Below are 63,755 nucleotides of genomic sequence, written 5' to 3' on the forward strand. Positions count from 1 at the left end.
AAGATCCCGATATTAGTCCAAGCAGAGAACGATAGTGGTCCCATAACAATCCGAAACACGTCTGATTACAGTATGATAAGAAACCGATAGTAGACCAATAATAGTCCGATAATAGTCCGATAACAGTCCGATAAGAGCCCAAAAATATTTTTTTTCTATTATCGGGCTCTCATTGGATTTCTATCGGGCTCTTACCGGACTGTTATCGGGTCCTTATTGGGATATTATAGGGCTTGGCTGGCTTTTAAACCAACTACAGGAGAGCACCGTTTTAAGACCTTCCTGACCAAAGGCACCATGCGCAACGAGTTTTGCACCTATGCATCCTAACGCATTCCTAAAACCGAGCTTTTCCATCAGACACATTCATCAGACATCAGACATTCAGATACCGTTTCTGTAAAAGCAAGGACTCCAATGGAGTGAAATGTGCACCCGAGGTTTGAGCTGTACAAAAGAACACACATTTCTCTTGGTTCATACGTACAGATTGACACAAAAAACTTGTCATTTTGAATTCATAATATTTTACATTACATCTATTTCAATCAATACTCCAACACCATAACGATTAACGAAATAAACGAAATGATATGCTAAAGAAACTTATTTTTATTTATGTATTAAATGCTAGAACATTGGGGCGACCCGGTAGCATGATGGTAGCGGCGCTGGTCTTCACAAGAACGAACAGGACCAACATCCCATTCGGACAAACGGACGCAAAGGAACGAAAGTGCCGCCAAAGGGATCGGAACAATTTGGTTAGGTATCATGAAATCATTTGACTGCTTTTTGCAGTGTTGTCATAGTTCGTAAATTCATATTAAAATATGGAAAACTTTCACAACAACCTTCTGCTATTTGCTAGGCACCCTAATCACCTAGTTACTAAAACAATCATTTCTTACATTCAACTCTTCAGTGTCATAATTTCTCACGAATTTTACAACTGCTTTCTCTAATTAATTTTCATTCTCCAAATAATTACAACTGCTTCACAAACATGTAACTTCAGCATGTATTACAGTTTTTTTATTTACTCTGAATTGTGTTCACTGAGTACAGCATCTCAACTAGGAAAAAAAAAGTTTCAATTATGTTTATTGACCTACTTTGCATTTTCATCCCGGTATGGTCCCTACACTTTGCGCCAGCGGAACGTGTACAAAACGAATCGGTACCGTTTACCGAGGCCCAGTATAGGAACTCAGTCTAATCAACTAAAACCAGAAGGCGACCCCCTCCCTCCCCCTTTCTTGTCCCATGCAACGGATCTGTGTCGGTCGCTGCTGTATGTGTTGCTCTCTCTAATTTTTTACAACAAATCATGAAATGCACTGTTACCATCGCAAAGTTAAACAGGAAATCCGACGGGAATGGAAAACAACAAGACTCTGGACATGGTTTGTGGAATGTGGTGCATAATTTATTATCCCGCCGACATTTCGTTTGTCGCAAGGCTGTTGCAGTGTGCGAAAGGCCTTTCACGAGACGCGTAAATGTAGTTTACATTATACTAAAAGCCTGAGTAATTTGGATGATTTGGTTGTTTCGCGTGGTTGTGGCCTAGCCGGGAATTTGTGTATCCTTCTCTGCATTGTGCGTATTCATTTTAAGAATATTTGCATCTAACCGCAGGCATTCGCATTCTATTGAATGGAGTGACTCTAGATGATTTTAAGTTTTTACAAACTAGAATGATATTTCTAGTTAGTCCTTGGAGATCTTCATACAGCGTATAGCATATCGTATGTACAATTCGCAGAGGTCAGTAACATCCGGGTCCCGCAGCATTCTATCGCCTTCAGCTACTCATAAAGCTTCCTTTCGAACCTATGAGTCATTGGCCTCACCCCGTTCGCATCGAAACGCACACATACCCGGCACAAGGTATCTAACGTTTTGCTGCCGGAGCAAAACACTTGTGACAAACGAGAACAGATAGCTATCTTCACCATCATGGTACGACCATATTTCATCCCGAGCACAAGGAAAATGTCTTCCAGCGTGTACTTCCTTCTCATTGCCAACAAAACGCAAGCCATTGCTGGAAGTAAAATGCTCCATTGCAATGTCTGTTTGCTGGCTGTCACGTGCGTTTTTTTTCTTTGTGTCCTGTCGCACATCACATCAGTGATGTCATTTCTTTCAGTTGAACGCCAAATAACGAGCCGAGCAGATCGAAATGGAAACCCATGCTTTACACAACTGCACGATGATAGCTGACCTACAGAACGGGCGACAGTTTTCCCACTGCATTTTCCTCTCGATCGAGTGAACATAAAACCGACCACACACGCACTCTCCTCGTGCACATGTTCGGTTTGTGTCCTGGTCTTAATGCAGTGCTGGGTACCTCGAGAAAGAAAGCGGGATGCCGGGATGCGTTCCGGCCCTGGGCGGGACGTTGACCGGATGTAGAAGAACAAGAAAAGCGAAACAGTTCTGTCCAAGTGCTGGGAAGAAAGCAAAAACTGACCATAGTAGAAAGATGCGCGCAATAATGGACACAAGTAGGAGAACACTCGCGTCACATCCTAATTGCTGCTGTGATACGTGCTGGCATTTCGGCTTTATTTCATTTCCAGACGCCGCTGGTTCGCATGTAGCTCATACGGAGCTACCACTTCCGGAAAGATGCTGAACGGGAACGGGGAGACGTTCGGTTATGGGGTCGATTCGATTTGCTAGTCCATTTGGTGAGTGTCTGGTTTTGTTTGCTGCCATCGCTGTTGGCGCGTTCCACGCTGCCCACGTGTTGACCGTACCCCGCAAGAATAAAAATCATGATTACGAATACCGATCCCTGGTCAGATGCCTGCCTTTAAAGTTTATGGTATAAACAGTTTCATCGTAAGGAAGACACTGGGCGGACGGGCGAACTGATCCATTTTGTACTTCAGATTTTTAATTCAATTTTCTAATGGAAATCCAACCTCCAGCGGGCATGGGAGCTGGTTCTTTGTGTGTGACCTGGTTGTTAGTACGGGCTTGTGTATATATGTATGTGCGTGTGTGTGAGTAGGCACGAAACCAACCGGATGAATGTGGCAGGATGCTGCTGGGAAGCAAATGCGACCACCAGGCGCAATGGTTACGCCCGCAACTGGAATGGCTTTGATATAGGTGATTGGAATTTTTTATCTCATCATGCACAAGGGATGGTTTACTGCTGCTTTTTTTTATTCGTTAGTGTGTGTTGTTGTTGTTTTTTTTTTTTGTTTATTAATTCCATGATGGCATGTGCAGGAAATTAATCATTGCGTTGATCCATAAGAAAACATTCCAGCAGTACTGCCGAACTGTCATAAATTGCTGTCGGACATTTTCTTTTTTTTTTGCACGTAAAGCGCGTTTATTGTATTTCGCTTTCATCACTCCGTTGGTAATTTCAGGATTTGAAAAATACGAAAAATAAGTTTCAAGTAGATTGGCAGTAATAAAAGGTTTGCAGCTGTGATGTGATGAAAGCAATTTTGCGTTTTATATTGCTTTAGAACAAATGTACTTAAAGGAATAAATCGTTTGATAAATAATTTTAAACCTAATAAATGGTACATCCTAGAATTTCACTTAATTTTGTTTTCGTATTTTTAAAAACAACATCTCACATTCTTCTTCTTCATTGGTGGTTCAACAGCTTCAAGAGGTCTAGGACTGCCATTGATGACTTTCTTTGACATTAATTATCCGTAGCTGGATAGTCAGTCTTGCGCCTTGGTTCGGACGAGATTTTGTACCGGTTCTGACCTGTGAAACTGGAGCCACCACCAAATATGTGGCGTTGGGCACCTAATAGGAAGTAGATACAAATCAAAGATTGTAAGATCTGCAATATAAGGTGTAATTGATGGAGATAGAGATAGGGGAAGTATCTGCAACTTGGTTTTAAAATGCTGGAGTATGCAAACAATACTGTGTATTTAATGACAAAAAAAATTTAAATTCTGATTTGCAAAGAGGGGAATCAAAACTGGGAGCTCAAAACCAAAAATAAAAAACACAGGACATATTTCAAATTTAACGACTTTTACATCATGCACAGTATCGTTGTTTCCAAGGATGTGAATGTTGTAGATTAGTTGGTTCGTCATAAGATCTGCTTGAGTTTGCTAATAACGTAAGTTTCTCTAGCATAGCCAAGCGTAAAGATAAAGGCAACAGTATACTCCACGCCGATTGAACTGTGGAACTTAGTGTTCCTCAGACACTTGTGCTCAAAGTTATCCTCGCAGGAGTGCACTGTGCAAACGGAAGATCTTCGATTTACTATGAGAGTATCGTTTTATTGTAAACTAATCAAAACTAAGGCGGATCACTGTTTTGCTGCCAGCTAGAGAGAGGTTATATTGGCCCAAACCAGTCACCATAGCCTACAGTTGGGGATTTTTGTTCCACCTTTGTGTCAAGTATGCTCTCAACTACCATGCGACGAATAGCTCAGGTATAGATACTGGTCGTTGTGGACACGATGCATGTATGATCCATTGCAACCTTTCAGAGACATTGGTACGTCGTTGATATAGAGTTAATGTCTGGAGGATCTCTAGCCTACGATATATGATGATCGTACGAAATATACTTCTTGGCGTAACGACCTGCTAGACCATCCATGACTGCCATTTCTCGCTAGACTAGACTTATTTTATCATGTATCTAGCTAGTGATAGCTTGTACCATGTCCTGTCGTGTCGGATTGGTGCCTCTACCAAATATGATGGAAAGATGAAAATCGGATATTACACCTCAACCACCCATAATTTCTTCCTATTGCCTAGCTGCCGTCCAACATCATCAATCAATTCTCCACGTGGTGATATAAAGTGGATTATAAACATTAGTAAGAGTTAAAAAAATAGTTACAAGAAAAACCTTCATGGTGCATTGTTTTTGCAAAAGTTTTTATTTGGAATTGGTATCTTACTATAAGCAAGGAATTGTTAGAAAATATGTTTAAACAATCAAATTGTATTAGCTTCTATCAACTGTTGGTTTGTTTTTTGTTTTGTTTTTTTTCTGCTAAGTGCATAACATTTTTACATATCCTAGCTTATAATGATGCAATGCGTCTCCTCCACCAACACCACTACTTCTATGATCATGATCGCGACTTCACTTCGCATGGCTAACGACGGGTGTATGTGTATGCTAATGTGATATATTACTTTTCCTCTGTTACAGCTATGATTACTTCTTATACTTTTTTTTTTGCATTCGGACACAATCTGTGTCTGGTATGTTGGTTTTTTTGTTTTGTTTTGTTTTGTATTTGTCCTATATGCAATATGTTGTATGTGCTCTGTAGGTAGGTAGGTAGGTCGGGTGTGTTGCTGGAAGGTAGATAGGGTATGCAGGTAGGCAGGAATAGGTAGGTAGGTTTGGTATGCGTATGTATGATATTTGTATGATATTTATATACGTGTACATGGATGCTACTGCCGATTATGATAACGGTGTACGAGTGTATGTATGTACTATATATGTTGTTTCGATACCTTCTGAGCCGCTTCCTACCTGTGCACTGTACCGGTTGGATAGTTCGCACTGTTTGTTTGACAATACAAACTTGCCAGCCTGTTCGATCGGTTCTCTGTTGTTCCTAGTGGGTTTATTTCTGTGCGCATGAATCGAAAACAACAAATCTATTCCAATGGTTTTAGTTGCTTTTCTTCCTTCAACTCCATCTCTTTCTCGCGCTCTTCGGGTATGTTCAGCGGATTTAAATTCTTTTCAACATCGATGATTTGTTTCCTTTGTTTTGTCTTTGTTTCTTCGTTAACATCAAATGGAAAACATAATACTTTACGGGTGATTTGCTTAAACAGTTTTTGATTGTTTTTTTGTTCGTCTTTCGATTTTGTTATTTGGCTTTTCGCTTACAACACTACCGATCTGACCGATCTCTGATCTATAGCTCTACGTCGATTACCGAACGGAACGCGAGATATTCCCTATTTTCAAAAAGGAACTGATAACATCGGAACGTAGAAGAGGAATAACATCAGATATATTCAGAGTAAGGAAGTGGATATGGAGGAGCGTATTGAGCAGCTCCCGAACATCGATTGTTTTATGGTTGCACGTGTTGATAGTAGTAGTAGACGGGAAGTTTGGGCCAAACTGGGCAGGATTTACTAACCAAAACGGAACGGACGGAACCTCCGTCAGTCCGGATGCCAACGTCCTGCCACCAAGAGACACTCCTATAGACGACGAGTTACTTGTTTGTTTTTTTTTTGTTTGGTTTCTTTGTATAACTATGACGACAATACAATTTGCGATTGGGATATACACACACACACACACACATACACACAGTGATGGTACGATCGTAGGAATAGAAGTATAGTCGAGAGATAAAGATTAGTTACGTGTATAGTTTTACTGCTGACTTAACCTCTTTCGCTTAGCGTTCTCTCTATGTCTCCTAACCCGCTTCACGTCACCTGATCGATGCATTCCATATGAATTGCAGTCGGTTATCCATCTATTGTTTGTTTGTCTTACTACTTCCATTGCTGCTTACGCATTACTTCTTACACTTTTTATATTTTGCTTTGATAGGTTCTAGGTTGATGTAAGTTGAATAGTTCGTGTGTGTGTGTGTGTTTTGTAGTTTTTTTTGTAATTTTTGTTTTTGTTTCTTTTTTTTTCTTTTGCCTTATATTCACGAATAGTAAATAACGAATTATTATGTTTTCGGTCCACGCAACACTGACATATTTGTTTAACTTTTGCCTTTTTGTTTAGCCCTGAGCCGCAATCTCCTGCCGTGCTTCCGACTTTAGCTTGACGAATTCTTTCGCTATTTCGTCGTTATTGCGCTGCGACAGAATACGCAGGATGGTCCAGCCAGTCTCGTCCATATGGATGCGCTTCTGCAGCGGTAGCCAGCAGGCGAAGGAACTTTGCTATAAGATGGTTGTGCAAGGATTAGGTGTAGTAGAACAAGAATATTAGTGATGTTTCCCCTTTACATTCGCTTGAATGCTTTTCAGTCCCGCCCCACGTATATGTATTCGTTTTTAAGCACACAATTTCATTCATACGTTCACACACACACACTCTCTCTCGCGCAAGAAGAACTATTCGATTGCTGAAATAAAATCAATTTGTTAGATTGGGCAAAAATGGTACACAAAAGCGAGAATGCGGGCACGGTGTATCCTGATCGGATGTTCAACAGCTTAGCTACTTCCCTGTAATAAAGCATCCGTGGATGACCTTCAAAGCCGTGGCGTCAAACAATTGTCTCTGGTCGACATATTAATGGGGTTGTTTTACGCGAGCCCTGTAACAGAAATCAATCAGTTCTATTGTTTCCACTGTTTCAAGGTAGTATTTCATGGATATTACTTTTTCAGCAGCTACACTTTCTTGTTCTTTTCCCGTCCGAACTAATCTTTTCCTTGTGGAAAATCACACCATTTGCAAGCTTTTTTGAATGTGCCATCGGCAGGCTACCCACACTATTAATGCGAACGTTTTGCAATGGGGAGCTCGGTGGAGTCACCGAAAAAATCGATCGTGTTTTCTCTATGTTCATGCGCAGTTGAAATAAGCGTGGCAGATAAGATAAACGTTTGACAAACGGTAAAAGAAATACGTTATTTTTGAAGGAAGTTTGTAGTAATTCGTTAACAGTAACCAATGCATGGATGAGTAAATAAACAAATATACTTAAATTAGATGCATGAAATGGTGCATGCATGTATCGTAGACAATACAAAACTTGAAAGAAAAAGTCTGATATAAATACAGAAGGAAGTTGTATAAACATTCTACCTTTCTTCCTGAGCAGTGTGCCATACGCAAAGTGTTAGCACGTATATCACAAATGGTGAAATTTATACTGATGTACGACTCTGTTTTTCGTTCATTGGTTACATAATTATTTTTTTTAATATTAGTTTGCGACGAATAATATTTTCTGAATAGGAAAAAAGCAATATAAATCGTAAATTATTATTGCAGGGGCGACCCGGCCCGATAGCGGCGCCGGTCTTGACACGAACGTACCGGACCAAAATCCCATCCGGACCAATCCAACGTAACAAGGACTGACTACCCGGTTACCTGGCAAAATAATTCTAGTAAGGCATAAATGGCAGGCATGACCTAGTGTAGGTTGGTACGCCAAGAAGCGAGAGTATTGCAGCGATGATAGTTGATTATTTCAATACCGATGTTGGATTACAAACACTCTCATCACATAAATTACATAGATAGTCTTTACATATCAATCTGTACTTTTTGGTTTTTATGACTTAACTTAATTTTTGGATGCTATGAATGTTGCAAGTCTCAATTACATGCTTTTAAAATTAAAAATAGTCTTGATTATTGACATTCATTTAGTACCGATACCGAACCGTAGATGGCGCTAAAGAGAATGTAATTGAGTTTGTTATTTGGGAATGTTTTTTGTTGTTGTTGTTGGTTTCCAACCTGTCAAACTGTCATATGCATTGCATCAACAATCTGGATTGACGAAAAACGAGAAACAACGAAAAATTACATAAGTATTTAAGGTAATTCTTGTATTTTACTCATATGTGCTGTGTTATTAACAAAAGTATCACTTTTAGAACGCTTGGTTGGCGATGTTACGCTCGGTCAGCACAAAGGTAACGCCCGTGCTACTTGGCGCGGTGGCCGTGAACGTCAGCACCGGTGCAGACAAACCGAAACCCAAGGAAGAACCAAATAAAATGGTTTGCAGACCTTCCGAACTTCCACTTTACCGGCCACTAAATCAGAAAATTGATTGCGAATGTCAGCATCGTAAAATCGAACCCACCGGACCAGCGTCCGTGCTCGAAGAAGGATTCCGGACCATCCGTATACAGGTGCAGGAAGCTTCCAAGCTGGTGGAGGATCAGAAGAAACAAATTGTTGACCTGTACGAAGAAGGCAAGAAACAAACAAAGTGTAAGTACACCCAAATACTTTTGCCTAATTAAAATGATTAGTAATAGAACTGCTTATAAATTTGCGCTTTGCAGTTGTTCACGATTATCTGCATCAGGAAGACAACACCATGCCACGTGTAGGAGCGATCGCGATCGGTGGTTTGGCTGGTCTAATCTTTGGTCTGCGCGGAGGCTTCTTCAAGCGTGTCATCTATACTTCGATCGGTGCTGGTGGTGTAGCGTCCATCTGTTACCCACAGGAAGCGGACATGTACGCACAGCATGGACTGGTTGAGGCGAAAAAATATGCCACGATCGGGTACAACTTCGTGTACGGCGTAAAGCCAGGCGACAAGCAACTGGAATTGCCAACCATCCCGTCCAATTTGGGCGAACTTAAAGACAGCGTATCGGGATTGGCAAAATCCGCTTACGAGGCAGTATTCCCCGAGAAGAAATGAATCGGATAGTGGACTATGTGTGACCATTTCCCTTTCCTTGTGATTCGTGATATCGGTTGGTGTAGAAAATTGATGACGTGTCGTGCATGTTTGCTGGTGAAAATAAACCACTAATATTTAGGAGAAGTGAGTATTGAATTTGTTGTTAACATTGGCCGTTAAGAAATGGGCTATAAGATTTGAGGAGTAAAATTTTGCATCCAAGAATTTAAATGATTGTATCGGAATGAATACAGAATTAATATTTTTTCCTATTAGTCGCTTAATTATCGTAATGAAGAATCAAGGACATAAAGTAACCATAGCCTTAGTATTGACACATAAATGTCTTCTGCTACTCTCTTGTAGCTGCTACTCTCAGGAAGCGTTTCAACGCTTCCAATTTCCGTTATCGGTTCGAATAGTTGAAAGTGTCCTATAACAAAAACACAATGTTCCCTTTTTCCAGCACTTCTGTACAATCAATCTTGATTAACTTTTATTTATTGTATTCCGTTCCCGTTTTGTGGTTGATACTGCTGCATTTAGCTTTCCTTTCTGTTTTTGTTTTAAATCGTTGCTGGCAAAAGAGGCCGCGTTTGTAAGCTTTCAGCTGTGAACTCGTTTTTTGAACTTTGGACAAAGGAAATAAATCAATCCATGCAATCAAACTAAAATAATAGTACCACACTTCGCTTGACCCGCAAGTGTAGACAACTCTCTGACCACCATAGAAGGATAGGGTCCGATGAGGCTTTCGTATTGTTTATTTTATACAGCAAAAAGCACTATTTTATCGAATATTTGGACGTTTGGTGTGTTGTCGCACATTGACTGTGCCTTGTATCTGCTGCCAAATCCTTCTGTTCCGACTTATCAGACTTCCTTTTTAACCGATCGCTAGTCCAGCAGATGCTAATTGAGATGCTCAAAATAATTCGTCACTCGTCGGTTTTCTACGTCGTGTATCGGAACCGGTTGCGAGTTGCACTGTAACCGGGCCGATTTCTCACCCGGTACCACCATGAGCTGACGTAGTTCAACCTGAAATTAGAACGCGAAAGGGAGAATAAGCTTGATTTATCTAAATTTTTAGGAACAGAGTGGCGTGATTTTTCTACTCACATTTTGACCAACCTCCACGATTGGATACTGGGGCAGCTCGATCGAGCCCTTCGTCAGGACGAACGAATTAATCCATTGGCAGTCGATGTAGACCGTGACGAAGCCACCGTTTCGGCCACTGTTGCGAAGCATCGTAAATTACCAATTAGTAAATCATCCATAATCGCCCGTCGAAGTAACTGCCCCAAACGGACACATGCCGATGGGGGATTTTTTTCTTGCTTTTGTGGTCTGATCCAGCTGATCTGTCTTACCTGAGTGCCAGCGAATGCCAATCACCGTCGCGCAGGGTGAGTTTGCCCGACCGCACCGGTAGCATCTCCGACAGGCCGTACTTTTCCTGCAACACCCGTATTCCGCCGTGTCCATCAGTTTCGAAATTTATCGACAAACTTGACCCGGTCGTTAGCTTGGAACGTACGGAAAAAATGTGCCCACTGGTTGGGTGAGCCGTAGACGAAGGATCCGACCCGATGTCAGCGTCCGCGCGGTACCCGAGGTGACCACTGTATCCGGCGGCCGGCCGAGTGTTGGTGTGCTGGGGGGTTGCAGTACCAATATACGGGTTCAATCGTTGCCGTCCGGTGTGCAAAGTTTCGTTGCGTCGGTCGTGCAAGATAAATGAAGACAAATAAACTATTGAATGGAAAGTTTTTACGGGACAATCAGGAATGATGGCGGTTGGAAAATGGAGTCGGCTACCTAGTTGCAGTTCTCGAACACAATAGGTCACCCAATGCATTACCGAATACTGTTTTTATGCTACAAACTGATGTTCAAAAAGCAGGGTTTACAAGAGTTGAAGCTCAAAAGAGAGAAACTATTGTAAATACAACGCAAATAAATGATTCCATTCGCGTGTCGATCGTTAACAAAACAGAAAGCAAACCCATACACACCAATTTTAATCGTAATAAATCATAAAAAGGTTCATGTCTAATAAGAACTCATTAGAGTTCGGATAATGTTTACTCCCCTCGAACGTTCTCATCGGTTCACAGGGGAATAACATTTGTGTCTATCATTATGTTTATTGATATCGGAGCATATCGTCCTACACTGGCGGCCAGCAAAGTCTGCCTCGCTCGCAAAGCTGGGCATCCCTTCTACTGAACATCAAAAGTTTACCATTGGCCGGTAAAATGTGCCAGTGCCAAAAACAGTGTGTACACCGTGCGGTACACCGTCTCGTACCACTTCCCTGCCCACCGACGTCAACTGCACCAGTTAGCGATCAATTTAATGGTGGTTTTATCGTGTTGGTCAAAGTGAAAACTTTCCACTTCTGTGATTTGATACCCGCATCAGCCCCGCTTATTGGAATTGCTTTTCCATGTACGCTTTATCGATTTACGCCTTTACGTTCATCTTCTGTAGAGGGTTTATGTTTTATGAGTTGCAGATGAAAAACAAAAAACAAGCAACGATGAATGTAAAACGGTTTTCGCTTTGCATTGCTGGATAAAAATCGGTGTTTAGATAACTGTATGCGGGTTATGCACTGGTCTGATCTCTGATTCGATTGTTCGCCTTGCACTTGCCACTGAATAATTTTCAAACTGCTGGCAAGTTATGTCGAAAGAGTTGCTGAAAGTTCCTACCCGCAGTGTGTTATTGTTAACATGTTATGGAAAATCGATATCTACACATGCACTCTGACTTTGAGGAACTTGCTTGAAGAACTTTGAGGTTATAACAACTTGTGTTACTCACAGAAAGTTCGATTTTGAAGGATTTCTGTAACTACTCGGTAACCAAATCGGAAAACATCCGATGTTCAGCTGACTGCTATGTAGGCAACACGATCTTCAACGAAGTAAGTTTTCTTGTGCTATTAATTATTAACACAACTTTCTTTTACTTTAGTTTTCGTAAAGAAGCTCAAAAATGATTGAATTAATTAATTCTAAAAATCAATCCAGTGTTCGTCTGAACAATGGTAACTGTTAAGAAAAGCTGCCCTGTGAGAAACCCGAAAAATATCCTTTTAGTATTAACATTTGACTCAAGAGGGCGTAAAAAATCCAGCACAAATTAACACCGAGCTTGCGGTGTCCACTTGGCGTACACACAAAAAGAAGCAACCGGATTTTCAAAATTTTAGCTTTATATTAAAATTGCGAAAACTGTCAGTATTTTGTCTTTAACACAAAAAGAAATCAGAAAAAAATGTGGGAATAAAGTACGTTTGATAAGTACTTTGATAAGAAGGTGTAAAAAATGCTTGTCGTTTTGAAGTTAATCGATTCATGGGCCTCCCGGAAATTCTGGGTACTAATTATGAAAGTCGAAAATTTCCAGAAAAACGCGTTTGTTCATTGAGAACCCGCGTTAGTGAATGAAGCAACTCGTTTGGCTGCAACTTTGTACTTGATTCAAAGTCCAGTTTAGTGGATGAAAGTGTAATGGTAATGGTATTTAATTGAAAATCGAAACCGCTCTTCCTGAAATATTATCCTGTGAGAAAAAACCTTTAAAAATGTTCGAATTTTACGGAAATGGCATAACTCTCATTGAGTAATGTTGGGAGATGATAAAGAACAAGGAAGAGCGAAAGTTTTAATTCAAAGCATTTTGGTGAATAATAGGAACTTAAGCTGTAATTTAATCAAAACTTACACCACACTTACCTTCAAGCGCAAACTCATCATCAGCGTGAAATTTTGATCTAGCTGATTGATCTGATAGTTGATTCGATCGTCGATCGCTTCGTCCCAGGCTCTCCAGTGGTAGTTTGGTGTCAGTGCCGGCAACAGGTTAATTGTACCTTGAGATAATGGAAAACACATTAATAAATTCAATGCAACCAATATTAAAACACTTCAAAGAGCTGCTACAGCAAGTAGCGAGAAGAAATGTTGAACTATGTTTTTGCAATAAAATAACCGCTGGACGAATTTTCACCTCTCCGAAGGTGTTGGTGTGGTTCAAGTGAAACCATTTAGAGGATTCTTCTTTTCGTCCTACCCAACTGGCGCCAAAACGACGCCATTGAAGGACCGTCCCATTTATAGTCCGTTTAGTAGCGGAAGCGTAATCCCGCATAAAGTTATGGTGGCTTTCCAAACCGTCATCTGCAGATTCGTAATGTTTTCCGTACACCATGCCGGGGTCGACACGCACCGGCACACCGACCGATGAAGCTTATGTCCGTCATAAAACTCAACCAAAACACCATACAAACGCGCGCTCGCACACACACAGACACACCCACTCCACGGTTTATTTGGAGTGGTCGTTTGGGAAAAGGGAGGCAAAAAAAAACTGTTGAAAGAAACAAATGGCACATTTCAGTTGAGTGTGTGCATGATGGGTCGTTGGCTTGAGGTTTATAATTTTTTTTTGCTTGCAAGAGAAAAAAAGGGCGAGATTTTCCTACCCATACATCCCGCCCACCGATGAAAGGTGATAAATCAAAGAGTAAGGCAAACAAAGACCAAAACAACACCAGTGGAAGGTGAGACTGAGGAGACGAAAAAAATAAAACAAGCAAATCTCAACGAGACGAGGCGAGTTGGTTTTATGCTTGCCATCAAATTTATGCACCCTGCGCCGAGGCTGGTGGTGCGGAAAACAAACGAATGTCTGCGGGTATGGATGCTAGTGGTGCATTGGTGCTTGGTGAACAGCTTCCACCTGTTTGTTGGTGGGAGAAAAGATTGAGAAGAAACAATGCACACAGTTCTTACCCGCGCACTCGAACATGTTGCACTTCCGCTGCTCGATATTGTGACCCTCGCAGGCAGGCCACGTGTCCTCGTCATCAGCAGCCCCATCCGATGGTCGATTATGATGCGTCTTTGCTGCAGCATCCATAACCATCCGTTCGTGCGGCGGAACGGATCTACCCTGCACCGTGGGCGTCCATTGGGACACCGATTCTGATGAAATGGGTTCGCTCGTTGAGGGGTTCATTATTATGCTCTTTTCATTAACCTCTTCCCGGAACTTCATTCTTCGTTCCTTTTCGTACGCCATCGTTTGTTTTGATTTGAGTTTTCTTTTCCGTTTCCCATCGCCATCATCACTCCCGTACGACGTGCGAGTAATGGAGACGCCTGGTAACGCACCGAGCGCAACTGGCTGCGTACGTGCGGTGGTGGCTGCGTGAGTGGGGTTTTCAATTTCACTGCTTAAAACATTGCGCCGATTTCGCGTGGTAGCAACCGAAGGTGCTACCGTCGGTGGTGCGATGGATTCGGTACGTATTGCCGACGCTCCGGCACGGTCGGAGGGTGCCGACTGTAAACAATGTCGAAACCGTTGTTGTACACCGCCGCCGCACGCCACACTGCAGCTGGTGTAGTCACTCCATTCGCTCCAGCCTGTAACGCGCATGGGAAGGTAAACACACGAAAAGGATAAGAAAGGAGTACAAATAGGATGGTGGTACTTGAGAGGTTTTCACGGAAAAACCCAAAAACAAGCAACAAAGCTTAACGCAAACAAACGCAATGACAAAAGGTGCTTCAAACCCGAAGCCTCGCGTCTCCAGCGAGGCCAGCCGAAGTAAATTGGAAAGAATCTACCGTCGTTTTATTTGCATCTTCTTCACTGTTCGACAGCAGCAGCGCTTTTCATTGTTGAAGTTAGAAGCAAAAAAAAAAAACTCTTTAAACGCGTGACGAATGTAAAGCGAGTGAAGTCGTACGCTTCGCTCCACGGCCGTTGATTGTTTAGTTTTCTGATTTAACATCACCAGACAATCGGCACTGAGTTTAAGAGCTTCAGGATGCTCACAGAGACCATCGAATGGTTGTTTGAGTGCTGCAACTAAATGAAAGCTATTGTGAACATTTCCGTTGAAATATTGTTAAAGTTTAGTACCGTAGCATGAGCTGAGCGCAGCAATAGTAAATGAATTATCATTTTCATCTACAATGACTCATAAGCTCTCAGAAAGAGTTCTGTGAAGCCCTACCGGGTGGCGATTCGCTGGCTGTCAAAATCACCTCAAAATCAAATGTCATTTCGCGTTGACCACAGAGATATGCGATTTTTTTTTTCAAATTGTTCTTGCTCCAAAAAATACTGCCAGTTACTTGCAAGTACTATTGGCTCAATTAATCATTTTCTAGTTGATGTTTACAAGTAGTTCCAGGAGATTGCTTATTGGTCAGACACGACAGGTCTTGTCAAACACTTTCACAAACCAATGGCGCCATCTTGTTCAGGTACTTTGTTTGGACGATTAATTCAAAATCCAGGGATCACACCGCAGGGATAGTCTTCGATTCTCATCTTTAGGGTCTGCTGTATTTCACGGTGATGGCTGCGGCGTTCCATACTGTGGTGAGTAAAACAAGACTACTACTAAACAATCAGGACTTTCTTAAGTTATGATAAGACATAAAATAAACCAGATCGACCACTCCAGATCGGATGAATGAGAAGTGATTTTAGTTAATAAAACTCCTTCGGATCGATGTGACGCATGCAGTTCGAACGTAGTCTTAAAAGCAATTGTTTTGGTAGTGGCCGTTACAAATTAAGTGATATTACTGTCAAACTTAGACCATGCGTAATAGGATAGCTACAAAACACGATACAGTGCAGGGTTCTTCTCTAGGTAGCAGGACACTCGTGTGAAAAATTGGTGAAGCCTCTTTTAATAGATACATTACAGGCAGAATAGTTATTGAACATGGCAAAATATTTTAATACTTAATAGTAAAACCTGTTTGTGGTAGCGTAAATTTCTACACGAAGTAATAGCAATCAATCTTAAATCCATTCCCACTCTAACTATTTTTCTTTCCCTCCGATAGAGCCATAACACATGGGAAGGAAGCCAGAATTTACTCGACTTAACAATTTCACGTACAATTTAACATTAGCCCCACAAACTACTGCTCGGCTAGCTCAACTATTTAACAATTGGAGCTTAAAATCATTATGTGCTCAAGAACAAGAGTCCACAAGGTACCGCACCGTGCAGCAGCGGGTTCTGAATGGGTTTCGATTATCAACGTTCATGCGTCATTTACACCCTGTTTCACATTGTTCTTACGGGTTCGTACGGCCAAAGTACCATATTCAACGTTACCGGTCTAAGAGTGGTACTCTTCTACATTCCCGTACAATAGGCAACTTCCCGCGTAACGTCGGCCCTTCTTTGAGCCGAAACCCCTTCCAAAAAGCCTTCGGTGCACGTGTGGGCGGCTTATGTTGGGCTGTTAATCGGAGTGAAAGGGATAATTTTCTACTCACCAAGCGCTTGCCAGAGGGCATCCTCCAGCTGCTCGTCCCATCGTAAAAGTCCCACGTACGGATCCACTCGCAGTAGCTTATCAGTGCCAGCGTCACCACCATCGTTACCTCCCGTGGCCAGACGCCCAAATACGATCAGTGTAACAGGCAGTATCTCGCTCAGCGTGCGGCTAATCTGACCCTCGCGTTCGAAATCCTTTCCCATCGATTTAGGCACGGCCCGCTCATCCGATATTTCGTCTTCCGTCTGCCGTGTGTTCTTGTTGCTACTGGTGCTTTGCTGCAAATTGACACGTTCATCAGCAGACAAGGATTTGCGCTTGTGGTCGTCATTCGAGAAAGCCTGCACTGGACTGTTGCGGTCGGTGTCAAGGTTGCGAACAGCCGGATGGATTGAATTGTCCGTACCAATCGGTGGAGCTGTTTGGAATTCATTTATGTTTCTTTGCGAACGTTCGAAAGATGAGTCATCGAGGATGCCTTCCGCAACAGCTGACTGTGTACTTTCGCTCAGCTTTCTTCGGCGTCGACCATTCAGGCAACCTGGTTTGGTGGGCTTTGCCGTCGAGATTGGTTCGACACTGCGGCGCTGTAAACGACTCGATACGGATGCATCAGCTTCCAAACCGTCTAGGTAGGTAGTGGCCACCGTCGATCCGGTCGGCATGAAACTCTCGCCAGTCGTCTGACCTTGAACGGGCACATCACGATGCGTGTACTGTATGCTGCCATTGCTGCGGAAGGATAATTGGGCGAAGAGAGAGAGAGAGAGAGAGCGGTAAGATAAATAGCGTGAGTTTGCGAAAGAAATTTCATTAACGGCACTGTATGGTATCGGCCAGATTCATACTCCAGACAAAGGTTGTTTTCGATTAAGCAGTAAGCGTAAACAGCAGGTCGGAACGGTTCGATTAACTCGTTCGTAGCGCAGCCACTATTTGAACAATTTTCTTACTCTCATAAACTTTTTTCCTCCCAATTCTTACGCGTACAGTACGCTGCGGGAGGATTATCTCGAGATCGCTCGGTCTTGTATGGGTTGCTTTGTTCCGAGTTCAAGTACCGTATGGCTTACGTGTGCTGGATTGGGTTTAGGAGAGGATGATAATTTTCATTCCGTACTAGATCCTTTACGCCAGCTTAAGTTAATGTAGTGAAGTATTAACTTTGCATTGTGCATTCATTACAATTTTTCTTCGCTTTGAAAAAATATTGATTTATAACGAACCGTACAAAATTCTCTATACTAAGGGTTCATTCAATTATTACGTAACGCTGATACAGGGAGGGGAGGAGGGGGTTAATATTAGTGTTACGAATTGTTACTATAAGAGGGAGGGGGGAAATAATTTTTTGTTACGTAACATACAATAACGTTAAATTTAGATTTCCGTTTTATAGTCAATGTATAAAAAACTAACTGAATTAATAGATTTTTATACAGCTTCCATGTTATCTATGTACTTGTTTAAAGGTTTAAAGATACTTTCCGATGTCCAATCAGATAGTTTTAGATTCAGGTGTGTAATGGTGCATCCTGTTCGCATCCATTGCCACATAACATTGTCTGCATTGTTGGCTTATAAAACAAATATTGAGCTTAAAGAGCTGTAACCAGTCTCTTCCGTTTAAACAAATGCAATATCAACTTTGAAATATACTGGCATATATCCAAAGTAATGTAACAAGTTATAAAAACATTGCCTTTTGATGTATCTAGGATTCCGCTATTTCAAAGAACTTCAGTATTGATAATAACTTAGTTCATTATTCAATATCATTCAGTGTTCATTAATACCACTTAATGAAATGTCACAAATGAACTCACAAAACTAGTTTACCAACAAATGTAGTTATACAATCGTCGTTTTGTTTAATATGTTCGGTGTTACATTGTGTTGCAATAGAGGAGAAGGGGGTCGAAAATTGACAATTTTTTCGTGACGTAATAATTGAATGAGATCTCAAGGTTTAAAAAACGATCATCAAAAAACGTCATGAATAGCCCAATCATGTTTTTCATTTCCCGTACTTATTCAACCAAAAATTCTGCGAATTCAATGTGCGAACCGGAGGTGTTTCATTCTACACAACACCGTGATACACAAAATCGTTTTATTCGATATCCCGTACATGGACAGCTGATACATGTTGCCCACTAAACGAATCCACAAATATGCCGCACGAGTGGGTTGATTGCAGCAATAGTTTTCTGCTCCATGCAACCAACACATCGCACTGCAACGTTTGCATTTGCATGTGGTTCAACCGATGCTGCCCCGTTCGCTTCGTGGCGTATGGGTTTCGATTTAATCTGCTTCATTCCCTGTCGTTCTGGTTGGTGGTGGTGGTGGTGCTTCGCTCTGCATCCTGATTTTTGTGGTCCACGTTCATTTCCCGTAGAATGGTTCGGTTTTCTAAACTAATCAATCTACTTGCCGTAGCGGTCGTTCGATTGGTTGTACAGTGAAATGGATGTAGCTGGTGGTCGATTAATGGTTGCGTTCTGGTTATTGGAGATTGAATCAACATTTCCCAGTTATTGTACGGTACTGTTGACTTCGCAACTTTCATTTATTTATGTTCTTCCTTTCGAATTTGCGGAATTAGTGGCGGTGTCTGTGTTTTTACTCTTTCGGGTTTTTTATAAACAAATTGAATAAGCATGGCTCTGTTTCGATCGTCATACTCTTACACGGAACAGCCAGACACACTTAAATCGATCAAATAAAGGAAATCTATGAGACACGCAAATGGACGCCCAGTGCTGGATAATGTTCTTCACGCTTTCATGCTAATGAGTTTTTCGTCTGCCCCCTTCTTAGAAAGTAATCATCTTAAAAAACATATGTACTTCCGATTGTAATCATGTCTGCGTGCTAACAGCAGTTTTAAAATGTTGCAGCCCAATTTAAGTGCTCGTTTTTTATTTCGTATGGTAACTTAATTTTCGGAGAAAAAATGGAAAATCTTTCCCCAAACGAAACGCACAACGTGAGCGCTCGATGTACCTACAGTGACAGCGTGTTTGACGTTAGACACGTGGCACCGGTTAGTTGTTAACCGTTGGAAAATTCAATTATCGTCCCATTCTTCAGCGGTGCCGCATGTTCTGGTCCGCTTGCAGTAGCACCACTTGCAGACGCGGTTCCAACTCGCTGCGCAACCAAGTGTACGGCACTATTTGCCGTTGCAGTGGAGCCCCAGTCTGGATGGCTGGTTTTTCGGAGGGAGGTGAAACGCAATTGAAACTCATCGGACCGGAACCAACTTATCCTGGCTTTGCTCGTGTGGAGCAAGTATGGCCAGATCTCTAAACTATGGTACCGCATGGCCACCAGACGGCGAAGGCAAACACACTCAGGAAGGACACTCAAATCGGTGGCGTCCCATTTCCATTGGTAATGTTTGTGCGCTTCCGCATCTAGGTGTGGGTGGACAGTAGTAAATGAATAGAGGATTGCATAGAACGAGAGAGAGAGAGAAAGCGCTACCAAGTGAAAGAGAAACGCAGCAGAGCATTCGATTCCACGGTACGTTTGGTTTGAAATTTATCTAGCCGAAAATCTAGTTAAATGTTTCGGGAATTAATTGAATATCAATTGTGCCGGTGATTTATTGTTCTAGTGCACCTAGTGCACGCGCTGTACATCGTGTTGTCGCTCGAAGTGAATAATGGTCGGTCACCCCGGTCATTACAAGCTATAGGTATGAGAATGTTCAACATAATGTACAGAACAGCTTTAAAAAATCATACTTCAAGCATCAGATAAACTGAAATATTCTACGGTAAAGGCAATCATTTACAACGAGCCACAAGTAGAATATTTCAATGCTATTATGAATGGCTTAGCCTGCAAATCCTTTTGTGGCTAGCAAGTTTAACACATATGACGCGGAACCATTTCTCTGGATATGCTCACTCTCGAAAATGATTAAATAATTTATTTTGCCAATATTAGCACAGGCAAGTTTATTTTCCTTTTGGCAGGCTGCACAAACACTGCAATCCGTGGATGTAAAATCGCACTGGACGCAAAAACCAAGCGATTGTGTACACGCATACTTGAGCCGTACCTTCCGGCAGCGGTACAAAAGATTGGTGGGCTACATACCGTTGCCAGGGGCAACATTGCTTGCTTAAATTTTTCCACTAACTGTCACAATTGGTGGTTGAATGGCAATGGTTGAAAAATTTTCTTTGAGAATAGATAGAACTAGCGATTTTTCTAAGCAAATTGCGATAGGCTGTTTTGGTTCGATTGACTTTATGCATGCATTGAATGCTCAGGTGTCGGTGTCGGTGTTGGAATGAAAATTGAAAAACAAAACCAACGATACACTTTATCTTTAGCGGCACAAAAATCTCAAAAGGTCTAAGGCCTGCCATTTGCTGGTTTTCTTTGACTTTATTTGCCCGCAGCCGGATAGTCAGTCAGGCGGGAATTGATCCGGGTGGGATTTTGGTCTGGTCCGCTCGTGTGCAGACTCATGCCGTTTCCATAATGCCACCAGGCTGTCCCAGAGATACACTACTCGGTTAATATTGGAGATCATTGCAGACCAATAGGTCATGGTCTTGTGGCACACTATAAGCTTAGTAACATACTGTAAGAACTAAACCAACCAAACAACTTCCTAACAATTGAGCAATTGATAGAATTAAGATACCAAATAATGCAATAGTCTGTAACTCCTATACTCCGCAGACTGCTATTCGTTATTATGCAGAATGCTCTGGCAGTATTGTTTGTAAAATATCGTGTACATACGTACATATGATTTTTTTACAGACACTCGTTGAATAACGGAAAGATCGAAAATAGGTTTAATATTTTGAAAATATTATTCCACAAAACTTAAATAATAATTTTTCATAAAATTCAGAAATTTTATAAATACGCAATTATAATTGAAGTAAATTGCTTATATAATACATAATTCAGTCTGAATTTTTAGTGGCTCATTAAAATATATGCCATGTGTATGTTAGGCTCTTTACTTCGAGAAGTTTTCCGATCACTGGTCGACACCAATCTAACCAATCGTTTGAGTAGATCGATAATGTTGCTCTAAAACGAAACGTTTCATTTGGCCATTTGAAACAAAGAAGCAAAAAACAACCAACAGTTTTTAATTCACCGTCGGTTGGTTTGAATTAACGTTTTCATTACCTTTAAAAGTTGCCCGGCATTCGTACAAGGTAACGGCTAATGTTATTGAAAACAAATATATTATTATTAGCGGAAAAAGAACAAAGCTGTACTGCCTCTGCTCATTTCAATTTTGGTAGATGGTCCATCTCTGTGTGCGATTGTATTTGCACCCCGGACTGCACAAAAGTCACAACAACAGTTGTGATGATAAATTGCATGATCCATTTGCATCAGGATGAAATCCAACCCAAAATGCTTTACCACTGCTTTTGCGGTGTCACTGTGGATGTGCAAAGGAATTAAAGTGTACACATAAAATCGTTGCGAACCACTTGTAATGGTGCAAGTGTGATTATCTCTTTCCCTTGTGCTGAGACGCGTAATGGAAAATGGAAAATTCATGATGGTAAATTTCTCACTATAGAATAAACCCCCCACCAAAACCCTCTCCTGGATGGGTCGGTGAAGAGCAACGTACGTACGGCTGGCAAGCGAATGCATCGAGAACAAATGGAGTCATGATATTTTTTTGTAGTTGCAAAAATCCTTACCGTGAATGCATCCACTGGAAGGTGATTCTTTATTTTACCTCACCCAAGTTCCAGCTGTGTTTGTGTGAGTGTGTGTGTGTGTGTGTGTGTTGTTTCGCAAACGCAAAGCGTGAAATTGCTTTCAATAAAATTATTTCTTTAGAAGATCTTTCCATAGCGAAAGCGCACGAGAAGGCAACACCTAAAGAACGCAATGCTACATTTATTGCTGCGAAGAAAACGGAAACCCGGGTGTCCGTGAAAGGCAAACCACAAACGACAAAATGGAGGTAAAAGGGCACAATTGCGAAACGGGTTTGTTGTTGTCATCTGGTAGAGCCCACGCTTCGGCCATACGCGGTACTGCGTCATGCTTATGGTAATGAAATTGCATCACCATTCATTTAACCTTCTTTTTGTACTCATTTCTTTATACATCATTTGTCGCATGTTTTATCGTTTGGGATGCGTTAAATGGCGTGAAAAGTTGGAGGGAAATAGCGTGTTGAACCATTTAACTTATTTTAAACTTAACGTTTTTAATATATGTATAAAATTATTGATTTGATTGCATAAATCAATGCGGAACAGTACACAAGTTTAAAATCTTTTTACTTTCTTTTAAAAACATGTAACATTTTATAAATGAATTGACTATTTATTGGTATTAATATTATTTAAAAACATTTTTGCAATCATACCGTATAAAAGACCAATGTACTAGTGGCATTGGGTTGAACAACAAGTACAAATACATTGCATTGGTAAACAAATGGTCAACAAATGGATTTGAGAATATACTGTTGCGTTCTATTTAGCAAAGAGCAAATAGTGAAGGCCCTGAGAAAAATAAAGGTGGCTTTTACATAGCCTAAAATTACCGAAACAATGTACGTCAACGTTAACAGGAATGAAAATCAAGATTTGTTTAAAAAAGGAACAAAAAACTGACAGTGGAAATGGATAAATGTTGTAGAAAAAATGCATTGAAAAATAATCACTCCGAATTACTACACTATTTTTTCCACCATGAGTACATATGTTTGGTTAGTATCTTTTTGGAACTCTATTTTTGCAAGATATAGAAATGCTTATTTTTTTACCCATCCTAAGCCGCACCCAAAGTTTAAGAAAAAGCAACGATACCTTTATAAGAAGGTAGTTACAATTACAATCGTTTCAATGCCAATCTTTTCTATTTTCTGCTATATTACGACTGTATTGTTGATAACTCAAGAAAATGTCGATCAACTATTGTTCGTGACAGTTGACATCATTAGCAATAACAGTGCACATGGAATAATTTCCTCGCTCCAATCAACAACGGTGCGGCCAATCAAGCAAACTAGTTTCATCACAAACGATTCCGACTGGCAGCAGCGGCAAATGGAAGTCAGCGTTTCGCTTTGATTCCACGCCATGTTTTCCTGAATCGTGGCAATCACTTGATCCTGTTATGAGTAGAAGAAAAATGTGCCATCAGGAAGGACGGAAGTGACTCCACTCTCCTTTTAGCTCCATTCCGCCATCCCTCCCGTTCCCCAGTCTGGTTGTAACGCAGCAGTCTGCCTCACATTCGTATTCGCGCTAGTGTGCGCTTTTTTTTTATTTCGAGTTACCTACCTCCAAAGGATGAAATAATGCTTCCAGCTGTTCAGTTGCAACTGTTTGAAAAGTTCATTTCCTTTGTAGACGGTGCCGGGCTCGAGTCGTACGATAAAATCTGCGTCCACCGGCTGCGGTTTCCAGCGCGGCTGGTGATGCTGCTGCTGGTGCTGACGGTGTTCTGACGCTCCCGTTGGCGTCATCCTCGAGAAGTTGAGAGCCGCATCCCGCAGGTCGTTTCCATGGCCGGCGAATGCTTTGAATATCACATCACTTTGCGTCACAAGCTCGGACAGTTTCAACCTGCTCCCGGATTCGGGCGGTGTGCGCTGGTTTGCGGTGGTACCGGCACCACCCGACTCCATGCAGGGGTTATTTAACGAACGTACGCGGGACAGGACAGCATAGTCCGGCAAGTGCAGCTCACGCTCTCTGCTGCAGACGATCGGTCGGGCAAGACAAGTCACTAAAAGGATCGACGTCAGCAGCAAACCGCGTCTACAATTCGACCACAAACAGTTGCCTGCCGTGGCTATACACTGGCGGGTTGTCTGCCTCGCTACCCTTCGACGGCAGCAACTCCACCGTCGGTTTGGGCCACTTTCCGCGATTAACGCCATAATGCTTCGCAAGCAAAAGGAGACAGCCCGCGGCGACGATCGCCAATCCATTTGCACCTTATTTCTTTCACTTTCAATTTAGCCACCCTTCACCGTCTCACCATTCGCCCATCGTCGTCACACTTATGTCGCACGGTGCAGTTTCTCGATGCTGGCTCACTTCCTAACGCCGGCACTTCACGCGAGTAAGCTACCATCAAAGGAAGGAGGGAAAAATAAATTGCAATAAATTTCACTTATCCTTGTACACCTTTCTACTGCCGCTGTCCGCTGTCGGTACCACACGGGCGTCATCAACTTCAGAACCGGAATCAGACGCTACACTGCTTCTGCGTGTTTCGTTTTACATCGTGCTCGTGCAAGAAGGCGCAGTTGAACTTGGGTTCATGCTTCTTTTTGTTTTGTTTGTTGTTGCTGTGTTTAGCGCTTCCTGTCGTTGTTGCTTTTGAACGATTGCTTCAAGCTTTTACGATGCCGTAACGCGGTCTTCACCAACATTCCACCAAGAAGGAAGGCATCTTGACACATTGAACAGCCGCATAACGGCGAGAGCATTTGGAGCCGAAATTGTTCCGCATTTGTTGCAGCACAGCTTTATCCTTCTACACCGCCGTTCGCCTTGTGCCACAATGATGTTATCCTTTTTTTTTTGTCAAGAAGACAACACTTGTAGAGGGAGGTACCAGGTTTACGGGGGAAAATTTACGACGGCGATATGACACGAAAAGATGAAAACCTTTTCCAGTGCGGGCAGAAAGTTTATTAGCCCTGGTTTTTTTTTTATTTTGGAGGTTGGTTTGGAGGTTGGGTATTATTCCGGAGATTTTTCTGGCTTTCGTGACGAACGATCGGCAAGCAGTGCAAAGTTCCAAAAACTATAACCACTTGACTAAGTACGCCATTTGGCTGAAATAGCGCATATGGAGCAAGGCTTACAAGATTTATGCAACGATGCGTAAAAAGAGGATCTAATATTGTAAAGGAATTTTGTGAAAACTTCCTCATCCGAAAGATCGTACGATATAGAAAAAATTATTCATTATTTGAAGTTGGAAAATATGAATGTTGTAGCACAGGTAACATTAATGCAATACATCTGTGTGACACTGTAACATTGAGACTGCGTGAATAATATCTTTTCGGATAGTCATGGAACAAAGAAACATCAACAAAAGGTATTCACATTATTCTTCATCAGCTAAAATGGGCTAAAAGAAGATAAATGTGTAGCGAGACAAGGAGAGAGATTATAATTTATGGATAAATAAGAGGACTGTTACTGTTACTTCACTAGAATTCCAAACGTCTAACGCAGTGACTGAATATGATCGGTTCCATCATCTTAGGTTGTTATTTAATCTGTTGATAAGAGTTCAACATAATCAGCACGCTTCATTTCATGCTGCGTGTAACATAAAAGCTCCCATGCAACTATTACATGCCACGTTTTATCTGCATGATGTCATTGCCCGGTTAGACGGTCACTCACGGTAACAACTGCTCAAATCGTCGAGGGTCCAGTTAGTGTGGCGTAAATAATGGTTCTGATAAACGAAACGATGAAAACCCCTTATCAAAAGATTTCCCGTATGAATATTTTATGCACTCAATGCGACCTCCGGTTTTGTTGTTTTGTCCGCTCTCCGAGAACCAGAGTTCGGCCTCTGGCGCCGCGGCGTTAAACAGTATCAACAGCTTGGCGTACTTGATGCCGGTCGAGGGAGCAGACCTTGCCGTGTGCGGGGAAGGCTATTTATCCCACCGATACGCCTTACGAGCGTACCAGCGGTGCCATGTTTTGGACATAAATATTGCATAGCGCTGGCGAGAATTTTGGCATGAATATCTAACCGTTTCAACCGATTTTTGCGTTGGGGAGCTGTGAGAGTAAGGAAATGCGGCAGAAATTCAAAAAATATACCAGCACCAAGAACATTCTGGCCGCAATGATACGCACTCCCGCTGTTTGCCGGTCTTACTTCTAGCTGGAAAAGTGCTGGCAGGTTGATAGTGGTTACAAACAGGGTTTTTTTTTGTATCTTTCGGTACGATGCGGCAACAGCTAATCGAGAAAGAATAAAGTACGGAAGGGCCGTACGGTGGCGGTACGGTCAACAGCAACAGGAAACATAGTGGCGCATCCTTTCGCATAGCAGCAACGCATATGGGTTGGGTGTTCCGGATGCTAACGCTGGGTGACACACATGCGGATCATAAATTATCTCACATGATAGGTTGGGTGTTTTAGGATCGAAATACACGATCGAAGTGCCCCTGAGCCACGGGAGTGAAAAAGTTGAACAGGGTAGATTGAAAATGCAACAAAAAAAGGAGGAAAGGAGCAAAAAGGAGTAGTTTTTTTTTGTTTTGTATTGTCAGTATCTAAATTTGGACCAGATTAGATTTTAACTCGGAAAAATTCAAATGCCTTTTTGTGCGTTAAAGTGCAAGTGATTGTTGTTGCTATATAAGTTGGTTGATTAATGTGTGGGACTAAAATTTAATTAGAAATAAACAGTATATTATTTATTGGATGATTGATTTAACTAAATAAAACGGAATTCCCATACACATTGGCGTTCGTGTCTGTTGACAGCGCCATATTAATGAAAAATTTGTCAGTAATCTGGCTTATAAATTTACGGAATACATTTATACATTTCAAATAGCAGTTAATATTAAACGAAACCCTTGAAAAATTTCCCCCTTGAAACCCTTGAAGTTATACCGGGAACGAGGAATCATCAGTATCAAATTGTTCTGAAAAAAAACAACTTGTCCGTATAATCAACATTTGCGCTTTCGAGTGGATATGAGTTTATCCTGTGAGTGGTAACCTTTTTTGAATTGAATGGTGTAACCAGAATTTTTTAAGCCTTGATTTGTTTTAATCCTGCTACCTGTATTTTCTTGTACGGTAAAACCCCGTAAACCACGTAAATATACAGTTACAGATTTATTCTGGACAATTGAGCAAAATATCTTCCTTGCCTTTCGTATGTGCATAATGATATCTTTGTAGCAGTTTATGTCATCAGCTAAATAATCCTTATGACAATACTCCTCGTTATTCCCTTGCACGGTGAAACATTGGAGCTTAGTACGAACTTAAAACAACACAAAGTCAATGCTATGCTGTATGTATCGCCATTCACAATGCAGGCACAAAAACTCCTTTCAGAATGCACTTTCAAGCGCCGTGTGTTTTTCATCATCACCGTCAACGTACGCCGTATCCGTGCTATCCGTGAGTATTAAAATTAATTAACAGTCTCCTTTTGCCGCTCGTTTTTCGCCCGGTCTTGTCGGCTGCTTTATGCTAACCGACAGCGTACTGGAGTGGCGGTGGCTCCCAAGAACAGGTACTTTTGGTTTGCACTTTCAATCACAGTGTCGCCTCCAGAGGTGAAACAAATTCCTGAAAACACCGCCACTAAGGAATATGACGAATGGCTAAGGAAAATCCCTCCACCGTTCGCTGTGTTTCTCCTGCCCCCACAAGTGGGGCAGCATAAAATATAAGCAATGATAAATACACTCGTTGAATGTATTCATGAAGGTACCGCAAATGAGTGGCAAAGCTGGCTGAACGAACGCGAGACGAGGGGAGATCGCTCGTTTTAACTTTTATTTCTATTTTTATTAAGGCTTCAGGCAGGCGTTCCCGGCACACTGAATCATTAAAGCCGACATGAAAACAAGAACATGTGGATAAGCCATAAGCACTCGGTTGGCAGACCAGAGAAAAAGAAAATGCACGAAAGTTGAGTCGGCTCGGTAAGAGTGGGACGGGACCCGGTTCGCCTGTTCGCTTGTCGCTGTCCATGTGTGACAGTGTGAATCGTCAGAAAATTGTCGTTATCATTCGTATGTATGAATGGCGAGCGGTATCGCGGTCTGCCGGAACCGCACACGGCGCAGTAGAATGTAGGCCGTCACAAACCGAGATGATGGCATCTCACCGGCATCCTACGGCAGCCTTCAGCAAATAGAACGGATGACTCCGTGCGAACAACAAATTACGACCATGCTGCTGAATAATCATGCCCAAGATTGTTGGTAATAACGCTGGGTAGATTAGTGTTTTACATCCATTGCGCAGTTATTCCGTGGTGGCTTTTGAAAAAAAAAACTGATGATACCTTATTAGATTTAACACTTATTAAGCACAGATCTGACAGAAAAAACATTTAGCTTTGATTGTACTAAATTATGCTAGCAGTACACCAATGCGAGAAATTCATTTGTAGAAACGTTGATTTCAGGAAGTAAAAGCTTATTGCTTTAATATTTTGAAAAATCAAAATTGAATCAAATTATTCGTCCCACGTTCTCTTTTTGTTGTATTTCTAGCAAGCTTTTCTTTGTTATGGAAATAAGACAAATTTCCAGGTATATAGCCTGTTAAGCACATCCTCCACAGCTTGTTTCGTGAGATCATCGCCTACAATTTAAAACATACGTCTGTATCGAACTCAATGCAAGAGAAAAATGTTAAACAAAAAAGTCAAGAAACTCCAAAAGCATAAAATAAATAAAAGAAAAGTGTATTTTTTGCTTTCTTTTCTGCATAAAAACTTTTAACCTCTGTTCCATTGTCACGCATTTGTGCCCTTCTGTGGCATAACATTTGACATATCGGGGTGTGCAAAGTTTTACCCTAGTGTGCCCTATTCCACCCCGGCACGAACATAACGCGGGACAAAACTCGAAAGAAATCACCAATTCACAGATGGAGAAACGAACGGATTACGTTTTCTTACCCAGTGTCCACATTTAAAAGCTTTGGTTGCTTGGTGGCTTTAGGAGCTTTTGCGTTGCTAAGGCAGTTTAAGCTGAAGCAATGCAGAACCTTGCCATTGCATGATCAAAGTAACGCACCGTTTTGTGTGAAATACCATCGCCCTGTCTATTGCCAACCTTTTCTAATTTCCGTTTTCGTCCGGATTTTGGTGAGAACGATAAGTAGGTGTTTAAATAAAATACGTCCCCCAAACAGCGCTAACAAGGCTCGTGTATCGCATCGGTCGAAAGGAACAGAACCGGTGCGTAATTCATGCGTAAGAATTATTCTCTTCTTGCCATCATTTAGCGCTACTGGAATTAATCTCCAAGCTCCACGGTAGTGAGGTCATCCAGACAAAAGGGTAAACAGTGCTAATCGTTCGAGCTTGCAAAACCCATGTTGACTAATTCCACCCACTGTTGATCTTACAATTTTTGGGAGTGGTCCCGTCCCGAACAGGGCCGGTTCCAGACCGACGGGAAACCGAGATTTGTTTTCCGAGTTGAATGAAAAGTTTCAACAACATGCTCCATGCCACACAGGACGCTTTCGTCAGCTGAAAATGATTCAGCCACGCTAAACTGGGACTCGAATGGGTTCTAACAATGCCCTCGAGAGCAGCACAAACAGGTGGATGGATGGGCGAGGGTTGCGAGGGGGCATCCGATCACGGGGATGGATATTTGAATTGAAAGTTTCGCTCAAACACTTAATGAAGAGCAAATTCAATTTACATTTCGTACATTTCACAGCCATCATTGACGCCGTGTCGGTTCATAAAGGATCGTGTTCGACGCCATCGGACAGTGGCTCTTATCACCGTTAGCGTATCGGTGCTAAAGGATGTCATCATCCCTCCCCACTCTCGCTAGTCGTTTGACTTTCCCTTATGCTGCGCCAAGAATGTTTTACCTTTCCACCACCCTAGACCCTTACCCAATTCGCCCCTCAGCTTCGATTGTGCTTGGCGAAATATCCTTTCCGCTCAGCAACGCACCATTGGCACACCGCCAGCGCGTTGGAACAGTGTCGCGAGCGTACGGGGTCGGTTTATTCTCAAGAATTGGGAAGCAAGAAAAAGGCGAATCGTTCCCACGGGCTCTCGATTTCGCATAGCGCGTCCCCACCGACACCAGGCTTTGATTCAGCTCCTGGCGGCTAAATTTCCATTGCAAATGAGGCAATCCCGTGGCGACACCGTGGAGTGCGTTTTTACCTTCCGTCATTCACCGGGCAGCACCGGGCCGATGTTTCGTTGCCCGTTTCAAACGGTTCGCTTTTGCAAAATCCGCCTCACAACTTCAAGGAAGAAAGAATAAACGGAGAGGAAATTGAAAAAACGTCCGTACTCAGACGAGCAAAAAAAAAACCTAATTGAACCAGAATGGAATTGAAGCCCGACAAGCGTCCCACACCGCACAAAAGGCTAGCGGTTCAAACGGGTGACAAGCAACCCGCAACATCTTCATCACCGGTGATGATCGTGCTGCCCTCCGGGTTGGTCGGGCCGAAGCAAATCATCCCGCCTGCCAACTCGATTGATAGCTGAGCACCGTGAATGACGCGGGTAGCACAAACAATAATTAAGCTAGCATTTGTTGACTGGCCTGATGGGGTTGCGGTGGTTTAAGGTTTGTACGGGCCGGGAATCTTTGCGAAGGAAGAAAACCGAATATTCGTGTGGTGCTTAACGTTGTTCTTCGTTCGAGCTGGACAAGATTGAATGGATATTTTGTTCCTATTTTTACAGGCTTTTGCATTGTCTACATTGGCTGCATAAATGGTGATAGAAAGGGCTTCATCTCCGTTTGACATCGTCTTCGTTAAGCTAACAAGCTGTTGATGTTTTGCTATATAGACCAGCATCCGTGTATGATTAGTGCGTTGATTTGAAATCTTGCCTCGATTTGAGAAATTCTAATCTCTGTTCGACTATTTCATCTACATTCGCCTATTCGATTGCCAAAGTAAATACATTGAGCGATATTTTGAAGCATTTGCTAACCATAAACATGCCCATCGAGCAGTAAAATACTCAGCGTGGAACCCATATTCCCATCGGGATGTGCTATCCCGGTAGCAAGCACATAATCTGTTTTAGGTCAAAGGCACATCAAAGCACTTTCAGCGGCAGAAAGCATAAATCAGACACAAGCTCAAATGTTTCGAATTTCCTCCATCAAAAGCGTACACCCACAAAACACACTTGGGCAGATTTGTACATGTATTCACGTCCATTACAGCCGAACGGAGGAAGAGATATTGAGAAGAAACCATATTCCAGAAATAATATAGCATATGTGTGTTGCGTTCGGCGGCTCGCAAGTTTTCCAATTACTCTTAGGTGTCAGGATGTGAGATGTTTGACATTGGTATAAAACCAAATTGACGAATAAACTCTGCGGGGTAGAGTGAGCGTCTTTCATCGAAGTGGTTGCTCGGCGTAGTTTCCATCGTTGGGAGACATATCTGCACACGGAGAACGGAGAAACCAAAACATAATTGTCGAAATTTCAAACGACAGCATGCTGATCACGTCGGAAATTGGACAAATTTCATGACGGCTACAAATCTGACGGCACACGGTACATCCACCCACATTAACTTCTTTCACTGTGGCGCACAACACGGTATATATTCTGTCAATTTGTTCGTCAACTGACGGGCGTAATATTTTACAATGCCGACAGCAGGAGCAAACAGCAATTTCTCAAAAGGCAGCTGGAAATGTCGAGGTGTCACCAAGCTGGGCTGTCGAATTGAAATACAATCCTTAAATCCAACCAACGCTGCCACCATACCGACGACTCGACGCACGGTAGCTACCGCTAAGATACGTTTAGCACACTGATCCTTCGCACTATATCCAATCACAGCAGCAAATCATTGCTGAAACTTTTTTTTCGTTTTCTTCACTTTGGTAACTGTTTCGTTATTCTTGATTCGTATCGCTTTCTTTGTATATTTCACTTTATTCTTACGCACACGTCGGGTTATTTAGATGGACGCGGGTTATAGAACACGATGCTTCGAACCGACACGCACGGCGCGTCCTAATGTACTGTGGTTCGTGCAGGCTTGAAGGTAGCTCATATATAAGACATCGCTTCGGTCCAGCAGTCCCCAGAGCAAACTACAGCCCGTCGAGGAGAGCGAATAGTGGAAAGCATCCATTCATAGCAGTGAGAAGCTTTCATCTCAGTATGAACAGAAGGAAAGCTCACGACTCACCTAGCTTGCTCACTACTCTCCCGGTAGAAACATCGCTCGCCTACTGAGACTTCGGATGCGAAGATAAACAAAGACACGAATAAACCGAATCACGTGCTCTTTCAGTAGCTCGTTATCAATACCTTCCGCTCCACCCATGCGTGGCCATTCATGTTGTACGTTCAGCGTCCTCCTGGTACTTTGTTCTGAAGCGTGAGAGCGTCCGGTTGCGTAGCGACCATGGTCAAGGATTTTGCCCTGAGCAATGTCGGTCAGATATCCCCGTAGCGGTTAACGTTTTGTCCCGCTTTAGTTCGCGTTGTGCGCTTTCTCTTTTGACTCTGTCCCCTATCGTGCCGTGCTTTGAAAGCGTGAGCCGTTCATCAGCGAACGAGCGTTGGCGCGAATTCACCTCCACCTTCACAGGCATTGCGCCGGCAATCAGTTACAGGCGGCAGAATTTATTTAAACGCTTCGAATAGTGCCTAGGCAGTGTAATCTCGATGGTATGACTCTCATTTCGGTACCTTTAGCAGAGGCTAAGCCAAATGGGTCGTCGGAATCTCCAGGTCCAGGTTACCTTCAGCAAGAACGATCTGCCGAAACCAACATGTGTGCAGTCAGTTGTTGTTGTTGCGCCGTGCTGGGGTTTCCGCTAACGGCCTAACAAAGCCGTAAAAGGATATGAATACAAATGAACGTGCATGGTACTGAGCTGAAAAGTAGCTATCTGTCGTAATGGATAACATCGCGCTCTTGAATTCGTACAACGTAACGTTGGCATTCTGGTTTTTCGTTCACTTATTGTCATCGCTTATGAGTCAACCGGACGTTGGGAAAACGGTGTCGCAAAACGATGCGAATGGAATGATAAAACAGCAGCGCTGTTTACCGCGGGGAGTGTTATCCATGAAACGGCTTGCAGTTATATTAGCAAAGCAACGGTTTGTGAGTATACTGCACAGTTCTTCCCATTAGGGACCAGGCGTCTCCATGCAACACCAGGCGTCTCCATTGATGATGAACGTATGGATTTCTTCTTTTTACGAACAAAGGAAACGAATTTCAAACGAAATGTATAAATCCAATAAATAAAACTAAAAGATAGCGTATAAAGCTTTATATAGCAAAACATTCAAAGTTATTAAATAATTGTTTACTACTGCAATAAAAAAAAACCTTTCTTTAGTAATAATCAAGTTTTGTTTTGTCAATTCAATATTATTTGTAGCATTTTATATCGGCTTTTGTTAGTTGAAGTGTTTTATACTTCAAATATGTTCCGTTTAATTTCGTTACTCATTTAAATCTCTCTCTGTACGCTCTTTACCACTTCAGAAGCAATTCAATCTATAGACTCATCTGCACTGCACCGCACATACGAACGGCACACGTAAGCATGTACAGAGGTACGAATAAGTCAACCTCAAAGCGGATGTGTACCATGTAAGCACCATCGATGTTGTATATCATCACGCGTGTATGTCCCGGCTTACTTCACTCATCTGCTCGAAAACATTCTCTGTCACTGGTGAAGGATTGAAGCTAAAACACTTCTTAGACGATAAATCCACCCATGCTCAGCAGAATGGAACCGGTGCTGCTGTGCGCCATAGCTGCCTGTATCTGCTTAGCATGTTCCTGCCGAATGGCCTCGTAGGCTCCTCTCGTTATCCAGACCTCCATCGCGAAGTAAACTTTGGCGACGTTTTGTGATGATGCCGGCAGAAGATTAGCGGTCACGTGCGCCCATTCGCGGTAAGTGGTAAGGAGGAAAGCAAATAAATCACTTAACGTGCAGACTAATTTACCAAAGCACCCATCATCCGGGAATGCAAAGCGGGCGTTATCTTCATCATACATACGTACCGCTGGCGAGTATCAACACGACACCCCACACGGAGAGAAGGGTGCCAGAGGTGACTGAACCTCGGAACGCTAGCAGGATGGCCAACCAGCAGTAGAAACAGAATGACATATGGAACCACAGGTGTAGTGCATACAGCTTCAGGAGAAGGCATTTTCGCTTTTTCGGTCAATAGGGACAATAAACAATGGAGAGGAAAGCATATAATAGCATGACGCTTTACAACACTTGCTCATCGCTTACCTTAAAAATTGCCACCACCAACACGAACGACATGAAACAATCCAACCCACTAGCGGCCACCAAAAAACCGTATGTGACTGTAATTGAAATGAAATGAGCAGCCGCTTTCGTGCCAGGTTTAATCGAGAATGTTGGGATTGAAGGAGAACACAATCACTTAAATGCACTCACATTGATTGCACGTTTGATCCGATGTGTTGCTGTCATCCTCATTGGATCTGTCGTTGCCGTCGGTACAATTATCATAACCGATAATTTGACTAACACGATTCGCGTTCATAATGGCACTGATTGACAGAAACAAATTACAGCCAGCGTAAAAATAGCATAACGCTTTGAATGTCGTACCGGAGCACATTTTCCAATTTTAAAGAGCTGGTAATAATTCCAACACTTTCGAACAATGTTACCACACAACACTAACTCCGCAGACGACTCGCTCGAGACTGGATCAACGTTTGTAACGATCAACAAATCTTTGGCTAGTGTACGATCGCTGCCGTATGGAAATCCTCAAAAGCAATATGATCCCTTCCAGCAGGTTCTCATCTCAAGATTTCCATGACCTAGAGAGACGCACTCGATGTTGCCCATGACTGTGACTTGTTTATTTGCACATGTGAAGAATAACAACGGTGAAAGGTGTGGAAAGGATCGCAACCGGGTGGGCTGGTGTGTGAAAAATTACGAGTGAAAAGAGATTCCCACCCATGGGTTGAGTACCGGATGATGAGAACTATCATCAAGGGAGCCGTGGTTTTCCGTAAACAACAAAAATCCGAAAAGCAAACATCTTTATCCCGTAACCGGATGATCGTGGTGGTATTTTCGAAATGATCCATTGCCGCAACCAAATTAATAGATTAAGATAGATTGCACTGTTTTGTGGTATACCAGACAAACAGCGCTTTAATGGTAAGGCTGTAAGTTAACAGTAGGGATTGAGCGAGGAGATGCGATATACGAGGAGTGCCATAGTGGATATAATTGTTTTTAAAGATAAATACATATTTTCCTTAATATATCGTACTTTAAAACACCTTAAAAATGATTCAAATTGTTTGTATTCATGCAAGCGTTTGTAGCAATAGTTAATTCCTTAGTAATCCTTCTTAATTATATTGATTGTATTAGAATGGTTTTAGAACATTTGTAATATACAAAAAAAACTATTTTGCACTCACTGTTGTAGACTTCTACTTAAGCAATAACGTAACTGAACTGTTGTCCCTGGTTGAACCTGCCTTTATTTCCTACAATTGCTTATTCGATTATTGGCATGCTCGCAATCAGCTTCTAGACCCCATCAGAACGATTACAGAATGGCTCGGTGGTGTAGTGGCTAGTTCGTCACAGAATAGTCAGTATCATGCGTGGCTATTAATAGTTTATATGGTTGTTGTTGGGAACACTATAACAGTGGGTGAAACGTTCCCAACGACCTGTCAGATAGAGCTATGGAAAATTAAAAGCGACATACAAGAGGAAGTAAAAAATGGATAAAACCGATCGCAGGATGCGCCTACCTCTTTCAAAAACAACACGTGAAGAATAACACACACGTAATAACCGTGTCCTGCAAAAAAAGTCTTTTTTCACCAAATTCGTTAGCAAACCTGTAGTTTTTTAACAGTAGTAATAGTACTATAAATTCCTATTGAATTCCTATTGATTCCTATTGAGAACACGAAACGATTTTTATGCAAAATTATACCTCTAAAGTAGAATTTCCACTAAAGTATATTATAAAAGATATTATTCTCCTCTTGTAACACAACTATATGTGTCTTAATCAGTTAATTATCTCAATAAATAATTTGTGCGCCCGGTGCCATAATGGTCGCTGGTCTTCACATCAACAGACCGGACCAAAATCCCATCCAGATCAATCCCCCGTAACAAGAAGACTGACTATCCGGCTACCTGGTAAAATAAACCTAGTATGCCATGACGGGGCAGGCAGGACCTAGTAGTTCGTTACGCCAAGAAGAAAGAAGAAAGAGGTCTCAATAAAGAAACTGAAGAACGTACTTGTATTTGCCTTTGCAGTTATCTAATGACCCTTGGTCAAACTGCATCTTTGACCCAAACAATCCGGAATTCTTACTGGTTGATGACGAAAATGTCATCTATTCGCGATTGAATGAAGCTATCATTCGTATTAAAAAAGAAATAAATTTTCAGTAAACCCAACGAAATTTTAATAGCAATAATAACTTAATTAAATAATCATTTTTAAAATATGCACAATCACAATATTGTTGCCTATTTAGAAAGGACCTAGATTGCATTTTAATTTACTTAAAGTATTTATGGTACATGTAACAATTGATATTAAGAAAAAACTGCGTTAACGCAAAAGAGGAAATTTAAAACAACATACAACAACCAACAATGAGCGACACACGATGTTGCTATCTCGTGTAGCACACGCCAGCAGTTGTAACCAACCGCCAACGACGGGTTCCTCATCCCAATGAAGATGGCTAAAAGCAGAAAATTCCAGCAGCCGCAAAGCAAAATGAACCGAAGCATTCGAACAATTTATGCCATTTCCTACCTCGGTTTCCGGTTTCGCGGTGAGGACGCGGTAAAGACGGAGGTGCGGATGACCTTCCGGAGCAATCGCCGGGGTAACGGAGGGATGTTTCCGTTCCACTAAAGTTCGTTTGGTAAACGTTGCTGCCGCGCCGTTGTAGCCTTCCATTGCCGCACATTCGGTTCGCGCAATGGAACACGAAGCTGTGTCTCGCAGCAGCAGTGTCTTACTAAATTCTAGCCCTCCAGTGCAAAAGGTTCACGGTGAACATGCTTTCACAGTACATAGTTGTGGGCAAGCCTATCTACCAACATCTTCCCACACTCTCGGGTTCTTGTTGCAATATTGCAAAACCCTCTCTAAACCGCTACAATAAGCAATAACGACTTAACAATCTTTACCCTATGCCATCCGTTCGCATATCGTTGGAGAAGTCCTTTTCCGATGCTTGCCGGAAAATGCAACGGAAACGATGCGGAGGAAGTAGTTGCCGGTGAGGTCTTTTTCTTTGCACTCGCTCTGTAGGTGTGGCGCTCTTGTGTGGCGGCCCAATTGAAAGGCAACGAGACAAACTTCAATCACCACCACCACCACCACGCACACCCACACGAGTTGCCAAATGAAGGCTTCGCTTTCGGTCGGTGCTTCCACACACGTACTAAGTTGCAATGTGGCAGAGTCTGTGCTGTGTTCTGGGTCGTTCCTCATGATGCCCGATTCCCAAAAAAAAAAACCCAAAAGGCCATCCCCCGGAACTATGCAAACCGGTCGTGGACTGGTCGTGGCAAGAGTGCATGCTAGGGCGGCGGCTGGATGGAAGCATAAAAACAATTTCCCTCTGCCGGATGCCGTCACATTTCCGCAACTGGGAGCAAACCCATCGGTAATCGGGCCCCACAGTCGTTAGAGTTGGCTGGCAGTTGGCCCACAGCCAAACCGAATTGAAAGCCGAAGGGGGAAGGTTGAAAGCTGACATAACGCTGGTAAAACGGTTTTATTGCCTTTCTTCGGCCACTCGCACTGGGCAGGATCAGCTTCCTAATTGTGCGGTGCAAAGGGAGCAGTGGAGTGTGGCGGTATGAGTGTGGCCATCACACAATCACCTCCCCACAAAGTCCGACGTGCCGAATCATAATGCAATTCGATTTTTGCGATGGCGAGGAAGAAAGCTGGTTAAAATGCCGGTCCGAATGATTGTTCGGTTTATTCGCTTTGCTTTTGTCTTTTGCGCTCATTTCTATCATTGAATTTTATTTTCTTGAACAAGCAAAAACCGAGATGGGAAAGAAAAACCGCTTCCATATAAATCCTTTGGCCAACCTTCGTCGTGCGTCCAGCCATAACAAATGTGTACAAATTGAAGAACGGTGAGAAAATAGAAGTGTGACAACTAATAAATTATCGGGAAGCTTCTGTAAATAACAACCCGCACCACAATCGGGCAGGCAAAACCTCGAATGAAAAATGGCCTTGCATTAAGAAAAGGGCCACTTTGAATGGATAAATTCCTTTGTATTTTTTTTCTGCCACTGCTCTGGAAGCTCACGCCAGCAAACGCGGCACATGGAGATGGAGCACGGTGCTAGTTGGTTGGAATCGGCAAATGGTAGTAATCTGTTTATGATGGATGTTAAACGAGATTTACGTCGTTTCAAATGTTTTGCATAAAGGCTTTCACTACTTCTTGTTGAAGCCAATGAGCTATTTTTTCCAAGTTCTAGTTCGTAGAGAAAGTAGGAGTTTTCTTCCAGCGTTCGAACAACACGTTCTATCATGGAACGAGACGTTCTGACGGTTCTTTACGTACGAAGCAAAATAGACAATAGTTTTCCCGAAAAATTTCTTGGGCGTTTGACGAACAGTGAAAATGAAAAGATCTTTTCTTCGGGACTAACGATAATTGAATATTGAAGTTGTCACTTTTATCAAGAAGTATAATACCAAAAGGATATGAACTTTGGAAAAAGCAGATCTATTGGCCACACGAGATGTCTCTGAGCAGCCGCCCGTAATCATCTTCTTCAAATGGTCCGCGAGGGCCAACATCATCTTCGAATACAATATCGGATCCGGCTATATCACCACCAACACCAGTTACCACTGTATATGTACTCTTCTAAATGGAGCTACAATCATACTTGCGCCAATTTCGAGAAGCAGCACGTGGTGGAATTTACAACTACAACATTGAAGGACCACTTTGCCATCGAATTGGTTCACTCGCAGTGCTTCCGGGAGATTCGCCATGCAACACTCGGTTGCAGCGGATACAAGAGGGTACAGTATCAAAACTCAATGGTCATTGTTCGTGCTTTTGGGCAAACCAGATCTGTTCATCACCGTGACTTGTAATCCGAGTCTTGATAACAGGAATATAGTCCAGTACGATTTGCAATACAGAATGAGCTAGTTACTAAGTTGTGAATTTCGATTCTTTTATTTATTTGTTATTTAGTGGATTGTTTAACATTGTGTATCCCATTAAGCAAACAACGCAAATTTTATTTAATAATAATAGTAATTTGTGTTATGCACAGCCGGTTAGATTTGCATACCTTTTAGCATTTGAAAACTAAAATCAAGTCAAGTTTTTGTGTTGAAAGACTACCTCCATGATCAAACAAACATGAGCAAAGTATAGAAAACAAAGTTCCCTTGCGTACAACTCAGAGTTCTATTGCGTAGCCCTGAAACCGGGCCGTTGAGCTAGTCTATATATAAACGTTTGTATGAGCTAAGGAGAACCATAACGCCACTACTTGGATCACATTTTCTACGATTTACGTACATTTATGATTCCTGATTAGTCCAACGCCTTCTACGATTTTTTCGCGTACAGTTTCCAATCGGTTTACTTTTTCGGTAACAATCAGCAAAATTTCATAGCAACCTGTTCCGCTCATGTAGATGTTTTAGGCGATGAACAAAAATTAACGGTTGATTTCTGTGGTGAGCTCCTACTTACTGAACTTTTTCAACAATTGATCATGTTTTATAGCATTCTTTGATCCATTAGGTGCAGGGCCACGAGAGTTGCCAAAATGCTGACAAATTTGTGCTATGACCAAATCAGCTGGTCAACTGTGAAAACCACTATACCGTTGCCGCGCACACAATTGTTTTCAGATTTCCGATACCAGGAGAGCATGTTTTTCAAGAGGTGAAAAAAACTTGCGCTGCAGGTGAAAAAACCTGCCCATCACTATTGCAATAAATAATTTACCCATCACTATTGCATTGCCTACTATCAAACCCATGAGAGCGTTCACTAGTTTAAGGAAGATGCTGTTTTCAGATTTCCGATACCAGGAGAGCATCCAAAGAAGAGCACCTAGTACAGCAATTTTGGTCGAAAACCGCCGAAAGGTATGCAATATTTCAACACTAATTTTCCCGTTAATCGAGAAAAATTTCTTCGAAAACTCCAGTTTCCGAATGTATAGTACCAGGAGAGCATCCACGAAAGAGGTAGCTCCTGGTACTGCGCCGAAAGGTATGCAATCAACTTGCAATGCAATGCGCCGTAAGGTATGCAATGTTTATACACTTATTTTTCATACAAACCAGCTGTTTTCAGATTTCCGATACCAGGAGAGCATGTACTTCAAGAGGTGACATCTTCCATCCCCCTCCCCCTCCCCCCCTTCCACCAACAATATGGCACACAAGATGGCGGCCAAGATGGCGGACATGATGGCGGACAAGATGGTGGCCAAGATGGCGGACAAGATGGCGGCCAAGATGGCAGGCACAAAATGGCGGACAAAATGGCGGACAAGATGGCGAACAAGATGGCGGACACAAGATGGCGGACAAGATGGCGGCCAAGATGGCGGCCAAGATGGCGGACACAAAATGGCGGACAAGATGGCGGCCAAGATGGCGGCCAAGATGGCGGACACAAAATGGCGGACAAGATGGCGGACAAGATGGCGGCCAAGATGGCGGACACAAAATGGAGGACAAGATGGCGGACAAGATGGCGGCCAAGATGGCGGACAAGATGACGGACAAGATGGCGGCCAAGATGGCGCTCAAGATGGTGGACACAAAATGGCGGACAAGATGGCGGCCAAAATGGCGGACAAGATGGCGGACAAGATGGCGGTCAAGATGGCGGACAAGATGGCGGACAAGATGGCGGACAAGATGGCGGACAAGATGGCGGACAAGATGGCGGTCAAGATGGCGGATAAGAAGGCGGCCAAGATGGCGGACACAAAATGGCGGACAAGATGGCGGACAAGATGGTGGCCAAGATGGCGGACAAGATGGCTGACACAAAATGGCGGACAAAATGGCGGACAAGATGGCGGACAAGATGGCGGACAAGATGGCGGCCAAGATGGCGGACACAAAATGGCGGACAAGATGGCGGACAAGATGGCGGACAAAATGGCGGACAAGATGGCGGACAAGATGGCGGACACAAAATGGCGGACAAGATGGCGAACAAGATGGCGGACAAGATGGCAGCCAAGATGGCGGACAAAATGGCGGACAAGATGGCGGACAAGATGGCGGAAAAAATGGCGGACAAGATGGCGGTCAAGATGGCGGACAAGATGGCGGCCAAGATGGCGGACAAGATGGCGGACACAAGATGGCGGACAAGATGGCGGCCAAAATGGCGGACAGTATGGCGGACACGATGGCGGCCAAGATGGCGGACAAGATGGCGGCCAAGATGGCGGACAAGATGGCGGCCAAGATGGCGGCCAAGATGGCGGACAAGATGGCGGCCAAGATGGCGGACACAAAATGGCGGTCAAGATGGCGGCCAAGATGGCGGACAAGATGGCGGCCAAGATGGCGGACAAGATGGTGGACACAAGATGGCGGACAAGATGGCGGACAAGATGGCGGCATAGATGGCGGCCAAGATGGCGGACAAGATGGCGGCCAAGATGGCGGACAAGATGGCGAACACAAGATGGCGGACAAGATGGCGGCCAGAATGGCGGCCAAGATGGCGGACAAGATGGCGGCCAAGATGGCGGCAAGATGGCGGACAAGATGGCGGACAAGATGGCGGACACAAGATGGCGGCCAAGATGGCGGACAAGATGGCGGACACAAAATGGCGGTCAAGATGGCGGACACAAAATGGCGGACAAGATGGCGGACAAGATGGCGGACAAGATAGCGGCCAAGATGGCGGACAAGATGGCGGCCAAGATGGCGGACACAAAATGGCGGACAAGATGGCGGCCAAGATGGCGGACAAGATGGCGGCCAAGATGGCGGACAAGATGGCGGACACAAGATGGCGGACAAGATGGCGGACAAAATGGCGGCCAAGATGGCGGACAAGATGGCGGCCAAGATGGCGGACAAGATGGCGGCCAAGATGGCGGACAAGATGGCGGCCAAGATGGCGGACACAAAATGGCGGTCAAGATGGCGGACAAGATGGCGGCCAAGATGGCGGACAAGATGGCGGACACAAAATGGCGGACAAAATGGCGGACAAGATGGCGGCCAAGATGGCAGACACAAGATGGCGGACAAGATGGCGGACAAGATGGCGGACAAGATGGCGGACCCAAGATGGCGGACACAAGATGGCGGACAAGATGGCGGACAAGATGGCGGACAAGATGGCGGACAAGATGGCGGACAAGATGGCGGACAAAATGGCGGCCAAGATGGCGGACAAGATGGCGGCCAAGATGGCGGCAAAGATGGCGGCCAGAATGACGGACACAAAATGGCGGCCAAGATGGCGGCTAATATGGCGTACACAAGATGGCGGACACAAGATGGCGGCCAAGATGGCGGACAAGATGGCGGACACAAGATGGCGGACAAGATGGCGGCCAAAATGGCGGACACAAAATGGCGGACAAGATGGCGGACACAAGATGGCGGACAAGATGGCGGCCAAGATGGCGGCCAAGATGGCGGCCAAGATGCCGGCCAAGATGGCGGCCAAGGTGGCGGACAAGATGGCGGACAAGATGGCGGCCAAGATGGCGGCCAAGATGGCGGCCAAGACGGCGGACAAAATGGCGGACAAGATGGCAGCCAAGATGGCGACCAAGATGGCGGCCAAGATTGCGGCCAAGATGGCGGACAAGATGGCGGACAAGATGGCGGCCAAGATGGCGGACACAAGATGGCGGACAAGATGGCGGACAAAATGGCGGACAAGATGGCGGCCATGATGGCGGCCAAGATGGCGGACACAAAATGGCGGACAAGATGGCGACAAGATGGCGGCCAAGATGGCGGACACAAAATGTCGGACAAGATGGCGGACAAGATGGCGGACAAGATGGCGGACAAGATGGCGGACGAAATGGCGGCCAAGATGGCGGACACAAAATGGCGGACAAGATGGCGGACAAGATGGCGGACAAGATGGCGGACAAGATGGCGGACAAGATGGCGGACACAAGATGGCGGACAAGATGGCGAACAAGATGGCGGCCACAGAATGGCGGACAAGATGGCGGACAAGATGACGGACACAAGATGGCGGACAAGATGGCGGACACAAAATGGCGGACAAGATTTCGGAAAAGATGGCGAACAAGATGGCGGACACAAGATGGCGGACAAGATGGCGGCCAAGATGGCGGCCAAGATGGCGGACAAGATGGCGGACAAGATGGCGGCCAAAATGGCGGACAAGATGGCGGTCAAAATGGCGGACAAGATCTTGTCTACCATCTTGTCCGCCATCTTGTCCGCCATCTTGTCCGCCATCTTGTGTCCGCCATCTTGTCCGCTATCTTGTCTGCCATCTTGTGTCCGCCATCTTGGCCGCCATCTTGTCCACCATCTAGTCTTCATCTTGTGTCCGTCATCTTGTCCGCCATCTTGTCCGCCATCTTGTCCGCCATCTTGTGTCCGCCATCTTGTCCGCCATCTTGTCCGCCATCTTGTCCGCCATCTTGTCCGCCATCTTGTCCGCCATCTTGTCCGCCAGCTTGTCCGCCATCTTGTATCCGCCATCTTGTCCGCCATCTTGGCCGCCATCTTGGCCGCCATCTTGGCCGCCATCTTGTCCGCCATCTTGGCCGCCATCTTGTCCGCCATCTTGTCCGCCATCTTGTCCGCCATTTTGTGTCCGCCATCTTGGCCGCCATTTCGTCCGCCATCTTGGCCGCCATCTTGTCCGCCATCTTGTGTCCGCCATCTTGTCCGCCATCTTGTCCGCCATCTTGTCCGCCATCTTGTCCGCCATCTTGTCCGCCATCTTGTCCGCCATCTTGTCCGCCATCTTGTCCGCCATCTTGTGTCCGCCATCTTGTCCGCCATCTTGTCCGCCATCTTGGCCGCCATCTTGGCCGCCATCTTGGCCGCCATCTTGTCCGCCATCTTGTCCGCCATCTTGTCCGCCATCTTGTCCGCCATCTTGTGTCCGCCATCTTGTTCGCCATCTTGTGCGCCGTCTTGGCCGCCATCTTGGCCGCCATCTTGTGTCCGCCATCTTGGCCGCCATCTTGTCCGCCATCCTGGCCGCCATCTTGTCCGCCATCTTGTCCGCCATCTTGTCCGCCATCTTGTCCGCCATCTTGTCCGCCATCTTGGCCGCCATCTTGTCCGCCATCTTGTCCGCCATCTTGTCCGCCATCCTGGCCGCCATCTTGTCCGCCATCTTGTCCGCCATCTTGTCCGCCATCTTGTCCGCCATCTTGGCCGCCATCTTGTCCGCCATCTTGGCCGCCATCTTGTCCGCCATCTTGTCCGCCATCTTGTTCGCCATCTTGTCCGCCGTCTTGGCCGCCATCTTGGCCGCCATCTTGTGTCCGCCATCTTGTCCGCCATCTTGGCCGCCATCTTGTCCGCCATCTTGTCCGCCATCTTGTCCGCCATCTTGTTCGCCATCTTGTCCGCCGTCTTGGCCGCCATCTTGGCCGCCATCTTGTGTCCGCCATCTTGGCCGCCATCTTGTCCGCCATCTTGTCCGCCATCTTGTCCGCCATCTTGTCCGCCATCTTGTCCGCCATCTTGTCCGCCATCTTGTCCGCCATCTTGTCCGCCATCTTGTCCGCCATCTTGTCCGCCATCTTGTCCGCCATCTTGTCCGCCATCTTGTCCGCCATCTTGTCCGCCATCCTGGCCGCCATCTTGTCCGCCATCTTGTCCGCCATCTTGGCCGCCATCTTGTCCGCCATCTTGTCCGCCATCTTGTCCGCCATCTTGTCCGCCATCTTGTCCGCCATCTTGGCCGCCATCTTGTGTCTGCCATCTTGTCCGCCATCTTGTCCGCCATCTTGGCCGCCATCTTGTCCGCCATCTTGGCCGCCATCTTGTCCGCCATCTTGTGTCCGCCATCTTGTCCGCCATCTTGTCCGCCATCTTGTCCGCCATCTTGTCCGCCATCTTGTCCGCCATCTTGTCCGCCATCTTGTTCGCCATCTTGTCCGCCGTCTTGGCCACCATCTTGGCCGCCATCTTGTGTCCGCCATCTTGGCCGCCATCTTGTCCGCCATCTTGTCCGCCATCTTGGCCGCCATCTTGGCTGCCATCTTGGCCGCCATCTTGGCCGCCATCTTGTCCGCCATCTTGTCCGCCATCTTGGCCGCCATCTTGTCCGCCATCTTGTCCGCCATCTTGTCCGCCATCTTGTCCGCCATCTTGGCCGCCATCTTGGCCGCCATCTTGGCCGCCATCTTGTCCGCCATCTTGTCCGCCATCTTGGCCGCCATCTTGGCCGCCATCTTGGCTGCCATCTTGGCCGCCATCTAGGCCGCCATCTTGTCCGCCATCTTGTCCGCCATCTTGTGTCCGCCATCTTGGCCGCCATCTTGTCCGCCATCTTGTCCGCCATCTTGTCCGCCATCTTGTCCGCCATCTTGTCCGCCATCTTGTCCGCCATCTTGTCCGCCATCTTGTCCGCCATCTTGTCCGCCATCTTGTCCGCCATCTTGTCCGCCATCTTGTCCGCCATCTTGTCCGCCATCTTGTCCGCCATCCTGGCCGCCATCTTGTCCGCCATCTTGTCCGCCATCTTGGCCGCCATCTTGTCCGCCATCTTGTCCGCCATCTTGTCCGCCATCTTGTCCGCCATCTTGTCCGCCATCTTGGCCGCCATCTTGTGTCTGCCATCTTGTCCGCCATCTTGTCCGCCATCTTGGCCGCCATCTTGTCCGCCATCTTGGCCGCCATCTTGTCCGCCATCTTGTGTCCGCCATCTTGTCCGCCATCTTGTCCGCCATCTTGTCCGCCATCTTGTCCGCCATCTTGTCCGCCATCTTGTCCGCCATCTTGTTCGCCATCTTGTCCGCCGTCTTGGCCACCATCTTGGCCGCCATCTTGTGTCCGCCATCTTGGCCGCCATCTTGTCCGCCATCTTGTCCGCCATCTTGGCCGCCATCTTGGCTGCCATCTTGGCCGCCATCTTGGCCGCCATCTTGTCCGCCATCTTGTCCGCCATCTTGGCCGCCATCTTGTCCGCCATCTTGTCCGCCATCTTGTCCGCCATCTTGTCCGCCATCTTGGCCGCCATCTTGGCCGCCATCTTGGCCGCCATCTTGTCCGCCATCTTGTCCGCCATCTTGGCCGCCATCTTGTCCGCCATCTTGGCCGCCATCTTGTCCGCCATCTTGTGTCCGCCATCTTGTCCGCCATCTTGTCCGCCATCTTGTCCGCCATCTTGTCCGCCATCTTGTCCGCCATCTTGTCCGCCATCTTGTCCGCCATCTTGTCCGCCATCTTGTCCGCCATCTTGTCCGCCATCTTGTCCGCCATCTTGTGTCCGCCATCTTGTCCGCCATCTTGGCCGCCATCTTGGCTGCCATCTTGGCCGCCATCTAGGCCGCCATCTTGTCCGCCATCTTGTCCGCCATCTTGTCCGCCATCTTGTCCGCCATCTTGTCCGCCATCTTGTCCGCCATCTTGTCCGCCATCTTGGCCGCCATCTTGTCCGCCATCTTGGCCGCCATCTTGTCCGCCATCTTGTGTCCGCCATCATGTCCGCCATCTTGTCCGCCATCTTGTCCGCCATCTTGTCCGCCATCTTGTGTCCGCCATCTTGTCCGCCATCTTGGCCGCCATCTTGGCTGCCATCTTGGCCGCCATCTTGTCCGCCATCTTGTCCGCCATCTTGTCCGCCATCTTGTCCGCCATCTTGGCCGCCATCTTGTCCGCCATCTTGTCCGCCATCCTGGCCGCCATCTTGTCCGCCATCTTGTCCGCCATCTTGTCCGCCATCTTGTCCGCCATCTTGTGTCCGCCATCTTGTCCGCCATCTTGGCCGCCATCTTGGCTGCCATCTTGTCCGCCATCTTGTCCGCCATCTTGTCCGCCATCTTGGCCGCCATCTTGTCCGCCATCTTGGCCGCCATCTTGTCCGCCATCTTGTCCGCCATCTTGTCCGCCATCTTGGCCGCCATCTTGTCCGCCATCTTGGCCGCCATCTTGTCCGCCATCTTGTGTCCGCCATCTTGTCCGCCATCTTGTCCGCCATCTTGTCCGCCATCTTGGCCGCCATCTTGTCCGCCATCTTGTCCGCCATCTTGTTCGCCATCTTGTCCGCCATCTTGTCCGCCATCTTGTCCGCCATCTTGTCCGCCATCTTGTCCGCCATCTTGTCCGCCATCCTGGCCGCCATCTTGTCCGCCATCTTGTCCGCCATCTTGTCCGCCATCTTGTCCGCCATCTTGGCCGCCATCTTGTCCGCCATCTTGGCCGCCATCTTGTCCGCCATCTTGTCCGCCATCTTGTTCGCCATCTTGTCCGCCGTCTTGGCCGCCATCTTGGCCGCCATCTTGTGTCCGCCATCTTGGCCGCCATCTTGTCCGCCATCTTGTCCGCCATCTTGTCCGCCATCTTGTCCGCCATCTTGTCCGCCATCTTGTCCGCCATCTTGTCCGCCATCTTGTCCGCCATCTTGTCCGCCATCTTGTCCGCCATCCTGGCCGCCATCTTGTCCGCCATCTTGTCCGCCATCTTGTCCGCCATCTTGTCCGCCATCTTGGCCGCCATCTTGGCCGCCATCTTGGCCGCCATCTTGGCCGCCATCTTGTGTCCGCCATCTTGTCCGCCATCTTGTCCGCCATCTTGGCCGCCATCTGGTCCGCCATCTGGTCCGCCATCTTGTCCGCCATCTTGTCCGCCATCTTGTGTCCGCCATCTTGTGTCCACCATCTTGTCCGCCATCTTGTCCGCCATCTTGTCCGCCATCTTGTCCGCCATCTTGGCCGCCATCTTGGCCGCCATCTTGGCCGCCATCTTGTCCGCCATCTTGGCCGCCATCTTGTCCGCCATCTTGTGTCCGCCATCTTGGCCGCCATCTTGTCCGCCATCTTGGCCGCCATCCTGGCCGCCATCTTGTGTCCGCCATCTTGGCCGCCATCTTGTCCGCCATCTTGGCCGCCATCTTGGCTGCCATCTTGGCCGCCATCTTGTGTCCGCCATCATGTCCGCCATCTTGGCCGCCATCTTGGCCGCCATCTTGTCCGCCATCTTGTCCGCCATCTTGTCCGCCATCTTGTCCGCCATCTTGTCCGCCATCTTGTCCGCCATCTTGTCCGCCATCTTGTCCGCCATCTTGTCCGCCATCTTGTCCGCCATCCTGGCCGCCATCTTGTCCGCCATCTTGTCCGCCATCTTGTCCGCCATCTTGTCCGCCATCTTGGCCGCCATCTTGGCCGCCATCTTGTGTCCGCCATCTTGGCCGCCATCTTGTCCGCCATCTTGGCCGCCATCTTGGCTGCCATCTTGGCCGCCATCTTGTGTCCGTCATCATGTCCGCCATCTTGGCCGCCATCTTGGCCGCCATCTTGGCCGCCATCTTGGCCGCCATCTTGTGTCCGCCATCTTGTCCGCCATCTTGTCCGCCATCTTGTCCGCCATCTTGTCCGCCATCTTGGCCGCCATCTGGTCCGCCATCTTGTCCGCCATCTTGTCCGCCATCTTGTGTCCGCCATCTTGTGTCCGCCATCTTGTGTCCACCATCTTGTCCGCCATCTTGTCCGCCATCTTGTCCGCCATCTTGGCCGCCATCTTGGCCGCCATCTTGGCTGCCATCTTGGCCGCCATCTTGTGTCCGCCATCATGTCCGCCATCTTGGCCGCCATCTTGGCCGCCATCTTGGCCGCCATCTTGGCCGCCATCTTGTGTCCGCCATCTTGTCCGCCATCTTGTCCGCCATCTTGTCCGCCATCTTGGCCGCCATCTGGTCCGCCATCTTGTCCGCCATCTTGTCCGCCATCTTGTGTCCGCCATCTTGTGTCCGCCATCTTGTGTCCACCATCTTGTCCGCCATCTTGTCCGCCGTCTTGGCCGCCATCTTGGCCGCCATCTTGTGTCCGCCATCTTGGCCGCCATCTTGTCCGCCATCTTGTCCGCCATCTTGTTCGCCATCTTGTCCGCCATCTTGCCGCCATCTTGGCCGCCATCTTGTCCGCCATCTTGGCCGCCATCTTGTCCGCCATCTTGGCCGCCATCTTGGCTGCCATCTTGGCCGCCATCTTGTGTCCGCCATCATGTCCGCCATCTTGGCCGCCATCTTGGCCGCCATCTTGGCCGCCATCTTGGCCGCCATCTTGTGTCCGCCATCTTGTCCGCCATCTTGTGTCCGCCATCTTGGCCGCCATCTTGTCCGCCATCTTGTCTGCCATCTTGGCCGCCATCTTGTCCGCCATCTTGTGTCCGCCATCTTGTCCGCCATCTTGTCCGCCATCTTGTCCGCCATCTTGGCCGCCATCTTGTCCGCCATCTTGTCCGCCATCTTGTCCGCCATCTTGTTCGCCATCTTGTCCGCCGTCTTGGCCGCCATCTTGGCCGCCATCTTGTGTCCGCCATCTTGGCCGCCATCTTGTCCGCCATCTTGTCCGCCATCTTGTCCGCCATCTTGTCCGCCATCTTGTCCGCCATCTTGGCCGCCATCTTGTCCGCCATCTTGTCCGCCATCTTGTCCGCCATCTTGTCCGCCATCCTGGCCGCCATCTTGTCCGCCATCTTGTCCGCCATCTTGTCCGCCATCTTGTCCGCCATCTTGTCCGCCATCTTGTGTCCGCCATCTTGTCCGCCATTTTGTGTCCGCCATTTTGGCCGCCATCTTGTCCGCCATCTTGTGTCCGCCATCTTGTCCGCCATCTTGGCCGCCATCTTGTGTCCGCCATCTTGTCCGCCATCTTGTCCGCCATCTTGTCCGCCATCTTGTCCGCCATCTTGGCCGCCATCTTGTGTCCGCCATCTTGTCCGCCATCTTGTCCGCCATCTTGTCCGCCATCTTGTGTCCGCCATCTTGTGTCCGCCATCTTGTGTCCACCATCTTGTCCGCCATCTTGTCCGCCATCTTGTCCGCCATCTTGGCCGCCATCTTGGCCGCCATCTTGGCCGCCATCTTGTGTCCGCCATCTTGGCCGCCATCTTGTCCGCCATCTTGGCCGCCATCTTGGCTGCCATCTTGGCCGCCATCTTGTGTCCGCCATCTTGTCCGCCATCTTGGCCGCCATCTTGGCCGCCATCTTGGCCGCCATCTTGGCCGCCATCTTGGCCGCCATCTTGTGTCCGCCATCTTGGCCGCCATCTTGTGTCCGCCATCTTGGCCGCCATCTTGTCCGCCATCTTGTCTGCCATCTTGGCCGCCATCTTGTCCGCCATCTTGTGTCCGCCATCTTGTCCGCCATCTTGTCCGCCATCTTGTCCGCCATCTTGTCCGCCATCTTGTCCGCCATCTTGTGTCCGCCATCTTGTCCGCCATCTTGTCCGCCGTCTTGTCCGCCATCTTGGCCGCCATTTTGTGTCCGCCATCTTGGCCGCCATCTTGTCCGCCATCTTGTGTCCGCCATCTTGTCCGCCATCTTGTCCGCCATCTTGTCCGCCATCTTGGCCGCCATCTTGTCCGCCATCTTGTCCGCCATCTTGTCCGCCATCTTGGCCACCATCTTGTCCGCCATCTTGGCCGCCATCTTGGCCGCCATCTTGGCCGCCATCTTGTCCGCCATCTTGGCCGCCATCTTGTGTCCGCCATCTTGGCCACCATCTTGTCCACCATCTTGGCCGCCATATTGTCCGCCATTTTGTCCGCCATCTTGTCCGCCATCTTGTCCGCCATCTTGGCCGTCATCTTGTGTCCGCCATCTTGTGTCCGCCATCTTGTCCGCCATCTTGTCCGCCATCTTGTGTCCGCCATCTTGTCCGCCATCTTGTGTCCGCCATCTTGGCCGCCATCTTGTCCGCCATCTTGTCCGCCATCTTGTCCGCCATCTTGTCCGCCATTTTGTGTCCGCCATCTTGTCCGCCATCTTGTCCGCCATCTTGGCCGCCATCTTGTCCGCCATCTTGTCCGCCATCTTGGCCGCCATCTTGGCCGCCATCTTGTGTCCGCCATCTTGGCCGCCATCTTGTCCGCCATCTTGGCCGCCATCTTGGCTGCCATCTTGTGTCCGCCATCTTGTCCGCCATCTTGTGTCCGCCATCTTGTCCGCCATCTTGTCCGCCATCTTGTCCACCATCTTGTCCGCCATCTTGTCCGCCATCTTGTCCGCCATCTTGTCCGCCATCTTGTCCGCCATCTTGGCCGCCATCTTGGCCGCCATCTTGGCCGCCATCTTGTCCGCCATCTTGTGTCCGCCATCTTGTCCGCCATCTTGGCCGCCATCTTGTCCGCCATCTTGGCCGCCATCTTGTCCGCCATCTTGGCCGCCATCTTGGCCGCCATCTTGTCCGCCATCTTGTCCGCCATCTTGTCCACCATCTTGGCCGCCATCTTGGCCGCCATCTTGGCCGCCATCTTGTCCGCCATCTTGTCCGCCATCTTGTCCGCCATCTTGTGTCCGCCATCTTGGCCGCCATCTTGTCCGCCATCTTGTCTGCCATCTTGGCCGCCATCTTGGCCGCCATCTTGTGTCCGCCATCTTGGCCGCCATCTTGTCCGCCATCTTGTCCGCCATCTTGGCTGCCATCTTGGCCGCCATCTTGTGTCCGCCATCATGTCCGCCATCTTGGCCGCCATCTTGGCCGCCATCTTGTCCGCCATCTTGTGTCCGCCATCTTGTCCGCCATCTTGGCCGCCATCTTGTCCGCCATCTTGGCCGCCATCTTGTCCGCCATCTTGTGTCCGCCATCTTGTCCGCCATCTTGTCCGCCATCTTGTCCGCCATCTTGGCCGCCATCTTGTGTCCGCCATATTGGCCGCCATCTTGTCCGCCATCTTGGCCGCCATCTTGGCTGCCATCTTGGCCGCCATCTTGTGTCCGCCATCATGTCCGCCATCTTGGCCGCCATCTTGTCCGCCATCTTGTCCGCCATCTTGGCCGCCATCTTGGCCGCCATCTTGGCCGCCATCTTGGCCGCCATCTTGTGTCCGCCATCTTGGCCGCCATCTTGTCCGCCATCTTGTCTGCCATCTTGGCCGCCATCTTGGCCGCCATCTTGTGTCCGCCATCTTGGCCGCCATCTTGTCCGCCATCTTGGCCGCCATCTTGGCTGCCATCTTGGCCGCCATCTTGTGTCCGCCATCATGTCCGCCATCATGTCCGCCATCTTGGCCGCCATCTTGGCCGCCATCTTGTCCGCCATCTTGTGTCCGCCATCTTGTCCGCCATCTTGGCCGCCATCTTGTCCGCCATCTTGGCCGCCATCTTGTCCGCCATCTTGGCCGCCATCTTGTCCGCCATCTTGTGTCCGCCATCTTGTCCGCCATCTTGTCCGCCATCTTGTCTGCCATCTTGGCCGCCATCTTGGCCGCCATCTTGTGTCCGCCATCTTGGCCGCCATCTTGTCCGCCATCTTGGCCGCCATCTTGGCTGCCATCTTGGCCGCCATCTTGTGTCCGCCATCATGTCCGCCATCTTGGCCGCCATCTTGGCCGCCATCTTGTCCGCCATCTTGTCCGCCATCTTGGCCGCCATCTTGTCCGCCATCTTGGCCGCCATCTTGTCCGCCATCTTGGCCGCCATCTTGTCCGCCATCTTGTGTCCGCCATCTTGTCCGCCATCTTGTCCGCCATCTTGTCCGCCATCTTGTCCGCCATCTTGGCCGCCATCTTGGCCGCCATCTTGTCCGCCATCTTGTCCGCCATCTTGTCCTCCATCTTGGCCGCCATCTTGTGTCCGCCATCTTGTCCGCCATCTTGTCCGCCATCTTGTCCGCCATCTTGTCCGCCATCTTGTCCGCCATCTTGGCCACCTTCTTGTCCGCCATCTTGGCCGCCATCTTGGCCGCCATCTTGTCCTCCATCTTGGCCGCCATCTTGTGTCCGCCATCTTGGCCGCCATCTTGTCCACCATCTTGTCCGCCATCTTGTCCGCCATCTTGTCCGCCATCTTGGCCGCCATCTTGGCCGCCATCTTGTCCTCCATCTTGGCCGCCATCTTGTGTCCGCCATCTTGGCCGCCATCTTGTCCGCCATCTTGTGTCCGCCATCTTGTCCGCCATCTTGTGTCCGCCATCTTGTCCGCCATCTTGTCCGCCATCTTGTCCGCCATCTTGGCCGCCATCTTGTGTCCGCCATATTGGCCGCCATCTTGTCCGCCATCTTGGCCGCCATCTTGGCTGCCATCTTGGCCGCCATCTTGTGTCCGCCATCATGTCCGCCATCTTGGCCGCCATCTTGTCCGCCATCTTGTCCGCCATCTTGGCCGCCATCTTGGCCGCCATCTTGGCCGCCATCTTGTCCGCCATCTTGTGTCCGCCATCTTGGCCGCCATCTTGTCCGCCATCTTGTCTGCCATCTTGGCCGCCATCTTGGCCGCCATCTTGTCCGCCATCTTGGCCGCCATCTTGTCCGCCATCTTGTCCGCCATCTTGTGTCCGCCATCTTGTCCGCCATCTTGTCCGCCATCTTGTCCGCCATCTTGTCCGCCATCTTGTCCGCCATCTTGTCCGCCATCTTGTTCGCCATCTTGTCCGCCGTCTTCGCCACCATCTTGGCCGCCATCTTGTGTCCGCCATCTTGGCCGCCATCTTGTCCGCCATCTTGTCCGCCATCTTGGCCGCCATCTTGGCTGCCATCTTGGCCGCCATCTTGTCCGCCATCTTGTCCGCCATCTTGTCCGCCATCTTGTCCGCCATCTTGTCCGCCATCTTGTTCGCCATCTTGTCCGCCGTCTTGGCCACCATCTTGGCCGCCATCTTGTGTCCGCCATCTTGGCCGCCATCTTGTCCGCCATCTTGTCCGCCATCTTGGCCGCCATCTTGGCTGCCATCTTGGCCGCCATCTTGGCCGCCATCTTGTCCGCCATCTTGGCCGCCATCTTGGCCGCCATCTTGTGTCCGCCATCTTGGCCGCCATCTTGTCCGCCATCTTGGCCGCCATCTTGTCCGCCATCTTGTGTCCGCCATCTTGTCCGCCATCTTGTCCGCCATCTTGGCCGCCGTCTTGTCCGCCATCTTGGCCGCCATTTTGTGTCCGCCATCTTGGCCGCCATCTTGTCCGCCATCTTGTGTCCGCCATCTTGTCCGCCATCTTGTCCGCCATCTTGTCCGCCATCTTGGCCGCCATCTTGTCCGCCATCTTGTCCGCCATCTTGTCCGCCATCTTGGCCACCATCTTGTCCGCCATCTTGGCCGCCATCTTGGCCGCCATCTTGGCCGCCATCTTGTCCTCCATCTTGGCCGCCATCTTGTGTCCGCCATCTTGGCCGCCATCTTGTCCACCATCTTGTCCGCCATCTTGTCCGCCATCTTGTCCGCCATCTTGTCCGCCATCTTGTCCGCCATCTTGGCCACCATCTTGTCCGCCATCTTGTCCGCCATCTTGGCCACCATCTTGTCCGCCATCTTGGCTGCCATCTTGGCCGCCATCTTGGCCGCCATCTTGTCCGCCATCTTGGCCGCCATCTTGGCCGCCATCTTGTGTTCGCCATCTTGGCCGCCATCTTGTCCGCCATCTTGGCCGCCATCTTGTCCGCCATCTTGTGTCCGCCATCTTGTCCGCCATCTTGTCCGCCATCTTGGCCGCCGTCTTGTCCGCCATCTTGGCCGCCATTTTGTGTCCGCCATCTTGGCCGCCATCTTGTCCGCCATCTTGTGTCCGCCATCTTGTCCGCCATCTTGTCCGCCATCTTGTCCGCCATCTTGGCCGCCATCTTGTCCGCCATCTTGTCCGCCATCTTGTCCGCCATCTTGGCCACCATCTTGTCCGCCATCTTGGCCGCCATCTTGGCCGCCATCTTGGCCGCCATCTTGTCCTCCATCTTGTCCGCCATCTTGTGTCCGCCATCTTGTCCGCCATCTTGTCCGCCATCTTGTCCGCCATCTTGGCCGCCATCTTGTCCGCCATCTTGTCCGCCATCTTGTCCGCCATCTTGGCCACCATCTTGTCCGCCATCTTGGCCGCCATCTTGGCCGCCATCTTGGCCGCCATCTTGTCCTCCATCTTGGCCGCCATCTTGTGTCCGCCATCTTGGCCGCCATCTTGTCCGCCATCTTGTCCGCCATCTTGTCCGCCATCTTGGCCACCATCTTGTCCGCCATCTTGGCCGCCATCTTGGCCGCCATCTTGGCCGCCATCTTGTCCTCCATCTTGTCCGCCATCTTGGCCGCCATCTTGGCCGCCATCTTGGCCGCCATCTATGCCGCCATCTTGTCCGCCATCTTGTCCGCCATCTTGGCCACCATCTTGTCCGCCATCTTGGCCGCCATCTTGGCCGCCATCTTGTCCGCCATCTTGTCCGCCATCTTGTCCGCCATCTTGTCCGCCATCTTGTCCGCCATCTTGTCCGCCATCTTGGCCGCCATCTTGTCCGCCATCTTGTGTCCGCCATCTTGGCCGCCATCTTGTCCGCCATCTTGTCCGCCATCTTGTCCGCCATCTTGTGTCCGCCATCTTGTCCGCCATCTTGTCCGCCATCTTGGCCGCCATCTTGTCCGCCATCTTGTCCGCCATCTTGTCCGCCATCTTGTCCGCCATCTTGTTCGCCATCTTGTCCGCCGTCTTGGCCACCATCTTGGCCGCCATCTTGTGTCCGCCATCTTGGCCGCCATCTTGTCCGCCATCTTGTCCGCCATCTTGGCCGCCATCTTGGCTGCCATCTTGGCCGCCATCTTGGCCGCCATCTTGTCCGCCATCTTGTCCGCCATCTTGGCCGCCATCTTGTCCGCCATCTTGTCCGCCATCTTGTCCGCCATCTTGTCCGCCATCTTGTCCGCCATCTTGTCCGCCATCTTGTCCGCCATCTTGTCCGCCATCTTGTCCGCCATCTTGGCCGCCATCTTGTCCGCCATCTTGTGTCCGCCATCTTGGCCGCCATCTTGTCCGCCATCTTGTCCGCCATCTTGTCCGCCATCTTGTGTCCGCCATCTTGTCCGTCATCTTGTCCGCCATCTTGGCCGCCGTCTTGTCCGCCATCTTGGCCGCCATTTTGTGTCCGCCATCTTGGCCGCCATCTTGTCCGCCATCTTGTGTCCGCCATCTTGTCCGCCATCTTGTCCGCCATCTTGTCCGCCATCTTGGCCGCCATCTTGTCCGCCATCTTGTCCGCCATCTTGTCCGCCATCTTGGCCACCATCTTGTCCGCCATCTTGGCCGCCATCTTGGCCGCCATCTTGGCCGCCATCTTGTCCGCCGTCTTGGCCACCATCTTGGCCGCCATCTTGTGTCCGCCATCTTGGCCGCCATCTTGTCCGCCATCTTGTCCGCCATCTTGGCCGCCATCTTGGCTGCCATCTTGGCCGCCATCTTGGCCGCCATCTTGTCCGCCATCTTGTCCGCCATCTTGGCCGCCATCTTGTCCGCCATCTTGTCCGCCATCTTGTCCGCCATCTTGTCCGCCATCTTGTCCGCCATCTTGTCCGCCATCTTGGCCACCATCTTGTCCGCCATCTTGGCCGCCATCTTGGCCGCCATCTTGGCCGCCATCTTGTCCTCCATCTTGTGTCCGCCATCTTGGCCGCCATCTTGTCCGCCATCTTGTCCGCCATCTTGGCCGCCATCTTGGCTGCCATCTTGGCCGCCATCTTGTCCGCCATCTTGTCCGCCATCTTGTCCGCCATCTTGTCCGCCATCTTGGCCGCCATCTTGTCCGCCGTCTTGGCCACCATCTTGGCCGCCATCTTGTGTCCGCCATCTTGGCCGCCATCTTGTCCGCCATCTTGTCCGCCATCTTGGCCGCCATCTTGGCTGCCATCTTGGCCGCCATCTTGGCCGCCATCTTGTCCGCCATCTTGTCCGCCATCTTGGCCGCCATCTTGTCCGCCATCTTGTCCGCCATCTTGGCCGCCATCTTGTCCGCCATCTTGTCCGCCATCTTGTCCGCCATCTTGGCCACCATCTTGTCCGCCATCTTGGCCGCCATCTTGGCCGCCATCTTGGCCGCCATCTTGTCCTCCATCTTGGCCGCCATCTTGTGTCCGCCATCTTGGCCGCCATCTTGTCCACCATCTTGTCCGCCATCTTGTCCGCCATCTTGTCCGCCATCTTGGCCACCATCTTGTCCGCCATCTTGGCCGCCATCTTGGCCGCCATCTTGGCCGCCATCTTGTCCGCCATCTTGTGTCCGCCATCTTGGCCGCCATCTTGTCCGCCATCTTGTCTGCCATCTTGGCCGCCATCTTGGCCGCCATCTTGTGTCCGCCATCTTGGCCGCCATCTTGTCCGCCATCTTGGCCGCCATCTTGTCCGCCATCTTGGCCGCCATCTTGGCTGCCATCTTGTCCGCCATCTTGTCCGCCATCTTGTCCGCCATCTTGTCCGCCATCTTGTCCGCCATCTTGTCCGCCATCTTGTTCGCCATCTTGTCCGCCGTCTTGGCCACCATCTTGGCCGCCATCTTGTGTCCGCCATCTTGGCCGCCATCTTGTCCGCCATCTTGTCCGCCATCTTGGCCGCCATCTTGGCTGCCATCTTGGCCGCCATCTTGGCCGCCATCTTGTCCGCCATCTTGTCCGCCATCTTGGCCGCCATCTTGTCCGCCATCTTGTCCGCCATCTTGTCCGCCATCTTGTCCGCCATCTTGTCCGCCATCTTGTCCGCCATCTTGTCCGCCATCTTGTCCGCCATCTTGTCCGCCATCTTGGCCGCCATCTTGTCCGCCATCTTGTGTCCGCCATCTTGTCCGCCATCTTGTCCGCCATCTTGTCCGCCATCTTGTCCGCCATCTTGTGTCCGCCATCTTGTCCGCCATCTTGTCCGCCATCTTGGCCGCCGTCTTGTCCGCCATCTTGGCCGCCATTTTGTGTCCGCCATCTTGGCCGCCATCTTGTCCGCCATCTTGTGTCCGCCATCTTGTCCGCCATCTTGTCCGCCATCTTGTCCGCCATCTTGGCCGCCATCTTGTCCGCCATCTTGTCCGCCATCTTGTCCGCCATCTTGGCCACCATCTTGTCCGCCATCTTGGCCGCCATCTTGGCCGCCATCTTGGCCGCCATCTTGGCCGCCATCTTGTCCTCCATCTTGGCCGCCATCTTGTGTCCGCCATCTTGTCCGCCATCTTGTGTCCGCCATCTTGTCCGCCATCTTGTCCGCCATCTTGTCCGCCATCTTGGCCACCATCTTGTCCGCCATCTTGGCCGCCATCTTGGCCGCCATCTTGGCCGCCATCTTGTCCTCCATCTTGGCCGCCATCTTGTGTCTGCCATCTTGGCCGCCATCTTGTCCACCATCTTGTCCGCCATCTTGTCCGCCATCTTGTCCGCCATCTTGGCCGCCATCTTGGCCGCCATCTTGTCCTCCATCTTGGCCGCCATCTTGTGTCCGCCATCTTGGCCGCCATCTTGTCCGCCATCTTGTGTCCGCCATCTTGTCCGCCATCTTGTGTCCGCCATCTTGTCCGCCATCTTGTCCGCCATCTTGTCCGCCATCTTGGCCGCCATCTTGTGTCCGCCATATTGGCCGCCATCTTGTCCGCCATCTTGGCCGCCATCTTGGCTGCCATCTTGGCCGCCATCTTGTGTCCGCCATCATGTCCGCCATCTTGGCCGCCATCTTGTCCGCCATCTTGTCCGCCATCTTGGCCGCCATCTTGGCCGCCATCTTGGCCGCCATCTTGTCCGCCATCTTGTGTCCGCCATCTTGGCCGCCATCTTGTCCGCCATCTTGTCTGCCATCTTGGCCGCCATCTTGGCCGCCATCTTGTGTCCGCCATCTTGGCCGCCATCTTGTCCGCCATCTTGGCCGCCATCTTGTCCGCCATCTTGGCCGCCATCTTGTCCGCCATCTTGTGTCCGCCATCTTGTCCGCCATCTTGTCCGCCATCTTGTCCGCCATCTTGTCCGCCATCTTGTCCGCCATCTTGTCCGCCATCTTGTTCGCCATCTTGTCCGCCGTCTTGGCCACCATCTTGGCCGCCATCTTGTGTCCGCCATCTTGGCCGCCATCTTGTCCGCCATCTTGTCCGCCATCTTGGCCGCCATCTTGGCTGCCATCTTGGCCGCCATCTTGTCCGCCATCTTGTCCGCCATCTTGTCCGCCATCTTGTCCGCCATCTTGTCCGCCATCTTGTTCGCCATCTTGTCCGCCGTCTTGGCCACCATCTTGGCCGCCATCTTGTGTCCGCCATCTTGGCCGCCATCTTGTCCGCCATCTTGTCCGCCATCTTGGCTGCCATCTTGGCCGCCATCTTGGCCGCCATCTTGTCCGCCATCTTGTCCGCCATCTTGGCCGCCATCTTGTCCGCCATCTTGTCCGCCATCTTGTCCGCCATCTTGTCCGCCATCTTGTCCGCCATCTTGTCCGCCATCTTGTCCGCCATCTTGTCCGCCATCTTGTCCGCCATCTTGGCCGCCATCTTGTCCGCCATCTTGTGTCCGCCATCTTGGCCGCCATCTTGTCCGCCATCTTGTCCGCCATCTTGTCCGCCATCTTGTGTCCGCCATCTTGTCCGCCATCTTGTCCGCCATCTTGGCCGCCGTCTTGTCCGCCATCTTGGCCGCCATTTTGTGTCCGCCATCTTGGCCGCCATCTTGTCCGCCATCTTGTGTCCGCCATCTTGTCCGCCATCTTGTCCGCCATCTTGTCCGCCATCTTGGCCGCCATCTTGTCCGCCATCTTGTCCGCCATCTTGTCCGCCATCTTGGCCACCATCTTGTCCGCCATCTTGGCCGCCATCTTGGCCGCCATCTTGGCCGCCATCTTGTCCTCCATCTTGGCCGCCATCTTGTGTCCGCCATCTTGGCCGCCATCTTGTCCACCATCTTGGCCGCCATATTGTCCGCCATTTTGTCCGCCATCTTGTCCGCCATCTTGTCCGCCATCTTGTCCGCCATCTTGGCCGCCATCTTGTGTCCGCCATCTTGGCCGCCATCTTGTCCGCCATCTTGTCTGCCATCTTGGCCGCCATCTTGGCCGCCATCTTGTGTCCGCCATCTTGGCCGCCATCTTGTCCGCCATCTTGGCCGCCATCTTGGCTGCCATCTTGGCCGCCATCTTGTGTCCGCCATCATGTCCGCCATCTTGGCCGCCATCTTGGCCGCCATCTTGTCCGCCATCTTGTGTCCGCCATCTTGTCCGCCATCTTGGCCGCCATCTTGTCCGCCATCTTGGCCGCCATCTTGTCCGCCATCTTGTGTCCGCCATCTTGTCCGCTATCTTGTCCGCCATCTTGTCCGCCATCTTGGCCGCCATCTTGTGTCCGCCATATTGGCCGCCATCTTGTCCGCCATCTTGGCCGCCATCTTGGCTGCCATCTTGGCCGCCATCTTGTGTCCGCCATCATGTCCGCCATCTTGGCCGCCATCTTGTCCGCCATCTTGTCCGCCATCTTGGCCGCCATCTTGGCCGCCATCTTGGCCGCCATCTTGTCCGCCATCTTGTGTCCGCCATCTTGGCCGCCATCTTGTCCGCCATCTTGTCTGCCATCTTGGCCGCCATCTTGGCCGCCATCTTGTGTCCGCCATCTTGGCCGCCATCTTGTCCGCCATCTTGGCCGCCATCTTGTCCGCCATCTTGGCCGCCATCTTGTCCGCCATCTTGTGTCCGCCATCTTGTCCGCCATCTTGTCCGCCATCTTGTCCGCCATCTTGTCCGCCATCTTGTCCGCCATCTTGTCCGCCATCTTGTTCGCCATCTTGTCCGCCGTCTTGGCCACCATCTTGGCCGCCATCTTGTGTCCGCCATCTTGGCCGCCATCTTGTCCGCCATCTTGTCCGCCATCTTGGCCGCCATCTTGGCTGCCATCTTGTCCGCCATCTTGTCCGCCATCTTGTCCGCCATCTTGTCCGCCATCTTGTCCGCCATCTTGTCCGCCATCTTGTTCGCCATCTTGTCCGCCGTCTTGGCCACCATCTTGGCCGCCATCTTGTGTCCGCCATCTTGGCCGCCATCTTGGCCGCCATCTTGTCCGCCATCTTGGCCGCCATCTTGGCTGCCATCTTGGCCGCCATCTTGGCCGCCATCTTGTCCGCCATCTTGTCCGCCATCTTGGCCGCCATCTTGTCCGCCATCTTGTCCGCCATCTTGTCCGCCATCTTGTCCGCCATCTTGTCCGCCATCTTGTCCGCCATCTTGTCCGCCATCTTGTCCGCCATCTTGTCCGCCATCTTGGCCGCCATCTTGTCCGCCATCTTGTGTCCGCCATCTTGGCCGCCATCTTGTCCGCCATCTTGTCCGCCATCTTGTCCGCCATCTTGTGTCCGCCATCTTGTCCGCCATCTTGTCCGCCATCTTGGCCGCCGTCTTGTCCGCCATCTTGGCCGCCATTTTGTGTCCGCCATCTTGGCCGCCATCTTTTCCGCCATCTTGTGTCCGCCATCTTGTCCGCCATCTTGTCCGCCATCTTGTCCGCCATCTTGGCCGCCATCTTGTCCGCCATCTTGTCCGCCATCTTGGCCACCATCTTGTCCGCCATCTTGGCCGCCATCTTGGCCGCCATCTTGGCCGCCATCTTGTCCTCCATCTTGGCCGCCATCTTGTGTCCGCCATCTTGGCCGCCATCTTGTCCACCATCTTGTCCGCCATCTTGTCCGCCATCTTGTCCGCCATCTTGGCCGCCATCTTGTCCGCCATCTTGTCCGCCATCTTGTCCGCCATCTTGTCCGCCATCTTGTCCGCCATCTTGTCCGCCATCTTGTGTCCGCCATCTTGTCCGCCATCTTGTCCGCCATCTTGGCCGCCGTCTTGTCCGCCATCTTGGCCGCCATTTTGTGTCCGCCATCTTGGCCGCCATCTTGTCCGCCATCTTGTGTCCGCCATCTTGTCCGCCATCTTGTCCGCCATCTTGTCCGCCATCTTGGCCGCCATCTTGTCCGCCATCTTGTCCGCCATCTTGTCCGCCATCTTGGCCACCATCTTGTCCGCCATCTTGGCCGCCATCTTGGCCGCCATCTTGGCCGCCATCTTGTCCTCCATCTTGGCCGCCATCTTGTGTCCGCCATCTTGGCCGCCATCTTGTCCACCATCTTGGCCGCCATATTGTCCGCCATTTTGTCCGCCATCTTGTCCGCCATCTTGTCCGCCATCTTGTCCGCCATCTTGGCCGCCATCTTGTGTCCGCCATCTTGGCCGCCATCTTGTCCGCCATCTTGTCTGCCATCTTGGCCGCCATCTTGGCCGCCATCTTGTGTCCGCCATCTTGGACGCCATCTTGTCCGCCATCTTGGCCGCCATCTTGGCTGCCATCTTGGCCGCCATCTTGTGTCCGCCATCATGTCCGCCATCTTGGCCGCCATCTTGGCCGCCATCTTGTCCGCCATCTTGTGTCCGCCATCTTGTCCGCCATCTTGGCCGCCATCTTGTCCGCCATCTTGGCCGCCATCTTGTCCGCCATCTTGTGTCCGCCATCTTGTCCGCCATCTTGTCCGCCATCTTGTCCGCCATCTTGGCCGCCATCTTGTGTCCGCCATATTGGCCGCCATCTTGTCCGCCATCTTGGCCGCCATCTTGGCTGCCATCTTGGCCGCCATCTTGTGTCCGCCATCATGTCCGCCATCTTGGCCGCCATCTTGTCCGCCATCTTGTCCGCCATCTTGGCCGCCATCTTGGCCGCCATCTTGGCCGCCATCTTGTCCGCCATCTTGTGTCCGCCATCTTGGCCGCCATCTTGTCCGCCATCTTGTCTGCCATCTTGGCCGCCATCTTGGCCGCCATCTTGTGTCCGCCATCTTGGCCGCCATCTTGTCCGCCATCTTGGCCGCCATCTTGTCCGCCATCTTGGCCGCCATCTTGTCCGCCATCTTGTGTCCGCCATCTTGTCCGCCATCTTGTCCGCCATCTTGTCCGCCATCTTGTCCGCCATCTTGTCCGCCATCTTGTTCGCCATCTTGTCCGCCGTCTTGGCCACCATCTTGGCCGCCATCTTGTGTCCGCCATCTTGGCCGCCATCTTGTCCGCCATCTTGTCCGCCATCTTGGCCGCCATCTTGGCTGCCATCTTGGCCGCCATCTTGGCCGCCATCTTGTCCGCCATCTTGTCCGCCATCTTGGCCGCCATCTTGTCCGCCATCTTGTCCGCCATCTTGTCCGCCATCTTGTCCGCCATCTTGTCCGCCATCTTGTCCGCCATCTTGTGTCCGCCATCTTGTCCGCCATCTTGTCCGCCATCTTGGCCGCCGTCTTGTCCGCCATCTTGGCCGCCATTTTGTGTCCGCCATCTTGGCCGCCATCTTGTCCGCCATCTTGTGTCCGCCATCTTGTCCGCCATCTTGTCCGCCATCTTGTCCGCCATCTTGGC

General features: G+C 48.6%; 3 protein-coding genes and 1 long non-coding RNA gene across 4 annotated transcripts; 1 reads left to right on the top strand and 3 right to left on the bottom strand.

The window, feature by feature from the left end:
- Window positions 1–4,932: 4,932 nt before the first annotated feature.
- LOC128297907 (uncharacterized) lies at window positions 4,933–7,486 on the bottom strand. Its single transcript, XR_008287252.1, has 2 exons — window positions 7,360–7,486; window positions 4,933–7,294 (listed from the first exon to the last, which is right to left on the bottom strand). It is a non-coding gene; the product is annotated as an uncharacterized LOC128297907 (long non-coding RNA).
- A 979-nt stretch (window positions 7,487–8,465) lies between these two features.
- On the top strand, window positions 8,466–9,592 carry LOC128297534 (MICOS complex subunit MIC27). The gene is made up of 3 exons (XM_053033202.1): window positions 8,466–8,534; window positions 8,592–8,934; window positions 9,009–9,592. The coding sequence occupies exons 2-3, from the start codon at window positions 8,607–8,609 to the stop codon at window positions 9,374–9,376; spliced, it is 696 nt and encodes a 231-aa protein (XP_052889162.1). The 5' UTR covers window positions 8,466–8,534; window positions 8,592–8,606; the 3' UTR covers window positions 9,377–9,592.
- Window positions 9,593–9,841: 249 nt separating this feature from the next.
- Window positions 9,842–24,652, bottom strand: LOC128297428 (uncharacterized). The gene is made up of 7 exons (XM_053033062.1): window positions 24,000–24,652; window positions 16,691–17,424; window positions 14,170–14,805; window positions 13,111–13,247; window positions 10,735–11,018; window positions 10,481–10,598; window positions 9,842–10,399 (listed from the first exon to the last, which is right to left on the bottom strand). The coding sequence occupies exons 1-7, from the start codon at window positions 24,650–24,652 to the stop codon at window positions 10,271–10,273; spliced, it is 2,691 nt and encodes an 896-aa protein (XP_052889022.1). The 3' UTR covers window positions 9,842–10,270.
- Window positions 24,653–34,154: 9,502 nt separating this feature from the next.
- LOC128298839 (uncharacterized) lies at window positions 34,155–35,065 on the bottom strand. The gene is made up of 4 exons (XM_053034637.1): window positions 34,879–35,065; window positions 34,708–34,784; window positions 34,467–34,623; window positions 34,155–34,294 (listed from the first exon to the last, which is right to left on the bottom strand). Exons 1-4 carry the CDS (start codon window positions 35,063–35,065, stop codon window positions 34,155–34,157), a joined length of 561 nt encoding a protein of 186 aa, XP_052890597.1.
- Window positions 35,066–63,755: the final 28,690 nt, after the last annotated feature.

Source organism: Anopheles moucheti, chromosome 2 (genome assembly GCF_943734755.1).
Source record: "Anopheles moucheti chromosome 2, idAnoMoucSN_F20_07, whole genome shotgun sequence".
Taxonomy (NCBI): Eukaryota; Metazoa; Arthropoda; class Insecta; order Diptera; family Culicidae; genus Anopheles; species Anopheles moucheti.

Excerpts from the sequence above, each read along its gene's own strand:
- LOC128297428 (XM_053033062.1), bottom strand. The coding sequence starts at position 24,652 with ATGGATTGGCGATCGTCGCCGCGGGCTGTCTCCTTTTGCTTGCGAAGC. Across the intron at positions 17,425-23,999 it reads CATTATTTCATCCTTTGGAG|CAATGGCAGCATACAGTACA; the intron begins GTAGGTAACTCG and ends ATCCTTCCGCAG. Across the intron at positions 11,019-13,110 it reads TGATGAGTTTGCGCTTGAAG|CACACCAACACTCGGCCGGC; the intron begins GTAAGTGTGGTG and ends GCAACCCCCCAG.
- LOC128297534 (XM_053033202.1), top strand. The coding sequence starts at position 8,607 with ATGTTACGCTCGGTCAGCACAAAGGTAACGCCCGTGCTACTTGGCGCG. Across the intron at positions 8,935-9,008 it reads AGGCAAGAAACAAACAAAGT|TTGTTCACGATTATCTGCAT; the intron begins GTAAGTACACCC and ends TGCGCTTTGCAG.
- LOC128298839 (XM_053034637.1), bottom strand. The coding sequence starts at position 35,065 with ATGTGCTCCGGTACGACATTCAAAGCGTTATGCTATTTTTACGCTGGC. Across the intron at positions 34,785-34,878 it reads GGATCAAACGTGCAATCAAT|TCACATACGGTTTTTTGGTG; the intron begins GTGAGTGCATTT and ends TTTCAATTACAG. Across the intron at positions 34,295-34,466 it reads CGTGTTGATACTCGCCAGCG|TTTACTTCGCGATGGAGGTC; the intron begins GTACGTATGTAT and ends ACGTCGCCAAAG.